Consider the following 68,057-nt stretch of genomic DNA (forward strand, 5'->3'; position numbering starts at 1 on the left):
GAAAGGATAAAAGTGAGCTTTAGCATCTACTGATAATAAGGGGTCACATTTTTTTCTACACCAGTTATGTGGGTGTAACCTTCTTTAGTCACAAAGTCAAGAACTCAGGTCAAGGCTATTAAGACTGAATACCACTTTCCCATTTACTTTTAAGGGGAAAAAATTTCACATCTTGCAAAATGAAAGGCTTGTTTTGTTGTTCTAATATTCAGTGCCAATGCACACCCCCATCAAGTCACCTAGTTTTGGTTTTATAGTACTTTTCAGTCTTTATTACTTCGCATGCAGCTGGACCAGGAGGAAATTTTTCTTACCTTTAAGAATGTCCTTCCACTCACAAAAAGGCTTTCTAATGGTCATTAAAAAAAACTAGCTAAAGATGATTACCGGAAAAGGAAGAATCTTTATTTCCGAAAAAAAATCTTGTCTTCCTGAAAATGAATCTAAAAGAGTTTCTTTGACAATTCCTACATTCATATTGCATAGTTTCCTACCCCTATAGAAAGCTTTGTGTCTGACAATATCACCCCACAAAGAATTAATAACAGAAGGATAAGGACAATAAATCTTCTATACCAGAGCAGCACAGCAGCATCCAAATTCAGCCTCTCTGCTGTTTTCGTAGTAGTTTAATGATCCATAGGAGTAAAGGGAATGTTTCATAACTAAACAATGTTTTATGTTAAAATAGTTCTTCCTCAAACTGGGAATGTCAGGAGTTTTAAAGCTGTAAACAAAACTGGTTGTGATAGGTCTGGGAAAGAAATCATTTCTCTCCAGCAAACAAAAAGAGGGAGAATTTGCCTTACAGGGTGTTCATATGCTATTTTGATGGCAAGTACAGATTTCTGAATTCACAGTGCAATTTAACAATGCGGAGCTCCTGTAATTACTGTATCAAATAGAATACTGCATGCTGATTCATATCTCCATAGATAGGAAACAGGGACCTCATCTCTTCTGCTAGAACTAAGAAATCTGTTATACACAAAAATAGCTACATGGTAATTGTAAACGATTGGCAAGAAAAAAACAATTGCCACAAAGAACATAATTTGCATCTAATTTTTGGTTTTTGGTTTTTTTTCCAAAAATAATAATAATTTTGTTAGCAATAACTAGATGTTTATGCATCAAGCATATTAACTGAACTGGCACAGAAACAACTATAGGATAACATACACAAAAGATGACTGATTAAGAAAATGGATGATTAAACACATCAGCTGATGGAAATTACATTTGTGATTTCTATAGGGGACTTAGAGGGAAGTAAAGAACTTGGAAGAGCTAAAATGGAAATCTGAATCCAAGGTTTGAGGTCCAAAGAGTTTGGGGTCTGAATGTAGGGAAACTGAATGACCTGAGAGATATCCATTCATAATACTCTGTAGTCCTGACATGGAAATAATAGTGCAAAAGGGATGTTTAGGCTCTGTCAGGAACTGTGCTGAACTTTTATGTTTGGAATGAATTACAGAATCACAACATGGCTGAGGAAAGAAGGAACCTCTGGAGGTCATCTGCTCCAACCCCCCTGCTCAAGCAGGGCCACCTGTAACAAGCTGCCCAGGACCATGTCTAGGTGAGTTTTGAATATCTCAAAGAATAGAGACTCCATAACCTCCCTGGGCAACCTGTGCCAGTCCTCAGTCACCTTCACAGTGTAAAACTGTTTCCTGATGTTCAGAGGGAACCTCCCGTGTGCTGGTGTGTGCCCACTGCCCCTTATTCTGTCACTGGGCACCACTGAAAGAGCCTGGCTCTGTACCCTTTGCCCCCTCCCTTCAGGTATTTATACACATTGATGAGAACCCTCAACTCTTCACTTCTCCAGACTGAACCGTCCCAGCTCTCTCAACCTTTCTTTATTGGACAGATGTTCCAATGCCTTCAGCATCTTAATGGTCCTCCACTGGAAGGCCCAGTATGTCCACATCTCTATTGTACTGGGGAATCCAGAATGGGATCCAGTACTCCAGGTGTAGTGCAGTACTCACCAGTACTGAGTACCAATGCTGAGTGGAGCAGCAGGATTTCCTTCCTTCACCTGCTGGCAATGCTTTGTCAGAGCAGTCCAGGACACCACTCTCTTTCTTTGCCATAAGGGCAAACGCACCAAAACTTGAGGTAATTTGATCTTGTAGGACTGGTCATTAGGGAGGGTATGCCTATTTTTAACATGGGCTAAAGGCTACATTCAACAGGTATACAGAGCGCTCACTTGTAAGACACAAATGGGCCTTGTTTTACAGTGACTCAGCCACCATGCCCTAAGAAAAACTCTGCATTTGTCTGCTTTTACTGCAGACACTTTAAAACCCACTTAATCATCTATTTACCTGAAGTGCAAATAGCCCTAGCTCCCCAAGGCATGGCTGAACAGCCTCCATCTATCCCAACTGCATATGGTGATTTATGTTGGACACTGGGTGGATGAGAGAACCTGGGGTACTTTTAGATGCCTAAGAATTTCCTTCACAACATCAAATCAGGTTTAGCATAAGCTGGGTTTCAGGAAAAGGTGGGTACAAGCAGTCAAATCTCTACCAACTGTGCTCTCCCAAATTTTGTTTATGGTGCATAAAATATATACATAAAATGTATAGACATAGTCATCCAGGCCAGATCAGAAATGCAAATGAGGAGCTGGCCTCATTTGTTTCTGCTTACAACACAGAAATCAGTGAGGGGAATAATAACCAAAGGAAAGAAAGCAAAGAACCTGAAATTGCAGAAGGAATTCTTGAGAGCGAAGTTCTGGTAACGTGTTTGAAAACTTGACAGAGAACACAGGAAATAGCACAATCTGAAATGCTGAGAGAAAATTAAGCCAAGAAAGTAACACAGGAGACTGAATTTAAGGTATTCAGAGAAGTAATAGAATTCAGTGGGGTTTCTACCTGAACTGCCAGTTGCGAGGTATTGCTAAGTCAGCTCTTTCTGTCCTATTGCTAATGAATTAGGTTCACAAAAAGCAAGAATTTCACGCCAGTGGAAATGGAATTAAGTGGTCCCTAGAACCAGAGGAAGGTAGACAGAGATGCAGGTAAGAGGACACTGTATTGCAAATTTTTTCAGGAAGTTAAACCAGCTCAGTTTAATTTCCTTGTTTCTCCTTTCAGCTTTAACTAGACTTTTCAAAGAATGAGTTCTCCCATAGTATTTAAAGAAAAATCAAAGAAAGAAATGAATACGGAGGGGGGAAACCAGCAGTGCCTGCCAGCAGAACACTTTTTTTTTTCTCTCATTACTGCCTATGTTTGATCTCCAACTAAATCCTTTGCATTTTGACAATACTTAGTACCACCTGATACACTTATGATCTAAATGACCTTCCCAAATGGACATAAAAATCTACTGAACACTTAAAAACGTTCATGGGTTAAAGACTAAGTAGAAGAACATAAGAGATATTGATGCAGAGAAATACAAAATAAAAAATATTTATTTGAAGAATTTTGCCCTGCCCATTTTATCTTAACCATATTTTATAAATTATCTGTTAAGAAAATAAAATTGAATCCCATTTAAAATCAACAAACTCTTCAGTAATAACATAAAAATGGCATAAGGAAAACAAACACAAAAAAATCTGTCATAAAGTGTTATAATCAGTATGGAATACTGTCTTCTCAAAATCTCCTTCGCACCCAGTATTAATGAAAACCAAAGTTCCATACTTAAGTTTTCATTTTGCAAGTATTTAGCTTTCTTCAAGCAAGAGAAGATAATTATGAGTAAGAGCCACGGGACAATTTCAACTCTTCATTCTGCTTGTGGGTTTTTGTGTGATTTCTTTTCCGCTTTCCTTGTCTTACTCTGCCGGTGACAGTAACAGTTTGAGATCAAAAGCTTTCCATTGTTGATTGCCATTATTTTCATAAGTAACAGCTTCTATATCCAATTGGGTTTTTTTACACTCAGTATCTTTGAGCAAATATCAGCTTAATTCAGGCTCAGAGTTCAAAGTGTGTTGGATAAAAACAGAAACCTTCACTCAGTTTCAGTTATGAGACCAATGTATGTAAATCCTTTAAACCAATATGAAATTGCACAGTAAACCAAAGAAAAGAACCAAAAAGAAGCTATGTCTAATCAAATACTATCCAGTGAATCAATTAATCAAAGATTTGTGCACTTCTAAATTTTACAGTTTGATTAAATGGTACAAAGTATTTAAGAATATATTGTGAAAATTATTCAGAGATAGCATGTGTCCCCTCTATTTCTGATTTCTATGATTAAAAATGGAACTATGTCACAGCCCAGTTGTTGATATAGTCCAGTATGATGCCATCAGTGTGATGGGCCCATTCCTCAAATTGAAAGCGTTGACTAATATTTCTGTGTTTCTTGTTGAAGCCTGTGTATATTGGATGAGTTTTTATAAAGATGTGGAAAAGAAAACTTTACGCCAGATGGCAAACCCAAATTAAAAAATAATATGCAACATTTTGTTAGCTCTTTATATTAAAACTCACAGCAATTATCAAAGTCACTCATGAGCAACTATTCATTACCATGAATAATGTTTTACAATCTACTATGGGCCAAATGTGTGAAGACTCTCCCATAAGTACTCACATGAAGCTAGAAAGATTAGTGGAGTTCTATTATATGATGAAATTAATTTTTTATCCAAACATCTAACCACATAGAAAAGCCAGCTTATACAGAGAAACCCACCTCAGAGGAGATCAGACTGAGAGCCACCACATTTGCCATGGTAACTTTCAGTTTGTTGATAACTGTCAGTATACATATGTATTCCCAAAGAGAAGAACTGCAAACGTGAAAATTTAGTCATATCTCACAACACAGTAAGGGATGATAATGCATTGCATAATCCATCCAGGTTTTTGTCAAAGAATAGAAGGATCATAGGATCACATTCTGGGAAAGAAAATGGCAGGAAGCTGAGCATGTTAGGTGGCAAATAAAAGGAAACTTTTCCTTCTATTCCTTGAGAATATTTGATTCTGAATCAAAATCTGAGTTTAGACAGTAATTCCAGTCTTATTATGATTTACTGTGATGTTTTCCTTTGAATAGTGAAGAAATACACTATCAAATTACAGTATAAACATGGATTAATTTGTAATGCCATTTTAATTTCCTTAATTAAAAAAAAAATTCCTAAAAGTGTCGAACAACCTCATCCCATTGACAGGATCATGGTACATATGTAAAATTTTAATTTTATTTGCCCTGCAAGGTGTTTAGAGAGTTCCAGAAGAGGAGAATATTTCACCAGCTGGGCGGTCAGTTTGTTCGTACAATACGGAGATGCACCCAGTTTTTACATGCCTACCCAGCAAAGCCCATCTTCTAAGTGAGCATTTAGGGAAGAGAAACACATAAAGTGCTTTGTGCAGCTCTCTAATTTAAAATGGCTTTGCAAAATCAGCTTTGCAGCATTGTTTTGTTCCTCAGTAATCTCTCACTTTTGGCTTGTGCCATGTGTTAGAAAACAAGATTGTGTCCTAAACCAACAAGCTGAAGAGTGGAAGCATGTTGGAAATTAAACACAAACAGTGCAGGGGATTTACTAGAAGTCAATTTGCTTGACTTCTATTCTATATGCTACAATATTCTGTACTCTGAATTTCCCACTCATTTTTCAAGAACTAACCTGCTAGTAGAACTGTAAAGAAATAGCATCCCAACATATGGAGACTGTTATAGAGGTTGCAAAAGCCAATATACAGAAATAAGGGAACAGCAGGGGTACTACATGCAGTGATAAAGTCACAGTCCCTGGCCTCCTTCTCTAACTGGCTTCTTGGCTTGAGAAATTATACCTAACAGCATGGTACCCTAGAATTTGAACTATTATGTTCTTTGTCTTTTGGGTATTATTGTAACCCATTTTCTCCAATACCTCCAGTTTAGATTCAGCTTTACCAGTTGTGCAATTCATGTTTGAAGAGACCAAAAACTGTTCACTCTGGCACACTTACCAATTTTTATTGTGGTTTCTGCTCTTGGTCTGTCTAATTTGGGAGTACCACAGCAAACAAAACTATAAAACTGTTCTGAAAAAAAAGGACTTGGTAAAAAGATTGATAGCAAAATCACAATACTCCAATCCTGAATATAAATTGTGACTATAACCCATAAAAGAACAAAAGGCATTCTTGTAGTAATTCAACTGAGGAATTATTTTAGTAGGAGAGTAATCATTCTTGTCTGTAGTCCTCAATTAGCATTAACTGTAAGAAAAAGCTTATTAGGAATATTTAAATTTTTAAGTCCCCCTGTGCAAGCATATCTGAATTCCCAGAAGTTAGTTACAGTGCAAGATGTACTAATTAAAATACTGCTTTGGGAAATCCTCCTTTATCCAGTGTTCATTATTAAAATTAAAGATAGTGGAAAGGTTTTGATTTTTATAAAGATTTTAGTCATTGTGACAGGGATTCAAATAGTGAAAGAGAGCATTTGAAACGTTAATGAAATTCTGATAATTTCACAGGACTTAGTCCTTTTATGACACTTCTGCCCCAAATGAACGATCCTTGCAAATCTTAGACCACAATTCCATGTTTCTAGGCCCTTTTCAAAAAGCTAACTTATGCAGCCAAAGATCCAGACTAAGCTGTGACTTTTATCCATGCCCACAAACCATAGGAAAATGGGTGTTCCTAATTTATCACAAACTCATAATTTAACAGTCCCAACTTATAACCATGGGCAAACTCCTCTTTTTTGCCAACAAGAACTGAAAAACTGTCTTTTTACTGGTCAGGAAAAAAAGACCTGTGTCTTTTCGGAACCTGTGTAAATATTAGGCAGCATCTATACCCCTGCTTAATGTTTGAGCATACCACTTTTCTTAGGAATTCTTTCTGAGGTTTGGTCATAGGTAGTCATGTCTATGCTAATTTTTGTATTCCAATGTTTTAAAACAAGTGTGAGTAAGGAAGATGTGGCTTCTGTATTTAAGGATGTATTTTCTTGCTGCTTCTCGGAGACACTGAAGACTGAACAGAATCAGTTTGGACTGCATTACTTTTTAGACACTAAATTTTTATGATCATTGCTGCCTCTGCAAAACAACTGATAAGGAAAAGGAGCTAAATATATGCTGGTGTCTATAAGCTTACCATAGAAGAGCAAATGTAACCTAAGATGTATTAGTAGAAATTTTGCCAGCAGAGGCAAAGAACTCTAAGTGATGCAGTAAGATCACCTCTCAGAGACAGTTTAAGATTCTGATCACAAATGCAATATGAACTAACATGGAATATGCACAATAAAGGGTACCATGATGAATATGGAAATAGAAAGCATCATTTTTGAGGACAGTTCACAAGAGCCCTACTTTGTTTAGGCTAACATAAGCCAAATACTGAAATATTTTATATATATCCATATATATATATATCTATATATATCTATATATACATACACATGCTAATTTCCTGTAAATGCATCAAAAAGGTAAACAATAAAAATTTTAAGCCAGAAAAAAATGTTGGCACAAGCATACACAGTGTAAACTAGCAATTAATAAATTTAGCATATGGTTTGGAAAAAGCAAATCCTAAATGTTATAGAAACGTCACAGCAGAACATAATTGCCTTTGGCATAGTAGGTCTACAGAAGAAAAACTCAGGCTTGGGGTTTTTTTCAGTATGAAGGCATTCATGTAGCACAGTGGGTATGATCATGAAGAATGAGTCCCTTGATCCCCATATGGACACTGCAACTAAAAGACAGCTACTTTTCAGCATCAGGAGTCCTTTAAGATATGCTGTCCATAGTCATAGTTGCACAATAAATGTTCAGCCACAAGAGCCAGAAGAACCTTTTAGTTTTGCAGCAGAATCCTAATCTGATGCAGGTGCTGACTATTTACTCGTCTCTCATCCTGAAATAGATGTTACATTTGGCCAGGCAGATTGCACCCTCAATCCCACAGACTATATCAACTACAGAGACAAATCTCTATAGACTGTACTCAGAAACTTGACAGGTAGCTCAGATGTGAAGACCTCACTGTGGACACTTAAAGGTAGGTGAGCTGAAGTTATCGCCTGCCCCAGATTTTAACAAAAATAGCCTCAAATTTCAAAGAGAACCAACTAACCAACAACTAACCATCTCTAATATGAAACCCTTCACTAAACTGAGAACACCTATGCCTCTGGTTTTGAGTCTGTAATCCACATCTGGAAATACCATGAAAGGAAGTGCACTTCTGATACTCTATCCTAATGGTCAGTTAAACAACAAATGCTTGCTAGCTATGGGATTTTTCAAGTTCTATGTCAAATATTTAACAGATCATTTGCAAAGTTTACAACTCTGCAATGTGGTCGCAAACTCGTTGCTTCTGGCCTGGCCTATAATTTTATAAGCATAAACTCTATAGATCAAATGCAAACCTGAAATGTATTTTTCTATGGTTCTAAACAAACTAGAAAAAATTTTGTCTAGAATTACTATATATGTTCAAGCTTTTGGTCTCCAGTGATGGTTTAAATCATATATTAATCCTGATATACACGCTGGCTGTTTGACATGCAACATCTAGATCTATTTGTTCCATGCTAAGGGGATGCAGAGAAGACAACATATTCAAAATCTCCAATTTAATGTGTTTTTTATGTATTTGGTCTGCTTTCTTTGCCATTTGCAGATGTACTGTGATTGGGACAGTAACTGTGACTCTATGGACAAGTAAATCTGTATCAACCAACTTGTCTAGCGTAAGAAGAGAAATTATTTGCATATACCTGAAAAGACAGTAGTAATTTCTATGAGATTTATTTTATTTTTTATAGAAAAACTTTATTAGTTGCTCATGGAGTATTGCCACAAGAAAGGAAAACAAATATCTTAAAAATTAGTTCTAAAATAACGTCTTGAAGAAAGAAATCTTGAAATGCTTTTGTTGTTAAAAATGTGGAGAGGTTTTGTAAAAGGAACAGAAGAATTTTAATATGTATCAAGCATTATTCATATTCCTTAGCCAAGAGCAATTTAGGAGCACTATTTTCCAAAAACATCCATTACTCAAAAGTTATCCTGTAGCAAGAGATTCCTCCCTCAAGACAGTAATTTTATATCAGAATCTCTTTCCGTTAAGAAAATAAGAGGAAGAAGAAAGGGTGAAGGAATCCATTGTGTGCAATTATTTTGGGGATGAGAATCTGGAAACCACTTTTTTGTCTATTTTTCCTGTGATTGTTCTGTTTTTCTCACAAGCAAGGGGACACCCATTACGGCCACACCTCAGCACCTGTCTGTTCAGGTCCTGGGCACTGAGGCTGGAGAGTCCCTGGAAACATCCCAGCTGCTGCCCATGTCCACACAGAGACTGAAAGCTCAGGTGCTTTGTCGACCTCACGGTCATTGCTCTTTATGTGCTTCGTTTTACTCTTCATGTCCGGGGAGGTCGTGGAGCCTCCCCCTCTGGAGACATTCAAGGCGGACCTGGACGCCTTTCCGTGTAACCTGCTCCAGGTGACCCTGCCTTGCTGGGGGTTGGACTGAATGATCTCCAGCGGTCCCTTCAACCCGGACCATTCCGTGATTCACAAACAAGCGCTGCTCTTGGAAGTAGATCCCGATCACAGCATAACCTCAACATATGGGCTGTAGGACATGTCAGATCGCACCAGAGCCAGCATAAGCCTGTTTTTACACGGAGATGCCCAGAACCGATGCCCTGCTCCTTTGGGAACACCCGAGCAGGCTGAGGGCGGGTGACACCACCTCGCCCCGGCGGGGCGGAGTGGGCTCGGGATTCCCCTGGCCGGGCGGCTGAAGGGGAGCGGCGGGTTGGCTGGGTGGCGGGTTGGCTGGCTGGCGGGGTGGGGTCGGGAGCAGAGGCAGAGCAGGAGGTCGGGCGGGGAGAGGCCGCCCCGGGGCTGTGGCCGTGCGGGGCCGCCCGGCCAATGGGAGCAGCGGTTGTTGGAGGGCCGGGAGGCGGCGTTGCCACAGCAGCGGCGGTCGGAGCGGTGCTGGAGGTGGAGCTGGAGCCGGAGCCGCAGCCCGATCCCTATCCCGATCCCGAGGCGGTGGTCGGGGCGCGTCATGGAGGGGCTGGAAGGTGAGGGCAGCGGCGGGGCCGGGGCAGCAGCGGGCTCCCAGGGCGAGGCGGACGGGGCCGCGCCCTTGTGCTGTGGCGGGGCGTGCTCGGGCAGCGGTGTCGGCGGCAGGAGCCGGGCCCGGGCACCGCCTTGCCCGTTCGCGGAGCCCCCCGGCCGGCAATGCCAGGGCGTCAGGGCTGAGGCGGGGCAGTGCGGCCGGAGGGGCCGGCGGCCGGAGGCGGAGGGCTCGGTCCGGCGCGGAGCCCGCGGGGCGGGGGCGGCTGCAGGACCGGGCTCCCCGCATTGTCTCGGCTCCGCGCCGAGCCCCGCCAGCCCCTCCCTGCTCGGAGCCGCTCGGCGGGTGCTCCCTGGGCGGGGTGCGGCGCATCCTGTCCGCATCTTCGGCGGCAGCCCTTCTCTTTGCGAACAGATGGCTAAGGTGGGCGTTGGGATCCGCTTATCATGCTAAGCGAGTGTTCAGTGCGGTGAAGAAAACTAGGTATGTGTTTGCTGACAGGATGTTTGCAACTTTGTCCTGTGCCGCTTGAATTAATGGAAATCTCCTTGCTCTCTGTAGTATCTGTCCGTAGATGTCATCTTGGAATTCATGAAGTTACAGCTTGCAATCTGAGCATTTTTTGTAGGCCTGTCATTACTGTGTTTTCCAAGCAGCTTTTACCATGCTACTTAAGAAAAAACAGAGACCCATTGTAAGAAACTGTCACAAAACAGTCATTGAGTCTTCCACGCTTTACTTCTCTGAGAGGTAACTGAGTGGTATATAGGTATATAGGTATAAGCACAAACTAGCCTTTGTTCTTTATCCCTCGTAGCACGGTTGGAGAACTGAACTAATTTTCACAGAATACTTGTGATCTTAGTAGATCTGTGTCTTTAGTGGATTTTACAGTAGTGAGACCCTTTTCTTGTGCTTAGTAACTTCATCAAGACTATAAATATGGACGTAGTTTGGCATTAAAATCCGAAGATTTTTTTCTTTTATTTGATTTACTCAGCATTCTTTGCTAATGCCTTTGAAATCTGAAGGGTGGTGTCCAGTGTTCATCAAATAATGCCTTACCAGGCACTCCAACTCTCATGACAATTGTATGTTATCTGTACAAACAGGGGATACTTGCTTTAATTTTGAGTAAGCTTTATGTTTGACTACATTTGAGACTGTACATCATCTGCAGCCCATCCATCAATTGATTTGGCTTTGAGTTAATTTACCGCGGCCAGCTATGCGGTGTTGTATAAGCTCTAGCACCTTCATAACACAGGGTAAAAGGAAACTAGATCTACAGATAACAGCAAAAGCCTGAAAAAAAATTGTGATTTTTCTTGTCAGTAGAATTTGTCCAGTTTCTGACTTTGCTGGAAATGGTTTACATGTTGTTTGTTTGTCAGAAGGCACTGTGAGTGGTGGGAGGAAGAACTGGTAAATCATAGGTGAAATTTCACGTTTATACTGAGCCTTTTCATAAAAGTACTTTCAAAAGCTAGAACTTATCGAAGCATTTTGCTATCTGAAATGTGAAATCATGTGAAATGATTTTTCTGAACACTCACGATTAATTTGAGAATAGCAGAGGAAATAAGTAATTCCTAAAACTTTAGTTGTCCTTGCCTTGTGAACACTCATATCTGTCACTGCTATCCAGTATCCTTGAATGCAAAAGATCTTGAAACTGAAGAACAGTTTTCTGCATTTATGTGGATCACTTTGGGCTGTGTTTTTATTTTAACAATTTTTTTTAAAAAGAAAATAAAATACTTCATTTCCTGCTTCAAAATATTTGAAGCAAGTCGGTTTGCTATTTTTTTACACGTTTTCAGTTTAGACTGTCTCTCTTGATGCATATTGGCTTAGGCTCAGATTAAGTTTTTGTAGAAAGGTCGCCCTAAGAAGGGAAAAATGTAGGCAAAGCCAATAGCAATAAATTATTTCATTGGGTGTTATGCTTTTGTCCAGTCATTGCTCCATTGGCAACTCAGAAGAACAGTACAGGTTGCCATTTTAGATTAAATCTGTGTTTGGATGTGTAGTTGCACAGTCATACCCATCTGACAAAGAAGTACGGGCAGCTTCTGAAATCTGGCTCAGCCTGCAGCATCGTTATATTAGTGCTCAGGAAAAGCATTTCCCAGAGCTGACTTGTGCAGGAGGTCCTTGGCAGTTGTGTGTAGGAGGGATGTGGTTGTGGTGAAGGACAGGACTTGGTCTGTCAGCTGCACTCTCCTGATGTGTTTTTTATGATTGTGGAGGACCCCCTCAGGCTCAGGATGCTTGTCCTGGACTTTCCATCTTCAGAAATTGGTGCTTTGCTTTGCTGAAGCTCAGCATTATAGATGCAAGATCTGTGTTATTTTGGTTTATATAAGCATACTGTTAATATAAGGACTCTACCCAGTTTATAATGATTCTTTTCTCAAGGTGGAGAGTTGATGTGTAGTAGCTGACATGTGGAGCGCTGCATTAGTGGGATTTAAAAAGGTAAATAATATTGCCAGTGTTGCAGTTGCATTTTTTCACTATGTTCAAGTTTAAATGTTCAGTGAAATGGCAAAATAAGTTTCTATGTAACGTTAAAGTTTCTTCTACAATGTTGTTTCTTCTTTAAGGCAGTTCCTATATTATGTTATTTTTATCAGTATTATTATATTACAAATTTAAAGCTACAAATTTGAATTTCAATATCAAAGTTTTGTAAAAGGAGTTAGTACATACTTGTCATTATGGATGACAAATCTGATGTTAAGTCTAAAGTCGCTAGCCCAGCATTTGCTACTTTGCAGGCTGTGTGCTGTTTGGCTGTTTTTCAATTTTCTTTTAATTTACTGATGAAAATACTTAGAGCAATAGACTGAAAATGTAGTGATCTCTAAAGTGAGCTTAAAAATTTGTCTGTGAGTAGTTCACCATGTGCTGAATCTCATGGCCATTTTTGATGGATTAAAATGTTCTTGTTGCTTTCGGTGTTGGATGGCAAGAAAAAAAGCTGTCACATTGGCATGTTTGTTGCTCTGTTTCACTTGAGGGAGATGGAGGAGGGGATCCAAGCACTGAATTCCTGACTTTATATAAGCCGGAGCAGACCAATGGTGGTGTTTGATCTGCTTCTCTCCAGTCTGTTGTTTTTTCTGGGAGGATGCCGACAACAGCTGCCTGAGCCAACTAAATGCTGCTTCCCTCACTTGTTCACAGCCCATCCCAGCCTAAGGAGTAAGGGGCAGAGGGGCAGCTGTGTCGGAGGGCAAAAGTCCAACTCTCTGTGGTGGGTAATGGCAGCACTTGGCCAGCCCCAGCGTTCTCCTTCAGCCTGTGCTCTGGCAGCCGGGGAAGGCTGGTTGTGGTTGAAAGGGGATAGGTGGCTGCTTGCTCAGGAAATAGCCTGCACTCTCAAACGCAGAGCTTTTCCTTGCAGATACCGAGGAGGGACTCCTGTGATTAAGCATGTAGACTCTGAGCTGTCTGGGTGTGTCCCCGAGTGCTAGTAAGAATAAATCTCAAGGCTTTCTGCATGGCATCTCCTTCTGGGAGCTGGGGTCTGCCCTGGAATTGTCCCTGGACCCTTCCTGCACGGATAATGTTTGAGATGCCCTGCTCTACCCCTAGCAAGCATTCTCCTTTGGGCTTTTACATTAGTAACGTACTCTTGAGAGCAAGTGCTTATGCTTACTTTGACAGAATTTCTGAACAAAGTATTGCCCAGTCTTTTTTTTTTTTTCCAAAATTATTGTTTTTTAAAACACAAAATAATATTAAGTCTTCTTTTCCCTTTAGAGTTCATCCTTGTCTTCCCTCACTGGATGCATGTAGTAGCTTTCTTACTTTGGCAGCCATTTTCTTTAGCTCCATTTGACTTCAGACTTCAGCTTTTTGTTTTGTTGTGTTTTTTCTTTTTTTCCAGTCTGTCCAGCAGAAGAAAGAATTAATTTTATTGTACACTGTTCTTAAATCAGCAAGTTGAAAACTATTAAAGATTGCAATGAAAATTTAATATTAGTGTATATTTTTTAAGTTGTTTGTCTCTGGTAGCCATTAAAACAAAATGATAAATGTGACTTTGCATTGAACAGCTGTGTTTCACTGAGCATACTTGCAGCTCTGTTAAGTGATCTGATTTTGACATTTAACACTGTATAACTGTGGTCAGTGCGTTTACTTTTTATAAAGCAATTATTTTTCTATTTTTTGAGTAATGTTTACATCTTGTGGAAAAACAGAAATTAAATATTTTACCTAAAGAAAAATTTGAAAGCTGAGTGTAGGCTGATATAGTAGGGGAAGAGCACTACCAGAATACATTTCACCTTTAAAGGGGAGGAAGTAATATTTATAGACAGGAATTTAAATGTTTCAGATTGGTTTCTTCAGCATCTTAGAGCTAAGAGATTTTATGCCTTTTTCTATAGTTTTTTAGAATTCTTACATTTTTAACTTAAATTGCAGAAACTAGATTGATCTGTTAATTGAATTCAATAGGCTGAATATAGTGGGAAGATGAATATGTTTCACCTGCACACAGACATGATGTGGTTATCTTCAAAAGCAGTTGTTGCATTTGGGTGAAACCTGGTTCCAGGAGCATGTAAAGCACTTGACTGGAAGAGGTGAGGAGTGGGCTTACTTTTAAAAGAAATTCCGAGGGAGGGGCAAATGAGGAGTCAATATATTATAAATTAAATTTATTATCAAAACTGTTTTTAACACACTATTGTTAGCCAAGTAAGATTCTGATAACTAAGCACACTTGTATTGAGATTGCTCTGTCCAAGTACATATGTGTAATAGAGTATGTAAATCCAGTACTGCTTAGGGAATCACTGAGGCAAAGCAGTCTTGGTTTAAAGCTGGTGTGAGAAGGCCAGTCTTTGCCTGACTGCTCTCTTAAAATCACCATGGTGCCTGTAGCCTAATACAGGAGCATAGTGAGCTTAGGATGCCAAAGCAGAACTGTGTAACATGTACATAGGTTTTGCAGGTCACGTGCTTTCTAGTGCCTCTAGTTGATCTTAAGCTTGTTAATAGAAGACCAGATGATGTATCTGGCACTCAGACTGATCAAATAGTGCTGCTTACATGCGTTCAGATTTGTTCCATATATGCATTATAGGGGAAGGTCTCATAGATTTTTTTCTGGATGATTGTCATGACCGAATGCCACTCTAGAATGTCCGTGCATTAACACTCGTGATATGGAAACAAATGGGAGGAATTTGAGGTCTGCACTCAGTTTCAGGGCTAGGATCTTGTTGGGATCATGCATAGGTGATAGGACAGCTCATAGGGCTGCAGTGCTGTGGTGGATGAGTACAGGCTTTTCAGGAAGAACCAGCTGGACAGCAAGGTGGAAAGTTGTCCTTTATGTGGGAGAGCAGTGAGAATGCATGGAGCTTTGCTGTGGAGTCACCTAGGAGCATATGAATCAGTGTTAGCAGGCAGACCAATGTGGGAAAAGCTGTTTTGGGTGTCTACTGCAAACCACCTGATCAGGAAGATGATGAGCTCTCCCTCAGATAATTGGAAGGAGCCATGTCCTCCTGAGAGACTTTACCACCTGATACCTGCTGGAGGCACAAATCAGCAAGGCAAAAGCTTGTCAAGAAGGCTTGTCTTGTGCACTGATGACAGATTCCTGACCTAGGTGATAAAGGAGCTGACAAGGAAGTCCACTCCTGCTGAACTTCATACCTACAGATATGTGAGATGTGAGGGTCAGGGGCAACCTTTGCTCTAGTGACCATGGGATGATTGAATTCAGGATCCTGAGAGGAGGGAGCTGGGAAAATAGCAGGATCTCAACCCTGGAGTTCAGGAGAGCAGGTTTTGACATTAGGGATCTACTTGGAAGAATCCTATGAAATACAACCATAGAGAGGAGTCCAGGAGAGCGGGTTATTTTTAAGAATGTGTAGTACAGTTGGCATGTTTTCACACTAAAAGTTATGCTTCATATGAGGAAGGAAAGAATGAAAGAAGGACAGACAGTACTGCATGATGTGAGTTGAGTGTGTGCTGCTGTTACAGCCATTCTTGGCTCCATGCAATTCATTTCTCAGTCACTAAAAAAACCTCCTTCGTAGAATCCTCCTCCAGGTTGTCACTTTGAAGCAGTGGGTCTCTCCTTGATATGTTATTTTCAAGGAAGTAATAACAAACTCACTATCATCAGCCTCATGTTCAGTGCAATAATAGTAATTTTGAAAAATGCAATGCATTTGCATTGTCAGGCAGAAGAATTGATACAGTAACATGCTGAGGTACTATGGAAATCTTTTCAGCTCAAAGGAATGGAAGTTATGCTACTTTTTTAGTTATATTTTGGAAGGAGAAGTGACAGGTTTATACAAGATTGTCAATACTGAAGTAGAAGAGAATTCATGAGCCTTTCTTCTAAAAGTAGGGGTAGATAGCAAAAGTAGTTTGATTTGGTATTTGTTACACAGTTGTGAATAACCTAATTGCACAAAAGTTTCAAAGTATATGAACACTGTTAGACAGAGCTTACTACGGTTTCCTTGTCATTTCTCTGACACTTCCTTCAAACTGCTGAATAGCCGAGGTGAAAAGGGATGTGCTTGGTGGGGTAAATCAGGCATGTTGTCCATTACCAAGAAAACTTTACCAAAGTATGGCAAATACTGCCTTGTTGTCAAGCAGTATGGTGTATTTGTCTGGCTTTCGTTTGCATTTCAGAATTCTTTTTGGAAAATAATGAAAACTTGAAAAACTTACACCTTCATTGGTATACTTTTTTCCTACTTTTTTACATTCCTATTTCCATTATTAATTCTCTTTAAAACTACTTTTTAAAAATGAATACTCTAAATTGTATTTGTCTATTCAAAGAAGTGTTCCAAAACTACGTCACTACATTGGTATTATTTTTGGGTGACTCCTGCTTGTTGTCATTAGTCTTTTCAGGCTATAGTTAATATGTTGATTAAAAAATATAACCCAGTCATTACTGATTAGTGGATGTATTTTAGAGACTGACAGTCCCCAGAGGGCCAGATGCTGTGGCTTGTTAATACTGATTCTAATTAATGTAGGGAATACACTGCATTTTTCGTCATACTTTAAGTGTATGGAACTCTTAAGTAGAAAATACCTCACTTTTGAAGATGAGGGGAGTTATGATAAAAGCAATAAATACAGTTTTGCAGAAGAATTTGGCAAGTGCTCTTTAAGTGATAACTTTCAACACTTGTAGATTACTTGCTATTTTCAAATAGGTACCCAGTCTCCGGACAGGGAATTGTACTGCAGTGTTTCTGCAAGTTTGAATGTGGCAAGGCTTTATGGTTCTGATTGTCACAGTTGTCTGGCCCAAGAAGTTTAGTACTGTCGCTGTGGCAGAAAAAATAAAAGGTTTTGAAGGGCAGTCAGATGGATTTTACAGCATGGCAAAATACTGTTACAAAGTCTTGCTTGTTTGAAGCATTTTGCAGTTTATACCTAACTGCACACACATCCTTGATTATATAAAGCTCTGCAAAAGAGAAAACTGCAATACTGAAGACTTCTGCTCTCTCTAAATGTTTGTACATTTAGAGTTTGTACAACTGTTTTATCTGTGAACATGTTTGTACAACTGCTTTATCTGTAAACATGACAGCAAGAGCTAGTGTTGTGCCCATGACTGTGTCAGATCAAACATGTATGTATTGATAGGTCCAAGGGTTGTACTGAGTTAAATCTGAAAACTGGCAGCTTGCACTTTATACCATAAATCAGTTGTAGTATTTGAACATGAGAGGAGAAAAAGAAAAAAAAAATGTTCCCTGGAAATCCAGGTTTCAAGAAAGTCTAAACTCATCTATATACTGAAAGCATTGTGATACATCTGGAGACTGACAGTGCAGCTGTGCTGTCAGACTTAGTGGTCCACCCAGACTTTACAGGTAAACTCCAACTTTAAGATCAGAAGGTACGGGCAACTAGACTGTGGCCATATTCAGGAGGAATGTGTACAGTAACTTATGTGTAGATAGAAAAAAATTGGAAGTAGCTGGAGGAGGAGGAGGAGCTGTGACAAACAGTTTAGAAACACAAGTGATGAGATTATTGCTAATAAAACTTCCACTCTAGTTGTTAAGTTCAGATTCCAGCTTCTTGTTACATTGAACTCAGTATTTTTGAGACCTGGTCTCAGGGAAACCGTAGGAGAATAGGATGTAAAGCATTGTATCATAGTTTTGGCATCACTTCCACTGAAATACTACTTCTGTACTACTCACATAACAGTGTTGAATGTATTCATCTTTTCCCTGGATATGTTTAGATTAGATAAACAGTAATAATTATGTCAGTCCTTTTCCAAGTTAACAAGTTAATAGAAGCATCTAAACTGCTAGTGATTAGTGGTATTAAAACTGGTAAAAAGAAAACTGGAATTTGGGTGTTCTGTGGATGTATAACCAAAGTAATTTAATAAAAAGTCCTGCATTGTTGCTAGACTTTAAGAATGAAGAAAATTGCCATGACACTATCTTACTACCAATTTCTATTCTCAGACCAATTTGTCAAGCACATCCTTCTTCTGTTTCTTGATTTGAGTAAGTCTTGGGTTTTTTAATCTCCTCCCCCCCAGTACATCCCAATATGACAACCATTTCTTTTAACTTTTCTTCAAAGATATCATGCACAAATCCCTTTTCAAAAAACAAACAAAAGAAAGCCAAAATCAACTCTTTTGCAACTTTCACAATTCCCATATTTTATTTTTAAATTTTATTCCCATGTTTTATTTTTAAATTCTCAGATTTCATGTTGATGATATTGCTAACCCTTCTAAGAGAAGGCTCATGGACTCCTAGAGAGATATGTTAAGGTTTTGTGGTTGTGGTTTGTTGGGGATTTTTTTTTTTTTTTTTACTTTAGAGGTGGGGAAAATCACAGAGGAATGATTAAGAATCTGAAGGGATAAGTGTGCAAATATAAAGGACATTAGGCTTCCCATTTCCAACAAAACTTCAGGAACATTCTATTTTTTTAAATAACTTCCTTTTGTGCATTGGGTCAGTGATTTGTGTTACAGGGGAGCTGTTGGCAGTAGAAATAGCTCTGGGCAAATGTGATTACCTGCCAGCAACAAAGGAGGCTGGGAATGCTGTTAGGAAATACAGCTCTGTAACTGTAGCTGCACTAAGTGCTAATTGGCATTCCTTATGCATTGGTATGTCCTGTGTAAATACTGCTCGATCAGGTGAGCAGCTATCAAGTCTGCTTTTAATGGTGAATTTAAACACAACTTCAAATTCCAGAGTTCAGTGAACACAGAAGAAAATGGTAGGAAATACAGCTTTTCTTCTTTCACTAAGGCAGATATTTGAAAGAATTCTTGTCTCAGTCAAGTATTCCATCTTAGATTATATGTGTGATTTCAAGATCACTAATTCTGATTTATTTCAGCTAACTTCTGAAAGGTGCAAACAGTGTCACTTTGTACATCTGTGAAATGCCTTTCTCACTTGTTCCTGCAAAGCTGAGGCTTGTATTAGAATGATGTCATAAAAGGAAGTTGAGCTCTCTAGCAAAGTGAGTTTGAAGTGATGTAGGTTATCGTTACTAAGAGTGCTGGGAGCAGTGAAGAATGAATTCATGAACAAACAAACAAATCTGTGCATACCTTGTATTTTGAGGGGAATAATTTAGAAAAGCTTACAACCTTTGCTACTTACCCTTGAGGTCAGTGGTGAGGGCAAGTTCCAACCCTCTAAGCTATGTACAAACAGTGTGCATGTTATTACTTGTGGCTAATGGAATGGTTGTGGATTTAAGAAAACAGACCTATGGAAAAATTTTTGGATATGAGTGTTTAAAATAGAGAATGGAAAAATACAGTTAAAAAATGAGTTTCTGGTAAATCTTGATAACATTCGAGTATAATTCAGTGCAAGAATATAAGAAAAACAAGATTTATCAGCATGTTTTGTATTTTTCTTACTTCTTCCTAAACATAGAATTTAGATGGCACAAAAGGAAGCTTGATTAAGACTTTCAGTTTTAAAACTTGGTTATTGTTAGTGCAGTCCTGCTATGCTATGACAAGGACAGCCCTATTCATGTCTACATGGAAAAGGCATATAAATGAATTAAAGATATGAACATAAATGCTTTAAACCACACAACAATTCATATGATTATGATTCTTAAAATGCATTGTGCTCTGTAGCGTATGCATACAACTAATACATTATAGGTAGTTACTGATGATGATGTTCCTTTAAGTAATTGTAAAAGACAGAAATAGACAATAGTCACTTGTTGGTACTAGAAATCTCAGTCAGTTCTAATATTTTGGGGGGAAAAAAAAGATTTTCAGTGGAAACCACAGCTTCTAGAATCTCTTTGTTTATTGTGAAGTATTTTGTGAAATTATTCATTTTTTTAGGACTGGTCGTACACTTAGTCAACAAGTGGATATGTTGAGATGGAAAATAGTTTTCCACTGGGAAATTAGGGACAAAAGATGATCAAATAATTGAAAATTGCTGTTGATAACTTGTTTAGTTTAAGCCATTGCTTTGCCTAAAATACAAGTCAAGTCAAAGTGTTTTTTATTTTAACTTGGTATAAATAGAGCAGTTGTGTTGTAATAGTCAGATTGAGTATAGAGAAGGCAATTAGTAAGTCTCAATCCAATCTGAACACCTTTTTCTTGATGTGTACATGATATAAAAATATCCCTGTATTCCTCTGGTACAGTAGTAGATAGAATACATGCCTTTTATTGGGAAACTCTGGAGTTTTTCGTGTCTGCCATTTCTCCATTGCATAGTGCATGCTATATGAATATAATTGCTTGCGTAGGCCTGGGTACTTTGATTTTTCAGTCTTTTGTCTGGTTCTGTGGATCTGCTCTATGTCAAGTGTGGCATTTACATTTTTGTTACCAGTGCTTGAATAGCAGCATGAGAAATACTTTTGTAAACCATCAGTAATAATCTGAATAAAATATATAGTAAAAATAGCATTAAAGACTGTTTTCTTTACAAGAGAAAGTGGAATAGTTTAACTTAGTAGAGAAAAATAAGTGATAGGATGTGTCTTATTTTTGATACTGTAAGAGGCAATTCTCTTCCAAAGACAGAAATACCATGAAATATCATTATTCTTGGTGTGCGTTTGAGCTCTCATTGGGACTTGCAGTAGGTTTGTCATTTGCATGTTGACGTGTATGTATCCTTTTAAGGGTGTAGAGTTACATATTGCAAATTATCAGAATTGCTGGTGACATGTTACTGCACCTGACAACTTTCAAAAGTACACAAGGAATTCTGTATCTTCTTTGCCTTTCTCATCTTGCTAGTCTCTGCACAGGTCAAAGGATGTATATTTACAGTAATAAGTGTTACTATTGCTAAGTATATATGAGGTTAGCATTTTTGAAAGAATGTTTTATCAATAATTTAACAAAAGTTTCTTATGGAAATATGTTGTTTTTTTAAGGTGAGGTTGCAGTGCAAACTGGAGATCTGTTGCCATGTAAGATTTGTGGAAGGACTTTCTTTCCAGCAGCACTGGTAAGTTCATAACAGTATGAGCACTGTTGGCTCTTAGATTTGGTAAGTTGATATGAGAATTAAACAGTGGTCACTATAGCTGAATAAAGTAGATCAAAGTGCTTTGTTTTGGTGGGGGTTTTGTGGGGTTTTTTCCCCCAAATAATTAATGATTTCAGTTGTCTCCGTTTGGAAGCTCCTTAAAGGGAGGTTAATTTTATTTTAAGATCCCATCACTTTCTGAATATATGCTTCTAAAAGCATCCTTTGACTAAAAAAGTCAAATCCTTGTCTCTGCAGCTTTATATCCTAGCTTATAGTCTCAGATAGTAAATGAAGTGTTTTGTCTTCAAAATACTCTGTTCTCCATTTTTAGCAGAAATTGATCTGTCTTTAAATGTGAACATGAATTTCAGGCACCTCTGATTTGTCTTGCCACTCAAGGCAAATGCTGCCTGCCTATCATCAATTTTTTATGTGCAAGGAGCAAATATAGATGCCTCCTGCTTTTTTTCATCATCACCCATGTTTTTGTGACCATTTATTTCCTATGGTTCTGTTTTAAAGGTAATAGCTGACATGAATGTTTGAGTTAAAACAGTCAGAGCTTATTCATCAATAGTTTGTCCTTTTTTTGCTGATTATTATATCAAGAGAGACAGAGAAATAATGTGTTAGTAACTTCTATTTTCAAAACTAAGTTGTGTGTTCTCCTTTTATTTTGGTACTGCTTGTAGAAAAAGCATGGACCCATTTGCCAAAAAACTTCTGCCAAGAAAAGGAAGACATTCGATTCCAGCCGACAAAGAGCAGAAGGAACTGACATTCCCACAGTAAAACCTCTTAAGCCACGAGTATGTTATAATTTACTCTGAATATGAATATTTTAGACAAACTGTGTAGGCATTATAAGGCTTATTTCTGCTGGCAGTTCTTGATAATCAGATCAACTAGGATCTGTAAGAAATCTAACTATAATGTTGTCTACTGAAATAAGGCACATACTTAGGTTGAAGTAAAAACTTCAAACATATAAAGCTTTCTTTTTTGCTTCTTAGCCAGAACCACCCAAAAAACCTTCCAACTGGCGACGAAAGCATGAAGAATTTATAGCAACTATACGAGCAGCCAAAGGACTTAATCTTAAAGATGGTGGAAAACTTCCTCCACCCCCTCCGCCATCATATGACCCTGGTATGTGAAACAGTCAAATTTCTTAGAGACTTTTTTTTAACCTAATTTGTAAAAAATTGGATTGGAAAGGAATATTGTTGGAATACAGTATTCACAAGTTCTTGAAGATGACTTCTTATCTCTGTGCAGGTGCTGGTTTGTGGCCATGGGTTTAGCTGGCTTGCATCCTGCATAGCTGTCAAAGCCCTTGACTTTCTAAGGGTGTCAAAAGGTGGTTTAGACCAACTTCCATCTTGCTACCATCTTATAAAGCATAGGCGGGACAAGTTGTTTCAATACCTTGTTTGTGTCCACAGCAGTGGAGCAGCTCAGAAATAGCAGAGTATCTTTTTAATTAGCTGGCACCCACAACATATTTACATTGTGGGAAGGCATATCAACACTACTCTTCAAATGTAGTCTCTCCCATTTCTTGCTGAATTCACATTTAGTTTCATTTATGCAGTGTGCCTTAATGTGCGTATGATCCTTCCTCATGTGGTGGGGGGGTACTTGTGTTTTGGGTATGTGAGATGTGCGGAATTTGTATTATCAAGGGAGTGACAGTCCTTGGGTGCCATCAGAACTGAGACTGCGTAAAGTGTTGAAGCAGTCTGATGTGAGTGAGAAGGAAATACACTTTTTTTTGCGATAATAGGTTGGAGAGTATATTTCTTCCCCTTTTCCTGAAAGCTAAACTGTATGATCAGCTCAGTCAGCTATTTTCAGAAAGATTAAGGAAAATGGAAAAAGGCGTGTGTTTGCTTCTGCCTGTCTGTGGTCAAGTGAGAATGTAAAGTGTTCCCTACCTTGTTTCTCTACAGGAAATGTGTTAGTCTAGTATGAGGATTGTAACTGCATTCACTATAAAAGGTTGTGTTGTTCAGCACTCTGTATGCAGGATCTTGAAAAGCTATATACATCTTAGGGTAAAGCCAATAGCTAGTGCTGTGGATAAGAATCATGAGGCTTGATCATGGAAAGAATCATTAATAATCTAGTTATATAGATTCTGAATTACAGGCGGAAAAGCCCAGAACTAAAACTAGATTGGAAAAAACTACTGAAATGGTGCTCCCCTGGTTCCAGAGACTGCAAATAAGTTTGAAATGAAGGACATAACTCTGTTCAGCCTGCTTGAGAACTGATAGGAGGTAAAGGGAAGATAATGTGTCTCTGTTTCTTTTCCTCCCATTTTTTACGTTTTCCAGGTTTTACTGGGTTTAATCTCCTAGCTTCATCCTGCTGCAGTGGGTAAGACTTAGAAGGAGAAAACCTGGAATGAAAAGATGCACAAAATGATAGTGGATTCTCTTCTTACAAACAAAGCAGGAGCAGCTACTGTTTCTGTTTTTCCTCTTCTCGTGGAGGAGGGAGGGAATGTTTTGCGTGATATTGTGGAGTGTATCCATCCTCTCCTATTCAGCTCTGTCTTTTGCATGCCTGTTTCTAACAAGCAGCTGTTCTTTTTCCTTTTAATGGAAAGAGCCTTTTATTCCTATTTCCTACTTAATTTAGTGCTCTGAGTTCACAAACAAGCAGTATTTCCTGCTGCTTTGATCTCTTATGCTTTTTCCGCTGAAGTGCACAATAGCCTCGTGATGTTAAGAAGGACCTTAAGTTGTCTTGAACTTGACTGCATATTTGCACTGCCCTCTTACTTTGATTAGTTTTCATTTTATAAAGCTTACACTGAATCCTAAAAGTTCTTCTGGACAGTGTGAACAGTACTTGCAGGTGGCCAGGTGTCTTAACTGCTTTTCAGAAGGATGAAGATACAGTTTCTAATTCTTGAGTGTACATTCATCCCCTACAGTCTGATACATTTTGGGTTTGCGGGCTTTGACAGTTTTCTGTAGGAACTGAGCTGTGCACCAGCCAGAAATGTCTTACTATCTAGGGGCTTTCATATCTGCTTTATTCATCTATTTTGTTTTTTAACTTTATCTTTTTTTTGTTGGTTTTTTACTTTCTTTGGAACAATCCTAGTTATACTACATTGTTTTTACGCCATGAAACTCTTATTATGTCACTTCTCTGTGTTCTTCCTGTGTCCACAGTTTGGTGGTCATTACATCACTTGACTTATTGTTTATTAATTTTTAAAGGGATAGTAATTTAAGCCAGATCTGCTGCATTTGGGGTAGTAACATATAATCCAAATATTATTTTAGATTTGTATAGTATCTAATTAATTTTGACTGTTGAATCTCTCCTAACTTTCTATGATACATTTCTAAAATGACCTAGAAACATACTAATTTAACCTGCTCTGCAGGTGTCAGGCTTTTCTGAAGTTGATGTTTACATGGTTTTGAATACTGTAATCTGGAGAATACAGCATCACTATCTCTAGACTATCTCTAGACACTAAAATATCTGTCTGAAACTAACAAACTGTCTGAAACTAACAAACGTTATTTTTCAAGGGCACTGTATTTTAAGTTGTATATTTCCAGCATACAGTTGATATATCTTTTAATATTTTAAATATTAACGTAGCCTTTCTTGTTTCTCTCTAATGAGAGTAATACTATTTTCTGCATATGACACTGTTTGAAATTAATCTTGAAAAATAATACAGCCACCAGTTATTCTCCTTTGCTTGTCTCTAGAGATATCTTCTAATTTTGGCTGGATTTCTTCTGATTCTTTTTGTTTGTTAAGTTTATAATTTTTTTTTTAATGGTCATTTCCAGTGTTGCAGTTAGTATTTCTCAGTCTTTCAAAATTGCCAGAGGAAACAGATTTTGTTGTCTTTTGCTATTTGGGTGTGAAAGGCTCTAAGGTATTTTCATGTCTTGAACAAACTGAACTGTATTTGTGATATTATTATTATTATTATTATTATTATTATTATTATTATTATTATTATTATTATTATTATTATTATTTTTGTTTATTAGTTTAGCCTCTTCTCCACTTCCTTCCAGCTGATATCCCTGCTGTGTCCCTATACCTTTTTGGCTATCTTCTCTGTTAGAATAACACCTCTTATAGTGTTTCTGATTTTTTTAGGTTATTGCTGATCCTCAACCATTCTGATTCTTATCCATCAAATGAGAAACATCTTTTGTGTTACATGAGGACAATATTCTTTTCCCCAGCAATCCATATTACATTTTCAGATTCAATAAGCCATAATTTACTCTGGGGGAGAGGCTGGTTTTTAAAAGACTTCAAAACACTGTCCCTTTTAAAACACATTATTAACGTTAGTTTTTTGTGTTTTTAAGATTACATTCAGTGTCCATATTGTCAGAGGAGATTTAATGAAAATGCAGCTGACAGGCACATCAATTTCTGTAAGGAGCAAGCTGCACGTATTACTAATAAGGGGAAATTGGCAGCTGATACCAAAGGGAAGCTTCCTACTCGAACACAGGTGAGCTACAACATTTTTCTTAACTTGTAGCTTGCATTCAACATCAGACCAAGCTTTTTAAATAGTGTGTTGCTTTTAAATGGAGTTAACTATTTTGTTACGTAATTTTATTATTTGCACTAAACTGAAATGAGACACTAACCATGGACAGGGCTTTTGCTTTCTTACAAGAGCTGCAGAGATCCATAAATCAGATGGCAGTGGTTGCAAAGCCAAAACCACTCATAAATGTAACTCAGAAATGTGAAAATGACAGGCAAAGGTAGCAGCAGGAAATAGAAATGCAGGTTTTGTAAAGGAAGTTGAATTTCTGTTGTGCTAGTTTTCTGAATCCAATTCAAGGCTGTTCCTTAAGGAGTCAAACAGAGGCACATGGCTACAGGACAACTGACAGCAATATTTTGCATAATTAGAGGCTTTAGAGGGCTTCAGGTATATTAAGGAAACAAGTGAAGGTTTAAAGTGTATATATGTTTTCATTTGGTGGTAATGCTATTTTTTTCCTGAAAGCTGTGAAGAGTTAAACAGACACAAGCAGTTACTTAGTGATTCTTGTATTGTATTCTGAATTGGTGCGGGGACTGGTCCAGACTGCACAGGTGAATATAAGATTTGGATTTTAAAGACAAAAATGATTCTGCCCTTGAGTATTCTTTTTGTAATTAACTGATAATGAGATGATAATTTTAATCTCGTGAGACAAGTGTGGAAAAAAATGATAAAAGCTGTAGAAAATCGAAAAATGGAGAAAGATGTACTGTTGAACAACAAAAAACCACTGAGTTAGAGAATGTCTTCTACTAGTATCATCTGTATGTATAAAAAGCAGACTAGCAGAAACCATTTGCATGTTCCCATACCAGAAGCAGTTTACCTAGTAGGAAATCACCTGTTCTCCCACAGTGCCTGAAAGAACTACCTGCTGTGTTTTACAGATAGTTTAAGTGCTTACATTTCTAGGTTGTGTTTTGTTACAGTACAAACCTGCTTCTGTTAAGAAGATGCCTTCTGTAGGATCAACACCATCACCATCATCACGCTTACCACAGCTGAGTGGCATTAGCAAAACTGCTGTAGGTATGAAATGAATGTTATGAATTTTTCCATTTCCTTTTTAAATGTTAGTTCTCAAATTATTCAGTGAAAGTTGGTTGTTTGTTTGCTATAGTGTTTTTTAAAAGCTCATTTATAATAAAGTTGGAAGGGGCACTGATGGCCATCAATCTAAAAAGACTCTCGAGCGTAGAGGTTCTCTTCTGGTTTATATATCAGGTCAAATTATTTTATTTTCCTGAATTGAATTTGCAAAATCAGATATATTCTGTTTGTACATACTTTGATGTTTCTTTCCTTTTTCTTTATGAAGAAAGTAATTCAGATCCAGCGTTTCTTATTAGAATAAAACATATCTCAATAGCATATTTTCTGTAAATTTCTGGGAAAATATTTGGTTTTCCTTGTATCTTGACACTTTCTCATATCTTTATGTTTCTAAAACTTTTGTTTTGAATTTTACAATTAAAAACGTAATAAATTATTTCGGCAGCAAAATCTTTTATTTTCTTATATTTTTATGCGTACTTGAACTGTAAGGTGCCTCTTCAAGTAAAGCACTGCCTTCATCTGGATCCAGTGGAAGCAAACTTCAGACATTATCACCAGCTCATAAAAACTCACTGGGAATGGTGAACCCACAGGCAGGGTAAGTTTCCATGTAATGTTGTCATTTGTGCTTTATTTCATGTTCATGTTGTGCTAATTCTAGAAGTCTCTGTGGTCTGTTTCACTTGCTTTTTATTTTTTTTTGCCAGTGAGCTTCAGAAGTGTTTTGAATTTATCCTTTATTTATAAATGCAGTTAATGTTTAAGGAACATTGGAGAAGGCAAAGATGCATTTTCTCAAAGTAACAACAAAGGAGATCAAGTGATAAAAATAGATATAAAGTAGATTAAAAATTTTAGTATGCAGAAGTGGTTGGAGCTATAAAGTTTTTTCCTGGTAAATGTGAAGTGACTTTAAAAAAGAGAAAACATTGGGCATAATTTCCTGCAATTCATGGAAGTAAAAGAAAGAGGCTTCTGCCACAGACTACCAGTTGTGAGACTACATTCTCTCTTAGCACAAAGGGAGCGATGCTTTCCTTCTTGCCTTTCCCGTCTTGAGGCAGTGAATGAGGAGAAATAAAGCAATGGAAACCAGTGCACTTAAAACAGCAAGAAGTGATAGATGTAGGCTACAAGAGTTCAGTGTAAGTGCTGGTGAGATCAAGACTGCTACTGATATTTTGCTGGAGAGGAGGACAATTCACGCTATCTCCAAGAGAAATCTATGGAAGGGATAGAAGAAAAGTGGTGCAGTTCTACAGAAGTTTAAGGAACACCAAGGAGCACTGAGAGAATACAGAACATACAACAAAGTGTTTGCAGTTAAAACACTGGTGGTTGAAAAATACTTGTTCCTATAACAATGGGTATCAGGTTGGTGAAGGTTATAAGGTGGAGAAAAACAATGGCTTAAGTTTGTGAGGAAGAAAAAGGACATTCTGAAAGAACTCATGGGGATGGACAGCAGTTACACAAAACTCTAAGTGACTTTTAGTTTATTGCTTTTAGGTTTTACAAGTTAAGCACAAATACAAATGACAGCTCTCTCATACCTCCCTCCTAATGCCTTTGTAGCATGAGGATTCTGTTCTGATTATAACCAATTAGATACTTTAAGTCTGGTTATGTTCAGTAAGAACTTTCAGAATCACAGATTCACAAATAGTGTAGTTTATTGCAGTGACAGGTTATTAATTCTTGTTAGATTGCTGGTGATAAATGCACTAGATCTACAAAATGAAGTGAATAGTGCTACATACAAGTGCTCCCAGCTAAACTCTGACACAGTCAAAGGCACAAATCTTGTCAAAGGGGCATCACTGCTTTGGGGGGGAAGAGAGGGGCAAGCTTCTTGACTAGTCCACAAAGTAAAGTCATGTTCTCATCCACAAAAATGGAGGATCTCAAATATCAATTTCATACTTTTTTGAAAAATGGAGGTGTGACTGTAGCCCAGTACAGTTGGTTACCAGTTGCTGTGCTCCTAGATGGTGAGGGGGAGGGGGACAACTCTTTTCTTATTTTCATATTGGTGGATGTGGTTTTTAATATGTTAATGGGAGATAATAAGGGTCTTTGGATACCTTTGGTTGAACTGAATTGACTTTTGGTTGAAACGAAATTTGCAGCGCAAAGCCCTGACACTTCAGTATCCTCCTCCACCCAGCTGAGGGAGCAGTGAGGGCCATCTGACATATTATGAGTATGTTGAAACTGCACATCCCTGTCTACCCAAAGGACAAATTTATAACCAAGATTTGCTGTGCATGGAGAAGGGGGAGCGAGGCTAATGGAGGCGTGGGTGCTATTCTGTGTTTCACTGTGACAACATCAGGCTGTGAGGTCTCTGCTTCACCCCAGGCACAACTCAGTTGTTAAGCCTCACTTGAGCCTAGTGCAAGATAAGCAAGTGGCTTAGCTCATGTTTTTGCTCAACCAGCCTCATCAGTTCTCCAGCAGCTCACGGTATCTCTGTATCTTGCCATAACAAGTCTGGCAGCTTTCCACCATTGCTCACTGGGCTTTGTTTTCTGTAGTCTTCCATTTTCTGTTGCTTGGAGGAAGAACTGTGATGTGACTAAGGCAAATAGCAGCTGGGGAGGTGTTTGCCCAAGTTCTCTCTGTTTATGTGTTCTGCTAAGCACAAGTAGAAGGCTTCTCATTGGCACAGCTGTCGGATAATGATCTCTGCTGGGAGGCTGTAAATGTTATCTTGGCTTATAACCTCAATTGCTTACACAATTTCCAGTTTTTAAGAGTGCAGATGTGATGAATGGTTTCTGCCTGCAGTACTTACCACTTCTCCGTTCTAAAAAACTTGTTCTCTTCTTCTGTTTGCAAACCAGTCCTTAAGATATTTGCTGCTCATGGTAACCAGTCTTCTCACAGGTGGCTGTTAAATGTGTCTCTTTCTTAAGGGTTATACCTGAGACCTAGCAATTCTTTGTTTTTTGAGCTCTATTGTGTTCACTTCTGGGAACAAATCTGTCAGGACTTACATTGAAACAAACAGGTGTAGGAGCAGTTAAAACATGAAAGAGTGAAATGCCTCAGGTTGATCATTGGTAACAATTTTGGTCTTAATCATCTCAGCTTTGGGGTTTGAGGGGAAAATACATTGGGTTTTGTTGAAATACCTACAAAATTTTATTAGGCCTCGGACTGAGACACAGTCAACAATCAGAGAGTGAGAATAGTTAACGCTGTAGTAACACAGATTTTAAACATTCAAACATCTTATAATTTGGGCTACAGCTAATTGCAGCTGGAATTATTTTCTAAAATAAAAAAGCTTTTAAAAGTAACCCTCATTAGGATGAAACAAGATATAATTCTTTTATTAAATTTATGATTTAACCAATAAAATGATTAACCATGAGATCTGGGATTCTGTGGTATGTAAGTCAGACAGAACTTATGCTGTAAGATAACATGTTCTTCCTTCTGAGTTGACAGTGAAACAATTCACTGAGCAATGTTACATATGGATTGTTTTAAGGGCAATCCTTTAAATGAAATAATGTTAAGCGGTCACTGTCTCTTTTTTCCTTGACAAACATTTTAATAGTTTTTTTGACCAGGTTAAATTCAAGGTCTTGTTGTGAAAAACAGGCTCCTGCAGTTTACACTAAGTTTACACTAAGTTTAAACTGTACATTTTGGGGGTTTTGAAATCTATTACTTAAATGTGAAACCTTCCATTTTTGCCTAGGTTGTTGTAATTCTGGATTTGGAAAAGAGGTAATAGTAGAGAGGCTGAATAGTGGAATTACAATTATATTGTGCAGTATCAAGGAGGAACTATATGTATGTTGGAGGGGGAAATTTATTTAGACACTGCTGCTTTCTGTAGAGTTGAGCTCCCTGTTCTCAGCGATGGATGGGCAAAGGGGCAGGATGATCCAACAGCCAGGGGGGATGTACGGGCTGCAGTTCCCCTCTCGCCCTTCAGGTGGCGCTCTTGGAGTGCTTCCCAAAACACCCGTGACGGGCGAAGGGAGCTGCTCGTGCCGTGGCTTCGAAGGTCGAGGCTTAAACGGGCTGGGCACGACGTGTTGAGTTCTGTAAAGGAAAGAGTCTTGAACTTCACCCCATATAAAGTCCAAACACAGTATCCTAGTGTAAATTTTCATTTTGTACAAGCAGAAATGCAATCAAATTTTATGAACTGCCTTATTGTAAGTTGTATTTACCATGTGGTTTCCTTTTTTTTAATTTGAATTCTCTTCTTCTCCAGTAAAGGACTACTGAGAGAGCATACCACAGCAACATCAGTATAAGCTAGGTTATTGTCAGTGAGGCTTACTGTGTATGTGTAGATCAGAATGTGTCAGCTGATTTCTACTGTGAATGTTTTCTCTTTCTGCCTGGACAGAGTAAAAACACAACTAGTTATTCCAATATGAATGAAAGTGCAGCATAAGGGCATCATCTCTGAGTCCTGGAGAATCAAGTAAGAGTACAAGAGTACCATGTGACTGTATTGTACTCAGTGTGAAAACCTTCAGTCATTTGGATGAAAATAGGTTTTATCTTTTTTGATACTGAAGGACTAAGAAAAAGAAAATTAATCCTACATATATTGTCATTAGGCTTGTCATTTGATAGTGAATCATGTTAGGAACCCAGGTTTGATATGTTTTTTTAATAGTATAAAGGTTAGCACTGTTTTATGTTTCTTGAGGGGTAGGGCAGTTCTAGTAAGCTGTCAGAAGTAATCAGACCTTCGGGAGAAAAAATTGAGTAGGTTCTTCCTAACCTAAAGGTTAAGCAAACATGCAAACCTCACACCCACATGCAAACTGTTTTGCCCAGCAGAGCTTGACCCCAATATTTGTGGCCGGCCAGGGATCTTTTGCTTGTACAGATTAATTGTGTGCATGTTTCATTTATGAGCAGTCTTGTTTGGTTTCTTTTTTTAACTGGAACTTGGAAAAATTATAATTTTTAATAGGGCAAATGAACATATAGAAATTAATTTGTAATTTATATTTTATTTGGCGGATAAAACGTATTATTTAAAGTTAAGTTAACTTATTTATATTTAAAGCATAAAGTTATGCTTCCTGGGAATCATGTCTGCTAGTGATAAATTCAATACTGTCTTACAGCTGAAATGCAACATGAATGGCACACAGCCAATATCAGTAAATTCTAAATTCCACTTAACGTATCTTGCATACTGCATTTGTAGCCTTTAAAAACATTATCTTTTAAAAATAGCTTGTTCCTTTCATTAAGACTGTAGCTTATAGAACTTCGTTCAATGAAATGAAGAAAAGTAAGGAGCTGTCTTGGGTTGTTTTTCAGAAGATTCTTACAATTGTGTTTTTTTTCATTAGAACATAAAAGGGCTGTCAGCTTTGGGTTTTTGGTTTTGTCTTAGTGTGAAAGAATACTGTAGGTCTTTGACAATATTACAACTGCTTCTACATTATTTCTTTCTTTTTCTACTCTGTAGGTGCCTGGAGTTCAGAGATTACGCTGTTAATTTGTTAAGGGTTCAAAAATAACTAAGAAAATCATGTTAGGTTGCAGTTTGAGTCTTGCAGTGTTAAAGACCTCAATACTGCTTCTCAGTTCCTTGGAAAGTATGTCAAGAGTATTTATTGGGTCAAACAGGAATTGATTAAGCATTTCCTGAGTTAATTAGTTTGAACTAGAACATCTGTTTGGGAAGAGGAGTGAAAAGAGGAGCTCTAGTGGAGGTTATCTTGCAGCCTGCATTATTGGGGCTAAATTTTCAAGACTAAAATCCCAGTGTTCCTTGCTGACTTCAGAATGAATATCACTTAGCATTGTTGAATTTTTGTTCCTTGTGTGGACAATTCCTTTGATGTGTAAGATCTGTAATGTGGATTGCAAGGTTCACACCAGAAACTTCCCAAAAAAGAAATTCTCTTGGAAGCTCTGTAGGTTCTGTAGCTTTTAATACGAAGGAGTATGAAAAGTAGTATGATATGGGTGTCAGAGATACACAACAGCTGTTGTGTGGTTTGTTTTTTTTTTTTTTTTAATATATATTAAAAGCTACATTGAAAATAATATGCTTCCTTGACAGCAGTTAGCTCTTTTGTAATTTTCCTGGCAGTGTAGTTTATTAGGGTTGTATGACAAGAATCAGAAAACTGCACAATAATTTTAAGAAATTATTTCTTGGGGTGTGAGAGTGGGTTTTGTTGGTTTTGCTTGTTTTTACCTTATGACTTCCCTTTAGGGATGAGAAGCAGAAGAGTTAAACTTCAGCTACTGATACATTTCCATCAATTTTGCTTGGTTTGTTTCCTTACAGTTCTTTAGTCTCAGAAAAATAAATAAAAATCCTCTTTAAGTGTCATAATTTTCCAGTTAAGGCTAAGTTGCCAGGCTTTTTTTGAGAAGAAACTTTGGTTACATTATTAAGGTAGAAATGGCAGTATAATGGATTTTTTGTAGCTTTTATTTAATGATTTAAGATTATAAAAATGCAGAAGTCTACTTGAAGATCTAATTTTTTTAATATAAGTTGTGATTCCTGGAAAACTACAATCTTCCTTATGATGAATGAATGAGGGATGGGGTTTTTTTATTTGTTGATTGGTTGCTTTTTTTTCCAATCATTTTTAAATTTTATTTTTGGTTTATTCTTTTTAGTTTTGAGTAGTTATCCATAATAGTAAAAAAAAGTATTAAAGTATTGCCTGTGCTTATAGTACTGTCTATTGTGAATAGGTTTCTTTGTTATTAAAACAAAGTTGGGTTTCTTTCAGGCTTTCCTCTGTTCAGCCTTTACAGGAAAAAAAAAGAAGTGATTGCTGATTTAAAGTTAAGAAGACTTGTACTTACATATCTATTATTTTCTAATGTCTTAAACTTACAAAGTGTAATTATGAGCCCCCTTTTCTAGGTGCGATGTATGAACGTGAAAGTTATTTTTCAAGGACACCAAATGTGAATACATTGTGGAGATTGTGAGGATAACTGACATTAGTTTTTTTATTGTTTAAAAAGGAATAAAAAATCCCATGCATTGGAAACCTAATCCAGACAGAAGTCTATGAAATCCTCTCCTCATTAAAGCAAAAACAACCCTTTTGTTTGCTGGATAATTAAAGTCTGTTTTGTGCATTCTTTTGTAAGTCAGTAGGATTTCTTTGGTAATATAAGTATTTAATTGTGAGTACTTTTTTTTTTTTTTTTTTGCAATAACTTGAATAGCAATTTAGCAATCTCCTTATGAGTACCCCTTTATATATTTTAGTAGTAAGATGGACAAGTTAGCAAGTTAGGCCCACCACTGTGAACTGGAAGAGATGTGCAAAGGTTTTATGACACTGATACAAAACCAGACAGTAACATCAAAAGACCAAATGAGTTCTTGCCTATAAAGAAGTAAGTATTACAAACCAGTGTGGTTTATCTGTTTTGCAGAAATGTTCGTATTAAGCAGAAAAGTGTGCCCTTGACAGACATGAGCTGCCCAGTATGTCTTCAGTATAAATACTACAGGGGAAGAGTAGGTGATATAATTAGTATGAGTGAGAGGTAAACAGCTTCAGAGTGGGACAGGAAGGATGCACGTTTTCTCCAGATTTGATTTCTTCTGTCACTGATAGGTTATGGACTACAAGTCTACCCTTAACTTCTATCTTCCTAAATCTGAGAAAGAACTGATTTGCATGATGTAAAGCTGAGTCAGTATTTAAGACTGATAACTGTACTGTTTTAGTAATTTTATTCCCTTAAGATCAAATGTTTATCTCTTCTCCTGTATCTGGTCCAAAAACATGAGGAAGGCAGACTTTGTAATGAAAGGTAAAGTCTTTTTTTAAGTCCAACTTATCTCATATAAAGACTTCTGAAAATTCAGAAGTCCTTATAAGATCTGAGTTTGGAAGGAAGGGTATTCCAGTTACTCTAATCTTTTAAAAAGGAAATAGATACTGTATTTTAGTTAGACCTTTGATATAATTTGCAAGATGCCAAATTCAAATAGGCTGGTTTTTTCATAAATTGTACCTTAAAACTTATTGCAAAAGAGAAATTAGTAATGAATGATGTGGCACATACATGTACATACAATGTAATGCTTTAAATAGTAGAAATGTGTCAGAATCTCTTAATGCTGTAATATTTTTGAGATGGGGCAAAACATTTGAACTTGGGTTTCTGAATAAAGAAGCAAAAAAGCAGTGAAGGAAGGGGAAGCTCTTTTTAGAAAAACAGAATTTTCTTTCTTTGTTTGTTCTTTTGCAAGTTTGGTTAGAGTTTAAAAATCCTGTGAACCACCAAAAATCAGGTCAGTTTTTCATTTTGTAATATATTATTAAGATGTTGAAAATTTCTTAGTGAGTTACAATTGCTTACAATATCCCCAGTCTGTACAGTGGTGATTTGATTTTTGTTCTAGAGAGAATTTCTTTAAGAGTGTAGGCACTTGTTCTATTCTTCATAACACCCCTCTTGTTCTTACTGAAATATCCACTGGGTTGGTGAATTAAATCTGCCTTCCTTGCAGGAGATGATTCAGTGTGTTGCATGCCAACAACATTCAGCAAATGTGGATAGTTCCTAGTGATTCCTAAACTCAGCATAGCAGTGTGGATGGCAGAGGTTTCTGGACTTCGGGATGCATGCCATGAATCATCAGAAATAGAACAATGAGCTATTGTGGGCGCTACAGTGACAGCTGTCAAGAATATCTGAAAACACCCTGTCTAGGAAGCAAGCTTTATATATCAGTGTTTTATGATAACATTCAACCGAATCGTGAATGCATGCATAGAAGAAGACATTTCTTGACACATTTCTTTCAGATTTTTATTTTGCAAGCAGTGGTAATTCAATGAGATGTGTAACATGAACTGCTTTAGGCACAGAAGTCATCTTCAGTGTTATTTCTTTTAAAATTGGGAGTGGATAATACACGTCTTTAATGGTATGTCCAGATTTTAGGAGTTAGGTGTGTTCAAGTGAGTTCAGGTATGCCCAGAGTTTAGATGGTTGTGGTACATAGCCTCCTCTGCTGTCAGGCTGTATTAATACTTCACGTGATACAACTTAGAGCAGGGATTTATATAGCTTTTCAAATTCAAAACAAAAAATCCAACCAAACAAACAAAAACAAGTGAAGAAGTAGATAGCAGAGATGGGACAGATCGGAATAAACCGAGCTGTTGTAGCAAGAACTGAAATAATCAAAAATATCTGATTTCATTGGAAGACCTCTCTATAGAGATCAGATTGCTACTTAAGGATGCAATTTCCAGGTTTTTCACCAAATATACATGAAGACTGTTGCTAATTATGTGTCTAGATTTGGTCTGAATAAAGTTGAAGACAGTGGCAGGCTGCTACTTGTATTGATTTACTCATCAAAAAAGGCAGAAATCACAGAATCACAGAGCAAGGTAAGGTTGGAAGGGACCACAGTAGATCATCTGGTCCAGTCTTCCTGTTCAAGCAGGTGAGGTTGCTGTTCATTGCAGTCAGTGAGAATCATTGCAGTTAATTACAAGATTCATATTAAAGTTTCTAGTCTGAAAATATATTTGGAGTTTTTTCTGTATATTTAGAAAACTAGTGAAAAAAGATTGCATAAGTTATGCAGAAAACTATGTTTAAACATTTTTGAATGAAGGTGTCTTGTTAGACCTTTAATGAATGATTTTTTATCTGTTCATGGGACTTTACCTCCCTCAATAGACAGGCTGGACAGTGCACTTTTTCAGACTTTTGATTTCTTCCCACCCCTCCCCTGTTCAGTCACTAAATACTGTACTAGACACAATACAAATAAATTTTTTAAGACACTGATTCTGAAATTTCTTTAGTGTACATCTAGTATTAAAGCATCAGATGAATTTTCAGAGTACTTAGTGGGATGAGGGTATATGGTACATATCTTGGAAAGTTGAACAGTTGAAATGCAGGAAAGAATAGTGGCCTGTTTTTCATGTCAATTTATTTCAGATATCTAAGACTCCTAACATGATGTTTAAAGCTGATTGATTCAAAATACACCCTGAAAAGACTTCAGTTTAAGAAATTATTGCTGTTAGTGTTGAAAAAGGATTATGTTAGTCCCAAGGTGAAAATCCCAGAGAAAACCGAGTCAGTAATATTTTTGAAAAATTTGTTTTAAACTACTTTGAGCTGTCTAAACAGAAATTGAGACAGTTCTGTTCTTTGTGTTGTTGTCTAATCATCCCTGATCCATGATGGTCCATACTGTTTCTTTGTGTGCAGCTGATATTTTCTTTAAATGCTTTCCTAACTTCCTTAGCAGGTAAAGTAACAGTCCAGTATGTTCTTTCCACTGTTGACTCTAATGAATTTTACTCAATTATAAGCAAAGGTCTCTCCTCATTGTAAAATGAGATGGAGGAAATGACAGAGTATTTGGCATCTGTACTGTTGTGCATACTTATAGCAGAGTAATTTATGTTACATTTAGAACTTTTATCCTGGAGTTCTCTAACTTCTGAAAGACTGGCATAACTTTTAGTAAGTTTTAATTCTGGTGTAACTGATGTAGTGCTTTTCAGTCTCCACAGTATTTTTTTTTCAAGTCAATCCATCTTTAGAATTTCCTTGTTAAATAAGAGGGCAGACAGGAAAACTAATGGAGAAGGTTAGTGTTCTGCCCAGCGAGCAAGAAGACCATTCCACTCTACCTGTTCCATATAAAAACCCTTCTTGTTAAACTTGAATACTTTAGTTAGATATAATTTCACTTTATTTAATCTTAAATTTAGTTCTGATTCTCACCTTTATGCTTAATCATTCGATCACTTCACCACTGGTTTAAGTGGTGGATGGAGCTGAAAAGCTGTCTTTAGCCTATGCTCATGAAATGATGGAAGAAATCTTTTATGCAGCATGTCTAAAATTCAGGAGTTGTTACATATTCTTCAGCTGTGTCAGTGTTGCATTTGAAGTTAATAGAGTTGAATCCATTTCCTTATATATGGTTTGAAAACCAAACCAAGACCAGGTGTTTATAATTCTGAAAGGAACAGTTAGGTGCATCTGAATGGAAGGGAAAAAAAAAATCACCTTTGGGGTTTTGTTGCTGAATGGGCTGTTGATGACTAAACTTTTTTAATGGAGTCTTGTTTTAATTTTTTTTTTTAATGTACGTGAGCCAGTCCCACTTAAATTTCATTTATGCATTGTTGTTCGAGAATGAGAATAGAAAAACTTGCTGGGTCATGCACAAGATGTCATAGTAACTGAAGACTTGCCAAAGAAGAAGAAATTCCAGCGAATGGTTATTATTTTGAGCAATGACAAAAACTTCTGTCCTTGATCACTAATGCTAAAACAATGCCCCTTCCTATTTATTTTTTTAGTCCTACTCAGATTTTTCAGGTGATTCTGATGTTTCTCATCAAAGCAAGCTGTGAGATGTTCTTTATGTTTGGGATGTGCTATTTGTTGTATACTGGCTTCTCATAAAACTCACGAGTCTTGAGGAAAGCAGCTTTTGCCGCTGTGTGGTCATAGCTGAAACCAACACTGTGACAGACTGTTAAAAATGAGGCCCTAATGCTCAGCTGGATACAACCCCTAATGCAGGGTCTGCCTTTATTTTGGTGTGTTAGCAACTGAAACACATGCACAGAAAAAGACTCGCTGTTCCATTTAGCTTACTGTTGTAAGATTCAAGTCATATCAGTTAAAATCTTGCAAGTTCATGCCAAAGCTCTTGTCTGCTCTTGGTAGGAAATGAGTTACTTTTCATACAATTTTAATTAATGTGTAGATTGTTTAACCTTTTTTTTTAATATATATATATTATTTGTAAATGCATATTCTTGTATGGATTTCTGTGTGTGTATATAAATCACCAGATATTTATTCTATTTTAGAGGTGCAACAAAAGCCCGGACATCAACCCATCCTAGTGTGGCAAGAACCATGAGCACGGGTGCTTTAACAAATAAAAGAAAAACTAGCAATTCAGACACTTACTTAAGGTAGCTTTTAATTTTGTGGATTTTATCATCAGTAGAACCTTCATTAAAGGAGATTACTTATTACAAAAAAAGTTGGGGAGAATATTGTTCTCTGCAGCTAATAGATAACTCATGGTTAATATTGTTTGGCATGTTTAAGGTACTCAATATATTTTGCATATTTATCATCTGACAGCACACCTTTGTCATGAGCTATCTCACATATACACAGAAGACCATGTTAGAAATGTCAGAAGCCTCTTAGGAGCTGTTGAAAAAATAGACAAATATTCTCTTAGCAGAAATTGAATGAAATCTTCATGCTAAGCACACAAATTGTCTGTTGTCTACCATTTCAAAGAGTAGGATGACAATTACATTGCTGTTTTAGCCTTTTTTTCTTTTTTTTTGGACAAGCTAAATTTTAAGTTTTCAAACCCTCCAGTTAATCTGACTAGTGAATCAAATATTTAATTCTGTTCCTAGAACTTTGACATTTTTCATTTTCTTGCAGGGAAGGTGGGTGTCTGGAGATCTGTAGGGGAGCCAGGGTAGAGTTATCATGTATAGCACTGTAAATAGGTCTACCACTGTAAATAGGAAGTGTAAGCATGAATATTACAGTAACAATAACTGAAATTCACTGCAGAGATTAGAATAATTTCACATCAAGTTATACTGAACTGACTGACAGAGAATGTTGTTTATTGGGAAATTTTCAGGTCTGATGGTAAAATTCTGTGTGACAGTGGAGACTGTGCATCCGCAATCAATGGAGGAAGTTCAAAAAGCAGCGAAGGAATTTCACCTGTACACTTATCAAAGTTCTGCCATGAATGTGGAACAAGGTATCCAGTGGAGTGGGCAAAGTTTTGCTGTGAGTGTGGAATTCGAAGAATGGTTGTGTGAACAGAACCTTAAAAGCAAAAAGAAAATGAGAAATTGGAAGCATCTGCTATGTACTGTTGCATGGAAAGCTAGAGCACTCCAGCCAGTTCGACTTCATGCTGCAACCATGTCTAAACATCATTTTGTAATCTTCTGAGTGCAATTCTGGTTACACATTTATTTATAAACAAATATATATACTGTATATAAAAATAGTAGCTACCTAAAACTGTGCCATTCAAGGAAATACTCTTTACTTTCTGTTGGAAATATTTAAAATTAAGGTAAACATGTGTTAAGTAATCTAGGTAGCAGAAGTGGTTCAATTTTTTTTTTTTTTTAAATCCTACTAGACAAAGGATTTTTTAAAATCACATATGCAGGGTAATACTTAACCATAGAGAACTAACCGTGAAGAATTTGGCCTTCAGAGGTTTCTCTGTGGAGGCATTTCCTTCATCTGTGTAATTTAGATGCTGTGTTCTAAGTGAAAACAGCATGAGCAACTCCTTATAAATTCCTAGTTAAAATTGTAAAAAGTCTGGATCTTTAAACTCTCTGATAGTAATATCCTAATTGGACTTTCCAGTTACTTCCTAGGACTTTTTAAAGAATCAAAGTGAAAAGACTACCTGGGAATTTTCTTTGCATGTAAGAAGAAAGGCAAGATTTGGCTTTTCATGTTCTGTTTTTCAAAAAGAACATAGATAATTTTTATCTATTTATAAGGACAAATATGATATCTTCATTTTATTAAGTTCCTTTTGTTCAGAAATACTTGTCTTCCTCCTCCTGTGCTCCACTATGACTAGCATATCTAAAAGTGTCATGCTTCATGTCTTTGTCTTGTTTCCAAAGATCCTGCTCATTTTTTTTCTCTTTCCTCATGTCCTGAAGGAAAGATGAAGTCTATGTTTATCATACCTAAATGTTGAACTATTATTTTGAAAACAGCCGCCTTGATGTATCCAATACCCCCAAAAAATAGTTCCATAAAAATGTATGTTATTAGAGCAGTACAGCTTGATGTAAGTAGTGACTCTCTTTTTATTCCTATTCCTGTGAAAATAGCACATCTTACATATGAGTGCATAGTGGAGTAGCTGTGGTTCATAGCTTTATATGTCAATACCTGACATGGGTTTTACTGCAATTTTGTGTATTCTTGGGCTCTGAACAGCAGCCTCTTGAAATTAGTAACAGACTTCACATTAATTCTTTGGGAAGAAGGGTCAGACCTTGAAAGTTGTTGGGTTCACAAGCCAAATCACTTACCTTGTATTTCAGTGTAGTAATTTGTTTTGTGACGTTTTGCTTTGAAGTACTTGCACCATCTTCATAAAGCGTAAAAGAACAATCTGAAACAACTCAACTGTGCCTTTCCCACAGTAAATACACTCTTTTTGTTAGAAATGAATACTTTCAGCTCACAGGCGCCATTAACATCAATTTATGTAATTTCTTTGTAGCTTATGAAAAATAGAATGTAGTGTTCCACGGTAGTGTTATGGTCATTGTTTGCATTCTCAAAAACTGTGATTGTTATCAGTGGGGCCAATTTAGAAGAAAGCATTACTGAAGAAAAATACCTTCAAAGCAGATACCAGTCTTGAAGGGTGAGAAGTTTAAGAGTCTTGATGTAGTCACATTTCAGGCCACAAACTATCAATGTTTTAGAATTAGTTCAATGATTGTCTTACAATTTTTATACCAAATTATTTTTAGAAATTATCCTTTATTCAGTGTAGTGTTATTATAATTGGTGTAAGATGGCTACTGAGCATGGTAGGATGGATAACTGGTAATGAGAGTTAGAACTGACAAGGCCAATTTATTTTCTAAGTAGTTTAGGTTCTGGGTTCTCTATTATGACACATTCGTTTCTGAACTTGGAAAAACTGGAATTCTGCATTCCTTTGCATTGGTAAGTCTGCTTTGGAAAATTTGCCCTGGACTTGGGCCATGGAGATCTGCAGACTGAACTGTTGCAAGCAGAGAGTCCATCAGCAAAGATACCAGTCCAGAACAGATTTGATCATTTAGTGAATCTACTCCGACTTGATGAATTTTCAGTTTGTTCCGCTGGATAAAGCATTTTGCCATTTATTGAAAATACTTTCTACAAAGGAAATACTTAGTATGGCACTAATGCCTTTCAGCTTTTCCAGGAGTAATGTGACTGTAGAAAAAAGAAACTATTTCTCCTTTGAGAAGGTGGCAGGTTTCCTAGTTTCAAATCAATCCCCATACAGTTAGCTTATTTTCTGCCTTCTGAGTTGTTTGTGTAATTCCTTGCTTTCAGGGCAGCGTTTAGTAAATCACTGGAGTAGCACATCATTTGCTTCATTTACACTTTTATGATTTATCACAAGGACTACACAGGAGATTTATCTGAACTGAAAATAAGATTTTTAAAACTGATTGTTTGGCCTTAAAAAGAAGGTCTATGAAGCATAACTGTTGATAGTAACATTGGATAATGTGTGTGTGTTTGAATCTACAGTAAATATAAGCAGACAATGAAATTATATTTGAGTGTGCAGTTGGCTACTATATAGTGAGATTATCAAAGGCCTAGTATGTTTCCTGTTTATCAGGTAGTTTTGTTACTGAATGACATAGATTTCCAAAGTCATTGATGTTACAGATCCTGTGTTACACAAGTTATCAGTAGAGATTACTGTAATTCCATCTCAGTGAAATGTTTGTAGAAAACAGCAGATTTGTTTTCATAATGCCCCTGCAGAAGTGAATGTGGGAAACAAATTTGTTATATTTGAAGAAAAAGAAATGTTAAATGAACTTTGAATTTTGAATCTTTAGTATATTACATGTGTCAAGAGTTCCCAAATTTAATTTATTAGTGATCTAAGTCCACATCCCCTTGTCCTAGTTTTCCCCACACCTTTATGCCTTGGTTTTCATGGGAGGAAAAAACATTAACTATGCACTATCTGTTTTATAGTGAAATTTATTGATGTGATTGTTTTAATGATTCCTGTACCATTGTCTGATGTTATGACAGACTTTTCCTTTACTGTCTGCCATTATATCTTCCTAATGTACTTACTAAGATTCTTCCACTCATTGAAGGAAAAAAAAAGTTGAAGGTAAAATTACATTTAAAGAAATGAGGAAAAGGCTGGTTTTGAAGCTTGGCCTGAGAGAGTTTGCATTCTCCTTCTACTTTAGTGATTATCTCTTATACAAGGGATCTCTCTGTGCCAGAAGTGCAGGATCATTGGATCTATGCTGATAGAAGTGCAATGGAGTTTTGAGAAATACTAGCTTCAGTAGTAAAAACAGCATAAGGCTTAATCTCTGTACGATGTATCCTACACAGGTTTATATTTATGCATGATACTTACACCCTAGGTAGTTTCAGAACTGGAATCCCCAAATGTACAGCAGTTAAAGTATGTGTTTATATGGATGATTATACCATCAGTCTTACACAGCAGTGCAGGGAACGGGGCACGGGGAGGTGCTTCAATGCCATTTCGGGTTGTAACTATGAAATGAACATTTAGGCAGAATTTTTCAAATTTGCCAAAGAGACTTGAGGAGTCCTTGAAGTCCCCTGAGTGAATGCGAAAGCTCCTCCTAAGGGTTCCCAGCCGGGAGGGTGGCGCAGCAGGGGGAGCTCTCCATGGTGCTCCGGCATGGAGCCTCTCCCGCAGTGCCAGGGCAGCAGCTGCTCGAGCACAGACACGCGTCCCCCAGGTTTACAGGATGGTGACTCCAGATTTTAAGACCTGACCCAGTTTTTTTGTCATGGAAGTTCTCTGTCTTTTGCAAGACACTACTGGCTCCGAGTTCACCATCGCAGCTGAGAGCGTGTGCAAAGAGAGTGGTTCCATGATGCGTGCTTACCAAATCAGCGGAAGGAGGAATGACTGCAGTAGTTTAAATGCTAATAAACAAGCTATGTGTTGGTGCACACTAATGGAAGCTGTAATTAGTCTGCATATAAAATTAAGTGGTATTGTCTGCATAGGTATTGCAAAGCTCACAAGAAGTTCTAGTTTCCATCACATAGACTTTGTATATGGGCAGCGAACAAATCTGTTATGAGCGTTTTTTAATCTTGGCTGACAAATTTGTGATTTGTAAGAGCACTTTTTGCAACTTTAATTCTATCCAGTTTGACAAAGCTATGAATAATTATATGGGTTGTATGACTGGGTAGAATTTTTATCTTTGGTAAAATTGGTTTTAGTGACTCTGGTGAAAATAGTTTTATTGCCTTTGAAGTACAGCTTATTCCAACTTGTGATAATTTTGTTACTAGTTGGTTTGGTTGGGTTTTTTCTCCAACTTGCTGAGTAAGGTTTGAGTGACCTAACTGTGTTGTTGGAAGAAGTGTTAGGTAAAAGGCTGTGTTAACTGTATTTGGTAGTTACTTGGTTGATATTTTCTTTCCAGTATTCACAGTATAAAGATTATTCTTGCACATTAGGTAATTTTTTGTTTTGTTTTGGGTTTGTTTTTTTGGTGTTATGTCAGTCCAGAATGCACATTTCTGGAGGATCCTGTTTAGGCCCATTCCACTTCATCTTGCCAGAAAACAGCTTCTTCAGGCTTCCTCTTAATTAGTGCTTTTTCTTCACAAAATTAATCAGCAGGGAAATCATATTTCCCCAATTTGAACATAGTATTTTGAGTTAGCAAATCAAGTATTCAGTTTAATATAGCTGAATATTGAACATAAGTTCTAAATAGGAGTGCATGGTTTACCACACTTCTTTGTTTCTGTTTGGCTTTCTGGCAGAACCATGAATGGATTTGGGTGGAATCTGTAGAGTGCTGCGTATGCTATGACTGTTACAACACCTACTTTATATGATTGCTTTAATTCTTGGTGTTCATTCCTCATATGACACTCAATATGTTTATCTTTGTAAGTTTATTTATTGATGTTCCATGTTTTTAAACTATGTGTTCATTCATGTGTTTGAGGTGATTAATTTTGTCAGCATTGCATTTATTTTGTTTGCCTTACCCCTCAGTGCATTAAATATTTGTGTTTGCGACCATCCAGTGGGGGTCTTTTTTGCCAGAATTCCTGGGTTTGTTTGCATTTTATTCGGTATATTTTGTTTATTTTAAAGTGTTGGTTCTGTTTTAATTAATAAATGTTAATCAGCACCTAATGCTAATTTGCCACTTGTTAACAATAAAGCAAATATGCTGATAAAACTTCTTGTGATGCACAAATTTTTGTAGTGAAATGCAGAATTGTCTTAAATGACGTGGCATAGGGGTAGATAATATAATTTCAGCCTTATTCAGGTACACCAGACATGATATGAAGACCACCCACTGTCTTCTGCTGGTAGCTGGGAGTGAGCCACTTCGTTGTTATTTTCAAAGAGTAGGGTTTTTAAATTTACTGGTGAGATGAGACTTGGATTCCTCAGTCACACTGAAAAATACTCTATACCTGATATTTACATCAGTGTGATCTGCTTATATAAAGTTAACTCTGTATGTCTTCCTTTTTCCCCAATAGGCTGAGAGAGCTGGGTTGTTCAGCCTGGAAAAGAGAAGGCTTTGGGGAGACCTTATTGTGGCCTTCGAGTATCTAAAGGGTGTTTATAAAAAAGATGAACAGGGACTTTTTGCAAGGGCCTGTGGCAGGACACAGGGGAATTATTCTAAAAAAAAAAAAAAAGAGGAGAGATTTAGATTAAATGTTAGGAGAAAATTCTTTACTGTGAGGGTGGTAAGGCACCAGAACAGGTTGCCCACAGAAGTTGTTGATGCCCCATCCCTGGAAGTGTTCAAGGCTAGGCCAGACTGGATGCAGCTTTAAGCAACCTGGTCTAGTGAGTACCCTCCCTGCCAATGGGAGGGTCTTTAAGGTCCCTTCCAAACCTTTCTGTGATTCTATGATGATTCTGTGATTCACCATATCTTCTTCAGAGGAAGGCAGATACATTTTCCCTTCATTTTTGATGAAATTCATTTATGTGCCAGGAGTCTGCAAAATTTGTTGTCAGTGCTGAGATTTTATGATATTCTTCATGTTGCCTTCCTCTTTATTCTGATTCAGCATGAACATTTTAATCAGCAGGAAGAAAAATCCCAATAGAAACCTAAATAGCTGTTGAATGAAACCTGTCATAAAGCCAGCATACCTTTTGCTCAGCACAAAGCCAAAGAGGTGGAATTGGAAGGAAATATAACCAGACAGGAGAGATTTACTCCTGCATCTTTTGCTCAAGAGCTACAGCTGTGAACGCTTGGATGGCGTAAAGTTGATCTTTGAACGGTCTCTTACAGTGGCCTTCCTTGATTTGGCTTCCTAAGCACCAAAAATTCTTCCTTCTCATTAACCACACAGTATGTATTTCATTGTTGCTGTTAGAAATGTGCAACACTATCTTGCTCATGGGTTGATCATCCCTTCTCACTTTCCTATAATCATATAAAATTATAGAATGATTTAGGTTAGAAGAGGCCTTAAAGAACATCTTGTTCCAATGCTGTAGCCCTGTCACAGAAGGCCACCATATTTGCCAGACACAATTTTCCCTTATTGATGCCAATCACCTCCTTATTTTCCATGTCCCTTAGCATACTTTCCAGGAGGATCTACTCCATGATCTTTCTGGACACTGAGGTGAGACTGATTGACCTGTAATTCCCCAGGTCTTCCTTATTCCCCTTTTGAAAAATGGGAGTTTTGCTTCCCTTTTTCAAGATACTGGTAATTGAATTGCCACAATTTCTTAAATATGATGGATAGTGACTAAGAGGCTTCTTCTGCCAGTTCCTTCAGAACCCACAAGATACATCTCAGCAGGTCCCATGGACCTGTGCACCTTTATGTTCCTTAGATGGTCTCAAACCTGAGCCTCTTGTATCAACAGTGCTTAAATTATTTTTACTAATTTAAATACCTAAGTTTTTTTCCCTTGATACCTTCCCATAAATTCCATGTATTTCTAAACCATGGTTTTTCTCTACTCATATTACATATTTGCTGTGGCCAAATAAATAAATAAACACATAGGTGAAAGTGGTGGTGAGGTAGGTGTGGTGGTGATAATGCCATGCAAGATTTTCCTTTTGCCCATTATTGCAGAGCAGGTTATTGCCACATTTGTAATTCCAGGAGAGACCACAGGAGGTTCTCAAATAGAAGACAACAAATCAAAGAGTAAGAGTCAGTGCATTTAGAAGTTAGCGTTTGCATGTAGGTGGTGACTGAAGAAATTTGGCAACAAGAATTAGACAGGCAGGATATTTATTAAGAGAAATAATCACAAAAAAATCCATGCTTTCATAATCACTCAGTTTAAATTTCTGTTCTGAATCTACCCTTGGTCTTTCCCCCACAATAGTCCTGAAACTGCTTTATTTGCCTCAAGATCTAAGTTGTGGGCTGCTGCTTCAGTCATTTAGGCTGACTTAACTTTCAGTTTCGTAGTAGCTAATGCTGCGTGTTTTTGTTTTAATTCACACTGCTGTCTCCTTGCCAAGTGGTTATTAGGAAATAGATCTTGGCTTTCAACTGTTCCTGAATTCCAGAAAAAACAAAACAGCTGTTCTTCAATCTGAGAGACCAACTGAATCCTCAGTCTCCTGGGTTGTCTTTCTGTCCCTTTAGAGGAAGGAACTTCCAGAGAAGTCCTTACAATAGTGGTTACATTCACTTATCTGCAGTATGATACTGGGAAATGTTTCCCTTCCCCATTACATAAAAGATTTCTGAGTTGGCTTTGGATTTTTTAAGTGTTTGGAGTTAAAAGTTGCAATCTCTTACATGAAGAGCTAAAGAGAATATGTGAAAGTCTCAATCACAGTTTTACAAAGTTATCACTCCTGCCTCATTGCCACCATAAATAGATGGGGGTTGGAGGGGGTTGTGGTGAGTTGACCGTGGCTGGATGCCACATGCCCACCAAGTCACTTTATCACTCCCCTTCCTGGCTAGACAAGGGAGAGAAAATAAGATGAAAAATGAGTGGTGGGTTGAGATAAAGCAGTTTGCTAAAACAAAAGCAAAAGTTTGCATGTGTACAAGCAAAGAAAAAAAAAAAAAAGGTTTATTCAGCACGTGATATTCAGCCACTTCCTGGAAAGCAGGGCTTCAGCACCTGTAGTGGTTGCTCCAGAAGGCAAACCTCGTAAATAACAAATACCTCCCCTTTGTCCTCCTTCCCATGTCTTTTATACATGAGCTGATCCCATATGGTATGGAATATCCCATTGGCTAATTTGGGTCAGCTGGCCTGGTTGTGTTCCCTCCCAGGATCTTGCCCATGCCCACACCTTTCATGGGCGGGGGAAGGTTGAGAGACAGCGCTGATGCTGTGCCAGCTCTGCTCAGCAGTAGCTGAAACACTGGTGTGTTATCAACATATCCTAGCTACCATTGCAGAGCACAGCACTGTGAGGGTGTTAAGGGAAAATGAACTCCACCTTAGCCAGACCCAATACAGGGGTGATTGCAGGGAAGCATGATATGTTTGCTTTGCTCTTAATCTCTTCCCTCACGGATTCAGTACAGTGATCTTATTCCATACATAAGGCCAAGTGCTGTTTCCAGTCAACTGAACAGTTTGAAATATAGCCCACTATTTTTTCTGGTGTTTGTTCTGAATACCAGAATTTTCTCAGAATAGTTCTACAAAAAGATGCTTTTAGCACAGATAGAACAGTATTATATATTGGTTTACTCTGAACCAGGAAACAACAGACTGGCTTAACTAAAGCTTTCCCAAAGTATTTAGTTCAGGGCAGGTGGTTGGTATGGAAATACTTGCCTAAACTGGCCAGGTTACAGGCAGCTAAGAAACAGGTATTTTAAAAAGGGAAGTACCAGCTGGAAGTTACATTACCAGGTGTCCTTTTAATGACTGGCCGTGAAAAAAAGCTAAAAAAGGAGTAGTGACAGTGAAAAAGTGAACAGCCCAATTCAATACAAGACAAATATTTTATTACCAAAGGAGTTATAATATCAAAGTAAGAAACTGCAAAAGAGTTATAAACAACTATAAAAATACTTATATTTATCCAAAATTAAATATGAACACTTTATTAGTTGAATGCCAATATATTATTCTCTGACAATATTCACACATTTTAATTCATGGTTGTCTAACATCTTAAAACACGTTATATAAAATAATTGCATATAACAAATCACAATCCAAAGCTAAGAAATTCTAGCTCCTCCTGCAGCTAACTATGGGTTAACCAAATACATGAGGATAGTGTTGCTAGTCAGCTGAACAAACTTACATTCAGGCCTCTCCTTTTTTGCATTCCATGGGATTTGCTGTCTTGCCTCTACTTCAGAGAGCAGAAGCATGCTACATCTCTCAAAAATCAGTACCCTTCCTAAGTTTTTCAAAAGTTGACTTCATCTCTGTTCTTTCCAAACCCAGATCAGTTAGCAGACCCATTTGACCTACACTGAAAACACTTCTGTATCAGCAGAACATACCCAAGATTAGCTGCTGCTTTGATTGTTACTTTTGGATCTTGATGAGTTTTACGTAGATGTAAAGAAACCAGCTACTTTTCCATACTGTTTTCTTCACCTGCAGCTTCTAAGATGATTTTATAAATTGCAGTAGACATGTAAGTAGATTGCTTTCATGTGATGGTATTATAACATTACTTGAAAAATCAGAATATTCAAAGTAGTTTCCAGAGCACAAAGGTGGGACACAGCCTTCTGCAGAGTTCTTTGTTACACATAGCTGGTCTTTTATTTCCACTTTTTGGACTTCAGCAGCTTGTTCAGACATTTCTGTTTATTCCATCTCCATGAACAAGGTACAGTAGCTTTCCATCAGAATTCTGGCATAAAGTGTTTATATAAGCGAGCAAGGTTACTTGAAGAATGCATGTAAAATGCAAAGATACCAAGTAATGCCACTTCAAAAGAAAAGAGCAGGATTCACCTGGAATCACCTGGAAATTATTTTTTCAAATTTATTCCAGCAGGATCTAAGGCTGGATATATTTTCTTTCAGTTCACAAACTTCTTGGTTACATTTCTTTCTGGACTGTTCACCTGTCTCTGTATCTTCTTTGCTAAATACATTTACATGTGGACAAATCTGAAAAAGAATAGATTGTATTGTTAATTGAGGACTTCTTATTCTATTCCTGCACACATCTCTTAAAACAAACCGATTCCATTACATTTTAATAAATAATTCAGGTCCCACACGTGGTAAGCCAGAAAGCTGGGGCGCTCACAAAGCAAGCTGTGGCAGTACACAGCCTGCATCACCCTGATGTTCTCGCTCTGAACAGAGCCCTGCTGCCACACCCCTGTGTGCCACCCTCACTGTGGGACTGGGAGAACATAGCTTTGACACACAGCAAATAGAGACAGCTGAAATGAGTATGTCCAGCTGAGATCATGTATGTCCTCCGTCAGTGCTTTAAAATTTATCCTCCGTTATCTGAAGGATTGGGAAAATAAAGCCAATTATTAAATTGTGAGCCAAACTTCGACTGCATGTGTTGAGACTGGTGGAACAAGACAGACTTGTTCTAGGGGCTTGTGCTGTGGCCTAGGATTCAGGATCTCAACCAGAAAAAACTACTGTGGTTCTTTTTTCATATTCAATGGCTACTTATAATTTTTACTATATTATTTTAATTGGTCTTTAAATAAAAACAGGCATCCATGAGGTTAGGCAGGAGTTGCAAGGGTGACACTGACTTCTATGACTTTGACTGGGATATATTTTAAAGGAAAGCAAACAGTGGATTCAGCACAGGTGGCTAAGCAAATTATCTAACATTACTTTGAAGATCTGGTCCCAGATTACATGGGTCTCTCCATTTCAGTGAGTAAAAGAATGAGTTAAATGCAGCCTTCAATCCAACTGTTTAAGCCTTATATCCTCTGGTGCCTATGTGGAGACTTTTTGATGTTGGTTAATATTTTTGCATTCAGTAGGTAACACTGAGCCACATTTAAAAGAACACCCTTTCTTTGCTATGGTAGCCTGTAGATCACTGCGCTATGTTTGAGTGACACATTAAAAAGAAGATTCTACCAATGGCTAAAAATCCAATTATTATCATGCCTAACTGTTCTTATTGAATTTGAGATACTGTGGTTAAAATAAAGACCAAAGAAATTGTGGAAAAGAGAGAAACTCCCCCCTAACTGTTTCTTGAAACAAACCAGATTTAACATTACTCTTAGGGTAGAACCCCAATGAGGAGTAACTATGATTTTATATGCTAGAGAAGTTAAACACCTTCTTTGCCCACATCTGGCCTTTGCCTTTTACCGGAGAATTAACTTAGGTATTTCAGTACTGAACCAGAGTAGATATCTTCACCATAGAATTCCAGGGGATTGTTTTACTTTGCACTGGGCTTAATGTCTATGACAAGACATATGCTATACAGAGCAAAATTCCTCTTGCATTTGACGCGTATGATAGTTGTACCTTTGAGAGGTAGATGTGAGAGTCTGTGTTGAATAGCTCTAAGCAGTAAGTCAGATAAGTAAACTGTAGACCATCATTACCACTCACCTTTTCTTTTCTATGTCCTTCACATTTGCACTTTAGAACCTGTAATGTCCCACATGAGACGAATGCTGCTTTCCATCTAAAGGCTTTGCTGAGTCTTTGCTTATGAAAGAATCTGAGCATGTTGCATGCCATGCTCTGTAGTGATTCTATTTCCTGTCAAGGGAGAAAGAAAAACATGTCCTGAGAAGTCTGCACCATTAATTCTTTGCAATGTTTGTTTGTCTTAAAAAAAAAAAAAAAACAAGCCTCCATCAATCATCATTAGTTTCTTTTGCTTTCATAGTACTAATCTTTTCCAATAAAACGCAAAACTACTCCAACATACCTGCCATGTCTTCAAAATATTTAAAGAAGCAATTTGTAATAGTAATAATAATAACATAAGGATGTTAGGGAGAAATCACAGCCATCATGTAATCAATTGATGCTGTTAGGAAAACATGAAATGATTTTTGGAGTCAGTCCTTCTATCAAGTCATGATAAAATCTTCAGCAACGGCTGACAATTGTGCTTTCAGCCATTTGAGATGTGCCCAAACTATTAAAGCTTTCAGATCCAAAGTGAAAATCTTAGCTAATAAAATTTTCTGTAGAAAAATAAAAACAGAGTTGGGAAATTTTAATGTTTAATTCCATTTCCATTTTACTGTTTGCACAGAAAAATCTTTATAGTAGAAAAAAAAATCCACATTTCTTGGATATAGAATTGTGTAATATTTTATTTTAAAAATATTAGTTTTCTTGACAAATTCTGTGATTCCAGTCATAAAAAAGAACAACCCTAAATATTGTGATTTGACTATTAAAAGGTTATATTACTATCATAACATTTTATTCAGGGACTAGAGTGTACAGAGAACTCATTTGATTTTATACTCTCTAAATTCTGAGAAGTTAAGTTTTACCTGAGTATCATTGCAGAAAAACACTTTTGTATTTTCAGGTTTTCTATTCCTGCAGCACCTGTCACGATTCTGGGCAGATATATTTACCTGTAAAATATCATATATATTCAGACATGGAAGTACTTTTAATCAAGTCAGCAAATTTCCTGCCTAACCGCCAGTGATGTCAACAGTAAATTGTTCTGTAGCATCTCCTCAGTCAGTGTAGTAGTGTTAGTGTACAATTCTGAGCTCTTCCTCGGCAAGCTGGAAAATAAAATCCCAATCCAGCTACACTATCTAAAGGTATTCACAGAATCACAAAAAATCACAGAATGGTCAAGGCTGGAAGGGACCACAGGAGCCCATCTGGTCTCACCCCTCTGCTCAGACAGGGCCCCTAGTGCCAGTTGCCTGGGACCACATCCAGATGGGGTTTGAATATCTCCAAGAATGTAGACTCCCTTAGAAACTTGTGCCAGTGCTCAGACACCTTCACAATGAAAAAGTATTTCCTGATGTTCAGAGGGAACCTCTTGTGTTTCTGTTTTTGCCCACTGCCCTTTGTCCTGTTGCTGGACACCACTGAGAAGAGCCTGTCTCTGTACCCTTTGACCCCTCTCTTCAGGTATTTGTACACATCAATGAGATCACCCTAAGCCTTCTCCAGGCTGAAGAGTCCCAGCTCTCAGCATTTCTTTATTAGACAGATGCTCCAATCTGCTCATTGTCTTTATGGCTTTTTGCTGGACTCTCTCCCATAGCTCCGTATTTCTCTCGTATGGGAAAACCCAGAATTGGACATAAATTTGTTCAGTTTACATCTTCCTATTCTATCAAATTACGTTGTCCTTTGGCAATGTTGAAACATACAGCAATGTTTAAATCTTACATTTGAATTTTAACATTGAATACAATAAATAAAATGTTTGTCAATGTTCGTCTCGATAAATAATACATGACCCAGGCTCTAAACAGCAACAGCACTCACTTTGCTATGTAGTAACAGAATATGGACTAAGCAATATCACTTGCTCCTTTGCATGACTATAATCTTTATCAGTGGTTTAATCTCTATTGTTGTTTTCTTTTACTTTCACACTTGTCATCAAGATGTCAGTGGAACCCAACTCAACAAAAGCTTTGTTTTCTTATTCAGTCTATATCCATATAACCCAGTGCAACCAGAAAAGCTTTAAAAAAGGCAGCTCATGACAATACTGTGTTAGATCTCCTCACTTAGGCGTCTGTATGAACACATTAGACAACTTAATTCTTAAAGTTTTTCTGTAGATTTCCATGTAAGTGTCTATATTTTGGAATTTCACCCAAGATGAACAGAACTTCATCCAGGAAGTGTTTTCAAACTCAAGACTTTAGGGAGTCAAATATTCACTGAGAAAACCAACCAACCAACCAACCAAAAACAAAACAAAACAAAATTCAAAAACCACAAAACAAACAAACAAACAAACAAACAAAAACCCCAAAAACCAAAACCAAAAAGCCAACCAAACAAAAAAAGCCAAATCAACAACCTTTGGAAGCTAATCTAATTTGGAAGCATGTCTTTCTTTGCACCACAACAGAATGAAGTTTTACTGCAGTCACACAGCACCAAAAGTTATAAATAAATAAATAATGGCACAAATAAATAAATAACCAAATAAGTAATCACCCTGAAACCTATATACCTACAGCTTCATTTGCTAACTGCTATGGGATTTACCCATTCTCACTGGCTTCCTTAGATCACCTTTATCATAAGATACAGTAACCACTTCTGAAGACAGTATTGGCTGTGACCAAACCAACCTAAGGGAAATCCAGACCTCAGAAAATACATTAGTGAAAATTAAATTGCCTTACAGAGATCTATTATATAACCCACTAGTAATCTCCATAACTGCTTCAAACATCAGGATGAGGGACTGAAAGCTGTTGACTTTGGCTCTGCAATTGGAGGGAAGTGCCTAGTGAGCAGTTGCTATCACCCACACAGCACTGATTTTACATACCGTCTGCAAAAAAACTCCATGTCTAAAAAAAAGCTCCATAATATTTATTAAAAAAATAAAATTAAAAAAAAAAAAGGGAAAAAAAAAACCTTCCAAAATGTACCTGGAAGAATGGCATTGCTCCATTCAAATCCTTGATGATGACATGAGGCACCAAGTGCATCAAGCTCCATCCTACAACTGGGCAGTGGCAAACCATTGCCATCTCCAGCCCAGGACGTTGTCCCAGCCTCCCTGACCCTGCAGTTTGAGTGGAGCTGGGATGCACCTCATGGCTCTCCACCACAGGAAGACAGCAAGATCTGCTTCCCAAAGCCTCTTATTTCTGTTATATTATTTTCTCTGATAGGTATCCTATACCTGCCCACCAAGAGGGTTTATTTATGTTCTGTTGGAGATACTTGTTTTTATCAGCAATAAGACAACAAACTAAAGTGAAGAGTTGTCTATTCTAATAAGGCCATGAATATTTTCCCCAACTTTGGTGTCTTGTTCAGGATAAGGTCACTTATCTACAGGGAAGTACCCTTCTCTCTTCATAATCTCAACAAACACAACATGATCAGAATGTTAAATGATCATTCTCTGACCCTAGAGGTATTTTTGTTTCCAGATGAGGGCTGACGTGTCTTCGTAGAGGAAGGCCGGAAACAACTGGCATAGTGCTCTGAAGAATAGTGGTGGATCATAAGTGTGAAGAAATACAGTGGCTTCTGATTACACCTTTTGAAAAGCACAGTATACAATTTTGGATTTCATGCAAACATACCTTGATTTAAGACTGCAACAGAATGGTGAATTGTCATTGACTGAAAACCTGTCAGAAAAAATCCCATTTTCATGGAAATGCCTCTGCTAATCCAACTGTGGTGTTTTCTCACATGAAAATCTTGACAGGTTATTTTAATTGTTAAAAAATAATTCATGAAGAACAGTCAGAAGGTAGGCTTCGGGCACAGATTGGTAAACTGTTATGATACTGTTTTGCCAACCTATAATCTGGCTGATAAAGGCACAAAGGAGATTTACAGGTGAAAATGTTAAGTTTTTCTCTGCTGCCATCTAGAAAAGTTCCTTCTTTGTTGACTAAATAAGATTATTAATAGGTGAAATAAAAAGGAACTTTTATTGTCATATGAATTTTGTGCCTGTAGGCATTTGTATTCAATGAACAACATAAAACTTCAGTCAAGAAGTCTACAGTTAGTAGAATAAATTACAAGTTGTGTAATGTTTTCTTCTCTTGATAAAAACATACAAACAGAAGTAATCATGAAACTACTTTAGAAAAGAGTACCTTTTAATGCAAGATATTATCCCTTTTATAGCCAAATGGTACATGTGTCTATGATGCACAGGCACAAATACCTGTATTACAGTATTCATACATGCAAATAAGCAGCATCCACAGATTTCAGAGATTTTAAAGAGACTAAATTGTCGCACCTCTTCAAATAAAGCCACTATTCCAGGATAACGCATGGTTTTAAACTGGTCTTTTATTGTGTGTTAATGCTAGAGCTTTTATTAGTATTTAATATCATCTAAAAATAATCAACATTTTTTGAAAGCCCAAGAGCTATTACCTACCAGCTCATTGATGTCGTGAATTAGTATATTCTCATACTTCACACGGATTTCAGTTGTTTTATTTTCCATTGCGCAACTAGATGAGTTCACTGGAGACAGAACAAGGAGCAGTGGCAGAACTGGAAGAGTAGATCTAAAAAAGGCTGGATTACAAGAAGAACAGTTAAATATACATCAAATGCCACAGAATGTATGTTGTATTTACAAATACATTCTGTAATCTGTTGAAATAGTTTAAAAGGGATCTTTGTACAAACAAATGACTCGTCTTTCCTTGAGAGAAGCATTCTGCTCCAGATTAAGACACTGTTTGGGTGTCCAAACTCCCTCATACTCAAAGATGATTCAGCCAGCTTTAGTAAGAGGATAAAACTACTGAGCTGACCAGCAACTTGGTGACTGCTTGGGCTGAATTCATCTTCAGACTTCACTGCAAGCATTGACAGGGTTTCTCCATTGACCATAACTGGCCCATAAGTGGCCCATATGTAGACAAGTAAGTGTCTACAAGTCAAATAAGTTGAGACATCCAAGTGTCTTAACCTGCAGCTGAATCTCATCCCGATTGCCCATTTTTCATTTGATAAATTCTACAAATCCCCATGAACACATCTTTATATCAAAGATGTGTTTAAAAACATTTTCAGGCTGATCAAATGTACAAATCCATACTAATGGTGATAAAGCAGAAGCACAACCTTCTCTTTGAGATTTTTGCAATCTCTTGGAACAAATGTCACTGCCTCTCTCTTTGTTTCTCCCTTTGGTGTACTGGCTTGCTTTGCTCAGACCCCTGGTCTTCTGTCCTTGCATGACATACAGGAAAATATGAGATCAAAATACCAAAAGATCCCAAAGCGACTGACAGGGTACCAGAATGCTGCAGGTGACTGACGTGGTATTGGGAATGAAGGACTGGGTACATTAGGAAGCTCATAACTGGACTCTGGTCTACAGCTCAACTGGCTAGGATGATGCTTAAATGAAAGATTTTGAGAAAAAAAGCAAAGCTAGAAATTTATGTTGGAGGACTAGCGAAGATCACAGCAGATTGCTGGACTAGTATGAGCTCTTTCTGCCCATCTCTGCTACTGAGTAAGAACAACAACTGCATACAGAGTAACTATGGGGTAGGAGCCAGGAAAGGAAGAAGGGATGCCCTGATCCTAGCTGCTACTTTCCTTCCTTTCTGGTGAGGATGAGCTGTTGGGTACAGCCAGCCCTGCACCTCTGGGCCTGGGCGTCACTAGCAAATCACAGACTCAGAGAGAAATCTTCAACAACTAAGAAAAAGCAGTGAAAGCTGACCACAATTTTTACTGACCCACCTAACTTCTGTGATGCAAGAACCCCAAGACACACCACGTGCTCCCAGCCATTAAAACAAACACAGTCCTCTACAGCCCATCCCAGCCAACTCCAAACACAGAGCATGTGCTTCAAATAAGAATGCATACCACTTTTCCTGACTACCAAAAGCTTGTTTTTCTCATAGATTGCTTGTGAACATGCTGTGATGTACACCTCTGTCCTAGAAACAGGACTGGAAAAGTTTTACACGTACAAGCAAGAATCATTCTTGTGGCAAGTGACCAAATTTTACTGGGAAATTTGATGGATTGAAACCCAAATTTTCTAACCTTTTCAATATACTGATGAACTGAGGTCTATTAGTTTCTCAAAAAATCTAGCCTGAAAATCTAAGTGGATCTTAAATGGATCCTACATGTATAAATATAAAAACCATGTAAGGCAACTCTATTACAATCTTCAAGATCCAAGTGGACACACCTGACTTCCACAGAGCTTTACCTTTGTAAATCTTTATACTAACTATAACTGTGTCGAGCAAATTATCAGTTTGAAGGAGTAAGATTTAATATTTTAAAAGATGTTCCAAAAACATGCAAGAACTCAATTACAGGACATTTTTCCAATCTACCATTGTACCTCTTGATTCCAGTGGGGGGAGGGGGGGGGGGAAGAACTGCAATGCTTGTTTGCGTTGTAGCAGCAATACAAGAAACTTGGATATGCTTGTCTCAAGAGACAAAAATAACAGTCTTCTAATTTAAAACCAATCTGACTCCATCACTTAAAACCTGGTTTGTTCAGCAACAAGTGGAGACAACAGGTGAAAACTGCAAGGTCACTTCTATTTCTTTATTTTTACTTTCTCTGTATTGTAGAGATTGTGAGTCTTTTTTTAAATGAGGAAATTATAGAATCAAAGGAGATAGTGAGTTGCACACTTGTGAAGTCCCTTAAGCCTTTGCAGGACCGGGATTGAATCTGTTCAGACGTTTCTGAATGAGTCCTCTGGAAAAGCGCCATTAGATGACTGTCATAAAAAGCTCCAGGAGCTTTACACTGAAAATCGAAAGGGATTTTCTTAAAGTTAGGTAACTTCAAAAGAAGAGGAATTTATAGCACTCCATTTGACCAGCACTTCAAAAGAATCTGTATTACTGTAATACCCCATCTTTTTAGTAAACTCCCAGAAACTCGTAAGTCTTATCTGGAAAGCCCCAAAAATTGTCCCAGAAAAGACAGGAATACTTAGTATTCCAGTATTTCCAAATAATTGGAAAAACCCTCTTGGATTTTTAATTTCAGAAAACCCCTCCTGTGCGTCCCCAGCCGCACGCACCGAAATCCCCTCAGCAGCCCCGCTTCCCCACAACCCCTCCCCGTCTGAGCGGGCGGCACCTTCTGTCCCCGGTGCCACTCCGCAGCCCGCAATCCCCGGGCAGCCGCTCAGTGCCAGCTCTTCTCCCTCTGCCCCCCTGGAACCCCTGCTCAGGGGCGGGAGGGCGCTCCGCAGGTGAGACCCGAGGGCGAGGCACCGCCGGCCCTGCGCGGCACCTGCTCCGGGCGCGCCCACGGGGCGGGATGTGCCCACAGGGAAGCTGGTGCCTCCAGGGAAGCTGGTGCCCACAGGGGGGCAGATGCCCACGGGGAAGCTGGTGCCCGCAGTGGATGGAGCGCGGACCGGCGCAGGGTAATGCTTCCCGCAGCTTCCCCGCCCCGCGCCGTCCCGCTGCCTCTGCCACTCCCGAGATCAGCTTCCCGGCAGCAGGCGGGATGGGAACCGGACGCTTTTACTTTCATTCTACGGGGAAAACGGAAAAAAAAAAAGCAAAACTGGGAATTTCCCCGGCCGTCACCACGGGTTTAAAAGGCAGCGGGCGGCACCGCGCCGGCAGAGCAGGCGAGACGGCGGGGCCGACGGCACGGGCACAGCGGAGCCGGTGAGGAGCCAGCGCGGCCGGGGGTGCGGAGCGGCGCGGAGCAGCGCGGCGGAGCCCAGCCCAGCCCATCCCATCCCAGCCCGGGAGGCAGGTGGAGCGGGGCTCCCGTGGAGCGGGCTCTTCCCGCCGCCGCCTTCGGAGCGGAGCGGTGCGGGGCGGGGCGCGCTCCTTACCATGGAACATGGTCCGCGGGGAGGATGTCAGGGAGCTGCGCCGATGGCTCCGCGGTCATGGTGGCGGCGCCGTGTCGCCCATGACGCCCGCAGCCCGCGGAGCGCCGCGCAGGGGCCGAGAGGGGCCGCGGCGGCCGGGCGGGCTCAGCAGCCCCCGGCCGCCCGCCCGCCGAGCGGGATCGCGGCGCTGTCAGAGGCGGCGGCGGGACGGCCGGGCTTTGCCTTTCCCATGGGGCTCCGCCGGCCGCAGGTACTTTCACTTTCTGCTCCGCCGCGGCGGAGCTGCCCGCGGCTCGGCGGGCGGCGGTCCGGCCGCCGGCGCTGGAGGCATCCCCGCTCCGCTGCCGGAGGGTCGGGAGCGCCCGGGACGGCCGGCGCGGAGCAGAGCGGCTGTGGCGGGGCCGAGCCGTGCCGGCGGGGTTACATAGAGCCCCGGCTACACGCCCAGTGCCGTGTGTGCGGCCAGGGGAGGGAAGGATGGACCTTGGCAGCGCGCGTGGAAAGATCCGCTCATCCGCGGGGAGGATATCCTAAAAAAAAAAAGAAACAAAAAAAACCAAACACAACACCACTCCGTGTTGTGGCGTCGCGCTTTTGGAGGAGAGAGGCTTGGTTTGAGAGGTGCTGCGCTGCCCCGTCGTTCCCTCTGCTGCCCTTGGGTGGGTTGTGGGAGGCGCGACTACCAAGAGGGCTCTGTGTCAGGTCAAGGGTTACTCCAGGCTTTTGGCTCGGGGTCAGAAGCGGAAGGTGGATTTTTTTTTTTTTTTTTTTTTTTTGCGGAGTTCTTCGTATTGTCCCTCCCCCCCACCCTCTCGGCGGCAAAGTTCATCCTGAGAAATCTGAAAGGATTAAGAAAGGATGGTGAATGGCTCGGGAAAGTGTTTTTCTTTTCCTGCTCTGCATGAGCACAGAAAGCTGATTCCATAACCCCGCTCCCTTCTCATTGGAGTGTTTTTCTAAGAGGGGGAATAGATACTGGAGTGTGAATACCAAGTAGCAAATATATGGACTGCTGAGGATAGTTTCCTCCCATTCTCTCTCACTGAAGTTGTGCCACTTCATTCTTGTGTGAGGAGGTACTTAGTCTTCTTTATTGTCTCCAAATTATACTCTGCTTTGGATTGGCTATACAGTTCTCATGAGTTTTCCTTTGGCAGAAAATTAATGAATCCTTCTACAGAAGTATTCTGTCAAGATTCAAAAGGGAGATGGTTTTCCACCCCTTCAGTTTTGAGCTGGTTGACTTTACTAATAATTGCACATCACTACCTTAATACTCAGGTAAAGAACAATGATCAGTATCAACACAGCTCCATACAAGGAGCACGCATCTGTCATTGCTTGTTTCCTTAATGACTGTGAGGTTGGATGTGATGGATTGTTCAGGTTTTAAATCTGAACATTACTCACTAATAGGAAAATGATCTAGTTCTTACTGTGTCTTAAGTTGCCACTTTTTTTTTTTCATTTATTGTTTTCTTTTTCATCTTCTATCAAATATTGTCTGAAAACATCCCTATGTACATTTGAATTTGCTGGCATGTGCAGGTCAGAAAATACCACAGGACTCTTTTTTTGGAGGGGATTTGTACCTAGTGTAATGCAAGCAAATTTATCTGTTTCTAGGGTCTGACACTTAGAGACTTGCACTTTCAATACTTAAGCATTTTGAAAAAGCTGCACTATAAAGCTCCAGTCACACAAATCCCACTAATATCAACTTTCCTTCTGGCAAGTAGTTCTTCCAGTTTCTTATGACAGTAAGTGTGCTCACAAAATGAGGTAGTTTATGCAGATGTTAGTAAGTTGTCAAGGCGTAAAATATAAAGGAAAATCTCTTTAGCTGCTTTGTTTATGTTACTTTCCTGGCTGAAATATCAGGAAGACTGATAATTACTTCAATTTATTTTTTTTTTTAATAATGTGATTGATGCAAGAAGTCAGCATAGCAGCTTTACACATTAATGGAAACATGACTCTGAAATGTGATGCTGGAGTCTTAACAGGAATTTTGCTTTCTTCTTCAATAGTGGCAGAGTCTTTTCTTTTTTTTAAAGACAAAAAGTCTTAAATGTATAGAAAATTTTTCTCCATCAAAGTGACAGATAGTTGGTGTGATCTTTACTTTGCCCCTGTCATGTATTTAGATCCCAGTCAATCCCTTTTACATGACCTAACCTTGGACTATTGGCATAAACTTGTAATATAGACATTATTCGATACATTTGTATGTAGAGAGTGCTTAAATATTGAAGCTTTTTCTGTAACATGGATGTGCTTTTAAAAGTATTTTGAATCACTATATGCACTTTGTTTTCAAAGTGCTTCTTTTAGTGATTTAGCAATGTTTTTTTCCTGGAAAGATCACCTGCAGGGAGATAAAATTCAAGTGTTTAGAAGAACATGTTATGCAGATGTAATTGCATATTTTTTAAAGGAAAAACAGACACCAACAAGCTGTAATATTAGAAGAATTATTATAAGACCGATTGTGTGAATATCGTCCTAACAATGTGTTTTTATCTAGAAATCACGAAAGCAGTCCTGAAGATATAAAAGTTTATCCCATCTGAGACTTACCTTGTTTAAATGACTGGTATGAATTTGTCCATTTTTGAAAACACAGTTGGTGCTGAGCTGTAAATAGAGAGCTCTCCCTCTGGAGCTGAATTAAGCCGTGACTTGACTGTGGCTGTGGGTGAAACCTTTGGGGAGAGAATAAAACTGAAACATTCCATAGAATTTCTGAGACGTTAGATCTCCCACTTCTCCATAATACCTTGACAATTTTTAGACCTGACTGTTTTAATAAGAGATATATTGGCTTTACTATGTAAATAGTTTGCCTAAGTTTCCAAATAAGTGATCTCTGGAAAGATGTGGTCCAGTGCAGGGCATTGCTGCAAATGTGTGCAGCTTTTAATTTTACACTGTTTTAAAAATTAACTTTTTAAACAATAAAAGGAAATACTGCAGAGCTAACAACTGAAAGGCACCAGTAATTTTATCTGTTCACGTATGAATATAATCCATGATTCTGTTTAGTACATTTCCTGAGGATAGTTTTTTTTAAACAAGTTTAAATTTAGAGATTCAGTTCTCTCCTGACCTGGTCAAATTTAATCTTAGAAAAGCAGGCATTATATATTAACCTTCAACATAATACTCAAATTGTTGGGTGGCTACATGATTGGAAAGCACATAATTTCTTGTTAAGATTCGGTTCTCTAAAGACTAAGTACTTCAGGGAATATGTTGCTGTCTTTCTGTAGCTGTTACTTGTCAGCTTGGAAAGGTTTTTTGATCATGATTTTAGATTTCACTTTAGGCTGCTCGCAAACTTACAGCACCATTGATTGTATTATTGTATAACATTAGTTAAAAATATATACATTTTTTATTTAATTTTGGAATAAAATGTACCTGCTGCAGTTGTCACAAACTAATGGAACTCAGGAAAATGTGGCCACTGTTATTATGTTCTTATTTTTAAGAATAAATGTATCTGGTACTTAAATTATTCTCAGTTAACTATAGAGGATGGGGAGAAGAGACATATTCTCCCCTATTCCTCCCTCTAAATAAAGCCAAACCCACAAGAGAATCCCTACTTAACTGGGGTTCAGCATTATATTTATTGCGCACCCAAAACTCTGCTTGATGCTCGGGTCTGGGAAGTTCTGATCTGTTGTATTTAGGCAAGACCAAGGGACCTAATCTTGTCATTGCACCAGAACACCCATGTTTTTGAATTACTGTTGCTACTTTTTGTGTACAAATCATTTGTCCTGTCACTGAGGTGAGCACTGATAAAAACCACATGAATTCTCTGAAAAACTGGTTTTTAATGCAGAATTGTATCTTACATTCACTCAAATATAATATATGTGTCTCTTTTTCTTTGCTGAGAATTAAATTTAAATAAAAAAAAGGAAAACAATATTTTTGGAAAATTATTTAGGTAAGAATTGTGAAAGTGTGTGAAGCTCACAGGAAATTTTTTTATCAAGCTGTGGAAAAGAATGGGTCATTACATTATCTTCCTGTCTTGATGTACAGGAAGATGCCAATAAAGATTTATCAAAAGTATTGTGCCAAATAAAGGTATTTTGAGAAACCACAACTAGGAAGGGGAAGTTTCCTAAGAGCAGCACCACCAATGTGGAGGAAATGGTGTGGTGTGAGGCAGTAGTAGTGGAAATCAGGCTTCTCACTCTTGGCTGCCAGGGGCACAACACACATTCTCATCCCAGAGCCTAGTGCATGAATCAGGCATTCCCCCAGCTTCCCTCAGGCCTGAGAATTGTTCCTGGTCTTTTTTTGCTGGTGCCTCGGGTGTGACTGAAACCCAACTGTTACTGTGCTCCCGGCTCACATCATCTGCTTGCATCAGCTCTGTGGCAGTGAGAGGTTCCAGTGGGGCAGTCCCATCCACTGAGTGGAGGCTTTTGAACTGGTTGGTTTTTGAGCTGGTTGTCATCTGCTTTGGTGCCTCAGAGGAGACTGAATGTGGGAGCAATGAATATTTCATCGGAGACAAATTATTAAAATCCTGTTCCTTCTTTAGTGAGGCACAGAAGAAAAAAGGGCTTGGGAATGGGTTTCTGTCAGTGCATATTCTTTTGCTTTTCCTCCTTTAAAAAGTGTCATTTTAGAACGGAGGGGAGGTTTGGTAGTGGACCAGCAGTGGTCATTGCAGATGACCATATTAAAATTATGAGAATCCCATTGCATTTCAGAGTCTCGAACTTTCCCTTGGTTTTGGTGTTGTGCTTTTAAAAGCTTCTTTTCCAAAATAATAATCAATTATATTTTATTATTTGAGTAAACCTATATGTCTTTTAGTGGTCTCTCTTTTTTTACAAAACTACATATAGAGTACAAAAAAACATTTATAGAACTTTTTAATTTTCTCCTTTCCTCGTCATTGTCCATTATTTGTCTTGAGAAAATATGTTTAGTGAGTTGGTTTTAGGCAAACTGTTCTGGAAATATTACTCTATTTTTTACATTTCTTTATTTTCCTTTTTCTTTTTTTTTTCCCCTTTTTTATTTTTTTTTTTAAGAGAACTGGAAGTCTTCCTCCTGGTTTTAAAGGCAGCCAGAGAGTTAGCCTGAAAAGTTACAGCAAAGTCAGTGGAGCCAGTGTGCTGGGGAGTAAAATTAAATCTGCAATTTTTTTAGAACAAGTGTCTACTTGAGGAATAAGTTTCAGATATTAAATCTTGGAAGTATACTGCAAGATGCTAAAGGTTTTTTAATCTTTGGTTTGGGTTAGTAAATGTGTGTGTCCTGTTACAACAATTCTGTTGAAGATTTAAGTCTGTAACTAAATAAATTGAAAGACATTTTTTCTCCATCTGAAAGAAGTGTTTGTTTTTTTGGTTTTGGTTTTTGTTTTTTTAATCCCTTCTCTGAATAAATGCTTATTTTAGGAAAGGATATTCTGTGTCCTTCAAACACAACATAAAGCTGACCAACTTCTCCAAGTGTGAAAACAAACTTAAGTGTGATGAATTCTGTGAATTTCAGTTTGTTGTTTTTTTTTTTTTTTACTAATGATGTCTTCCTAGTCCTGATATCGTTTTACTTGATCAACTTTTAATTGATTTGTTTTTTCCAGCAGTGTGTTTAAATCCGTGCACTTAAAAAACCTTATGAAATGTATTCTTTACCACCATGAAGCTGCATTTATTGTGTGGTAGTAAACTATCTTGAAGAGGAAGTCTGTTCTTAAAACTGATTTAATACAAAACCAATCAATAGAAAGAAATGCCTTGAAGCAGAGAACTCTTATTGTGTGGTCTTTGTGGGTCCAATCCCACAAGCATGTGTCTCTTTAGTCCAATTTAAGCATGCCTCACTTACATGTTTATTTTTAAGCAAAATAATAGTTTGCAGATTTGAAGTTTAGTTTGCAGATTTTCCCTTCGAAGATTTGAGTTATCTCTGACATTTATTTTGCTGCTGTCTGGAGTTACCCTCCAAATAATTCCAAACAATTCCAAACACATACCTATCTTTGAAGGCTACAAATTACATTGTAATAGTAGTGTAAACCATTAAAATGTGCCTTTCTCAATTGTTTGCAGTGAGAGAGATCTGTGCATGGTTGGAGTGGGAGGAGATGGTTGAGAAGGAAGAAAAATTACAATTAAAATATGATGTGTTAATGCAGTTTGCTCAAGAAGCGTGACTTGGCAAATCAAAACGGTGCATGCTGACACTTGAATTTCTTTTTTTAACAAAGTACACTTACATGAAGATCAAGCCAAAGCATTTTGTAAGAACAGTGTGCAGGTACTGTATTTTCTGTTTTATCGTATCCATTTTAAACGGCTGACTTGGAAACAGTGAATGGATATGTGTGTGCTTGTTCTGTGGTGTTTGAACCTTTTAGTGACTTTGATTTGTGTTTTCTCCTTCAGCAGGGGTAAATTGGGATCAAATAACAACATAAGCTATAAAACCAAAGGGAATAAATGAGCAAGTGGTTAATAGTAGCTTTTTTTAAATTGTTTTAAATTACATTCAGAAATTATTCCTAAAATATTGAACAAAATGATGGTGAAGAACCAAACCTAAACGTGACTGTCAAGACTCTCTTTGCCTCATGTCCACATTTACTACTGTCTAATTAATCAGTCTTTAATAGGCTGTTGTGAGTCAGAAACATGTTCTAGAATGTCCCACTTCACATTGCAGATTTGAGTGTCTTTCAAGGTATTAAAAAGGCATGTAATTTTTAAGAAAAAACCAGCAATAGGAGAGGCAGCTAATGAAGTTTGGTATATCAATAGTAAAGGTTCCCTGACTCAGCAGTTTTTAACCCCTTTCTCTCCAGAAATGTTGAAGGAATGTACCATATATCTCTTACCTCTTATCCATGGCTTATTTGTTGGAATTCTGGGTCATACAGTTTTGGAAGGAAAAAGAAGTTGCCAGTAATTCACAAGTCATTTCACAGGCAGAGTTTCCATTTTGCCACCTGTTTCGTCTGATGTGTTTTTATATGGGCACTGAGAAGCTCTGGCATTTTCTCTGTGTGTCACACCCAGTGCTGTCTGTTATCTTTTCTGACCCAGATGATACAATTTAGTGCCTTTTCTCTGTGTATGGTTAAGATTAGGGCTAGGCTGTGAGCAAGGCAGCTGAAGATGTGTCGAGGTAAGACTGTGTGACTGGGACATTTAGGGAGGTGAATAAGGGTTTCAGCAGGGGGATATGCATCTGTTTGGGAGTGCCAGTCCATTACTGACAACCCGGGCCCCTAAATAAGGAGTGCTTTGTAAGGTGTTAGGACTGCCACATCTTCTTCCACAGATGAAGAGCCTTGCAGACATCATGGCATCATATACACTGTCTTTACTTGCTTCTGAAAAACACCCTAGAAAGGGCTCCCTGTGCCACAGTGTTCTCACATTTGTCTTCTGATCCCTTAAGGCATTTCTGGTACAGCAAGTGTACCCGTACTTGGCATGCTCCTTAGAAAAAAAACAGTCTCAAATCCATGTGACATTCTTCTTGCACTTATCCTGCCCCAACTCAATTGTCCTTATGCCCTTCTCTGCTTAAAAAGGTCTTATTTGAATGCAGATATTAATTACCCAGTGGTGCTCATAACACAGCTTGTGAACCTGGACAGAAAGTCTTCCCCAGTGCTTACTGGTGAATACGCTAGCAGGTCAATGCATCAGACATTCTGTAGGTTTGGACTGAGGCATTAAGGAGATGTATGGACAGCTTCCACTAGTTGCAGATCCTGGGGCACAAGCTAAAATTGCTGTCTCCCTCATTTTTCTGGAGGGAAATCCTGGGGAAAGATTCTGGAATAACCTTTAACCAGGTGCTGGAGTCAGGCTTAAGCCACTAAAAAATTGCCTCTCTCTGACTCCATCAAAAGATATTATTTTAGCCCTTGCCCTGCAAAAAAGCCCTCTATTGCCAGTAACTTCTGGTAAGCAAATTACCTAGGAGCTTGGCCTAGAAAACTTACACTGTACAGTGAGTTTTCAAGCTTTTATAAATCTGAGATGGAGATCTACCCTGCTGTGGTCAGAACAGGACATGGCAACCCCATTAGGGAGGGGGAACAGGAGTCTAGCCTTTTGCTCCCTGCCTGGGCAGATGTTTCCAACACAAGCTTCAGAAAGTGATCAAGGCATTTTCCATAAGGCACATCTATGCAAAATTAAATGGGGTGCCTGCTTCCACTCCTTGGGAGTCTGGATTCAGTGGGATACATAGCTCCCAGGTCCTTCTGGTGCCAATTAAATCTGTTCTTCACCCTTTTCTAGAGGCTTTTCTAAAAGTTGCCAGGTCCAGAAAAGCAAAAAGTGCTCAGTATTGTCAAGGCTGGAGTCCCCACTACCGCGCCCTGGTACACAGATTGGATGAGTGCCTTAGGAAGAATCAGGAGGAGTATCCAAAGGCAGGCTGGGGCAAGACCAGCTGGTAACAAACTTATTAAATACTCAGGGGTTCCTTCCCTCTCTTTTCAGTCCTGTGCCCAGGATGTGCACCAGGGATGCACCAACCTGAGAGCTCTGAGAAGGAACTGACTCCATAGGAA

At 38.3% G+C, this 68,057-nt stretch overlaps 2 protein-coding genes across 3 annotated transcripts; one reads left to right on the forward strand and one right to left on the reverse strand.

The window, feature by feature from the left end:
• The first annotated feature begins 9,989 nt into the window (after nucleotides 1-9,989).
• Nucleotides 9,990-41,023, forward strand: ZC2HC1A (zinc finger C2HC-type containing 1A). The gene is made up of 9 exons (XM_027886184.1): nucleotides 9,990-10,064; nucleotides 21,506-21,579; nucleotides 22,296-22,412; nucleotides 22,617-22,752; nucleotides 25,968-26,116; nucleotides 27,094-27,193; nucleotides 27,710-27,818; nucleotides 39,073-39,180; nucleotides 39,882-41,023. The coding sequence occupies exons 1-9, from the start codon at nucleotides 10,049-10,051 to the stop codon at nucleotides 40,066-40,068; spliced, it is 996 nt and encodes a 331-aa protein (XP_027741985.1). The 5' UTR covers nucleotides 9,990-10,048; the 3' UTR covers nucleotides 40,069-41,023.
• A 7,969-nt stretch (nucleotides 41,024-48,992) lies between these two features.
• IL7 (interleukin 7) lies at nucleotides 48,993-59,578 on the reverse strand. Of its 2 annotated transcripts, XM_027886189.1 has the most exons (6): nucleotides 59,486-59,578; nucleotides 56,062-56,204; nucleotides 52,475-52,561; nucleotides 51,570-51,722; nucleotides 49,968-50,126; nucleotides 48,993-49,863 (listed from the first exon to the last, which is right to left on the reverse strand). In XM_027886189.1, the coding sequence occupies exons 1-5, from the start codon at nucleotides 59,493-59,495 to the stop codon at nucleotides 49,974-49,976; spliced, it is 546 nt and encodes a 181-aa protein (XP_027741990.1). In that variant the 5' UTR covers nucleotides 59,496-59,578; the 3' UTR covers nucleotides 48,993-49,863; nucleotides 49,968-49,973. The 2 variants fall into 2 exon arrangements, with proteins under 2 accessions (XP_027741990.1, XP_027741989.1); XM_027886188.1 differs by having other exon boundaries at nucleotides 48,993-50,126.
• Nucleotides 59,579-68,057: the final 8,479 nt, after the last annotated feature.

The sequence above is a fragment of the Empidonax traillii genome, unplaced genomic scaffold (genome assembly GCF_003031625.1).
Source record: "Empidonax traillii isolate 1590-97213 ecotype Southwest subspecies unplaced genomic scaffold, ASM303162v1 scaffold181:size1721324, whole genome shotgun sequence".
Classification (NCBI taxonomy): Eukaryota; Metazoa; Chordata; class Aves; order Passeriformes; family Tyrannidae; genus Empidonax; species Empidonax traillii.

Coding starts and splice junctions, on each gene's coding strand:
- ZC2HC1A (XM_027886184.1), top strand. Junction 27,194..27,709: donor CATTAGCAAAACTGCTGTAG/GTATGAAATGAA, acceptor TTGAACTGTAAG/GTGCCTCTTCAAGTAAAGCA. Junction 27,819..39,072: donor ATGGTGAACCCACAGGCAGG/GTAAGTTTCCAT, acceptor ATTCTATTTTAG/AGGTGCAACAAAAGCCCGGA.
- IL7 (XM_027886189.1), bottom strand. Junction 52,562..56,061: donor TTCACGACATCAATGAGCTG/GTAGGTAATAGC, acceptor GATATTTTACAG/GTAAATATATCTGCCCAGAA. Junction 50,127..51,569: donor AAGGACATAGAAAAGAAAAG/GTGAGTGGTAAT, acceptor ATTCTTTTTCAG/ATTTGTCCACATGTAAATGT.